General features: G+C 43.7%; 2 protein-coding genes across 3 annotated transcripts; both read right to left on the reverse strand.

The window, feature by feature from the left end:
* Positions 1-4,208: 4,208 nt before the first annotated feature.
* Positions 4,209-41,604, reverse strand: traf4a (tnf receptor-associated factor 4a). The gene is made up of 7 exons (XM_066695255.1): positions 41,130-41,604; positions 12,399-12,450; positions 9,324-9,428; positions 8,982-9,143; positions 8,065-8,226; positions 6,959-7,114; positions 4,209-6,824 (listed from the first exon to the last, which is right to left on the reverse strand). The coding sequence occupies exons 1-7, from the start codon at positions 41,270-41,272 to the stop codon at positions 6,192-6,194; spliced, it is 1,413 nt and encodes a 470-aa protein (XP_066551352.1). The 5' UTR covers positions 41,273-41,604; the 3' UTR covers positions 4,209-6,191.
* Positions 9,394-59,747, reverse strand: nek8 (NIMA-related kinase 8). Of its 2 annotated transcripts, XR_010805238.1 has the most exons (17): positions 59,670-59,747; positions 58,708-58,913; positions 58,357-58,589; positions 58,070-58,201; positions 56,885-57,093; positions 56,019-56,098; positions 55,392-55,579; positions 54,750-54,897; positions 54,094-54,170; positions 53,804-53,921; positions 53,199-53,349; positions 51,432-51,595; positions 50,392-50,544; positions 49,018-49,170; positions 46,163-46,921; positions 12,399-12,450; positions 9,394-9,428 (listed from the first exon to the last, which is right to left on the reverse strand). XR_010805238.1 is itself a non-coding variant. In XM_066695254.1 (15 exons), the coding sequence occupies exons 1-15, from the start codon at positions 59,714-59,716 to the stop codon at positions 46,893-46,895; spliced, it is 2,088 nt and encodes a 695-aa protein (XP_066551351.1). In that variant the 5' UTR covers positions 59,717-59,747; the 3' UTR covers positions 45,730-46,892. The 2 variants fall into 2 exon arrangements, 1 of the variants encoding a protein (XP_066551351.1); XM_066695254.1 differs by lacking the exons at positions 9,394-9,428; positions 12,399-12,450 and having other exon boundaries at positions 45,730-46,921.
* Between the last annotated feature and the right edge of the window lie 12,342 nt (positions 59,748-72,089).

Consider the following 72,089-nt stretch of genomic DNA (forward strand, 5'->3'; position numbering starts at 1 on the left):
ATTTCAGGCAGGCACGTGGGCGCCACTGAGGTCACACTTAAAACAAACTAAAATAATAAAGAAATAAACATTTCAGTGCTTCAAGAGGAGCTGAGCTTTTTCACTGAGAGTTCAGTTTCATTTTCAAGTTGACAAAAGGGGTGTGGAGTGTGCAGGCTGGTGGGCAGGAGGGGTTGGTGTGCCATTTTGTATGTTAAGTAGCTGTTCCTTGAGTTTTAAAGGGTTGGGAAACAATGCCCTAGAAGCTTTGAACCTTTAAGCGCAGTTCAGGAGAGCCCAGCGGACTGTATAGTGTATGAGTCACTGGATCCATTCACAGAACCAGGCCGCATTACAACAGCTGCGTCTCATGTGCGGTTGAGTTGGCCATTGTGCGGGAAAACGGATCTGAGCAGCAGCACAGGAGGTACCCGGCAGTTCACATTATCAAACTGCCTTCAGACACATTGCATTTAAGTAAGGACTGTAATTACACTTGTATAATTTCTTCCATTTTAAATTCCACACCAATGCGCTTCACGTCTATCCACCAAACAAGCCCCAGCACATCCTAGTAACCACAATAAAGACACGGTGTGTATGTACTACACACACTTACTGAAGGACATTATATAAAAACAATATTCAATAGCTCACTAATATGTGTTATTCTATGCAAGGTGTATACGTCCAAAGACACAAATTCCACGCAGGGAGATAGATGTGATCATAGCATTGTGAAAGTAGTTAAGCAGCAGAATGCATTAAATCACATGGGGATTAAAATGACTGGATGTGCTGGATATTACCAGAATATTGCTTAAGAACGTCAGAATACCTGGAATGGGTGAGGTCTCGGCCTATTACGGTTTACACGTATGTGTCAGCGAGCGTTTTGACTGCATTTCCTCAGGTGTAGCCAAATCTCATAAGCACGGCAGTCTAGGATCACTGTCAAAGGCTCTCAATTGTAATGGCAGAGACTAAAGCTAACAGACACTGCACTGTCATATGTCATTGACTATGACATTTGTTTGATGGTATCTGCTGCCTGAAATCATGACTCAAACAAGGACCATGATCCCTCAGTGATAGACCAATCATTTTCCATCTGTTACCTCTTAATTTAAATCAACCAACAACAAAAGGTTCAATATTGTCCTGAGATTTGGTTTTCTCAGTTTTTTGTGTACTGTATTCTGCTGTTGTAATGGGGGGAAATAAAGGGGGTGATTAAGTGAAATGACAACATTCGAGAAAAACTGATGTTCAACGATTGTTATTGTTATAACTGATACATGTAAAACAAGGAACAGATAGGAGTAATTCAAGAAACAAAATGTCATTGAAAAAGAAGGGAAAATGGCAGATCAGGCTGTATAATTACACATTACATTGTTAGATACCAGAAATCCTTGGATGGAAAAAAAAAATCAAAAAATAAGCTATGAGGTCAAGCAACATAAAAAAAAAAAAAAAAAAAAAAAAACAATGACTGTGGAAAGCCACTAACCAGGCAGAGGGGATGGGAAAGCCCCCGAGACTCCCCAACCTAGAATTACAAACCAAGGATGAGTCTCGGCAATGAAGACAGACTGACAGGGACAAAAAGGGAGAGACACGGATGCAACAATTGCTTTACAATAAATACATCTGAGCCAAAACACAAAATAAAAAGGAAACCGCACATCAAACAGACACATCAGATGGGCTGTCTTCCACTGCAAGGAATACATTGCTCTCAGAGGCTGAAATTGCTTTGTTTATGCACCAAAGCTAGCGGTTCGCTTTCAGCTTGCCTCTCCGTACCGCCTCGACTAGGACACGAGTGCGATAGAGGAGTATAAAATACATAGATAACATAAATACATAAAATCCCACACCAGATCGAGAATGAAATAACTTTGAGGACACTCCTGCATCACAGTTACTGTCATTTCAACCTGAGGGCTCTGCAAAAGCTCAGTTTCCCCACAGATAACCTAATCTGTTGCCATTCCTGCACTTGAGTATTCCAAATATTTGTGCAAATGGTGTAAGCATCATTCATGATCAAACACAGGGAGAAAAAAAACATCTAACCAGACAATGGCTTCATTGAGTCCAGACAAGAGACAATACTGCATCACAGAGAGCTGTATAACTATTTCCCAGTCTGTGCATCAGGAGAGGCTGTTACTGTCCTCTCAGCCTCTAATGTAGATTTCAACTGATCCAAGGGCTGTGTGTGACTCACGCACAGGGCCTTGAAATAATAAGGCAACGTGTAATTAAGGCTGCTATTTTAAACTGGGACCCACTGAAGACCGGGATCTTTTCACATCCCCTGCCAGGCCTCTTTGGTTTGGTGGTGGCGAGCATGCTGTCCTAGCAGCAGCCCGGCTTGGATGATTATTTTTACACTGTCGGAAACATGACTTCAGTCTTCTCCGAGCCCCTTTCTAAAGAGAATTAAAAAGATATGTTAAAATCAACCCCATACATTATCCATCATAGACAGTTTGAAAAGCATCTGCTCTTAGAAAGACATGGATGCTGATATGAAGAGGAAAAACTGATTTGTATTGTAGTGTTTGTTTGCTACACCACACATTGCATTACAACACCTCAGGGAAACGCATCATTTAAATATAGCCGACATTTGATTTATTTCACGTTTGAACTAATGTAAAGGAAATTTGAATTACGTTAATTGCATTATATTTATTACTAAGGTAACACCAACATTATTGGGTATAACTTAATAAAGGCTTAGGCAACCACCTAAATCGGACTGTTTGATGTTTATTCCATTTAGTTAGACGTTTGGACACACAGTCAGGGGGAGATGTATCCGGGTAAATCATTGGTGCACTGCGGCCCGAAGATACGAGTCTTTCGATCATCGTTTCAGTTTTTAATTTAGCGATATTTAAAATCCGTTAAGTGTTTAGTTCAGAAGAAGCCTTCATTAGCATGCTCTCCCCTACGACTCCTGCTGTGCCAATCCACAGTGTAACTGACGATCTGGTTGAGTCTCTTTCAATTAGGTTAGACCAGGGCTTTTCAAACTGGCACTACACCTGCCCTGCTGGTTTTTGTTTCAACCTAGGTCTTAATTACTTAATTGAATGGTATATTGCTTTGTTAGGTCAATTAAGGATTCAATTAAGCAATTAAGACCTAGGTTGGAACAAAAACCAGCAGGGCGAGGGGTACTCCAGGACTGGTTTGAAAACCCCTGGGTTAGACGTTTCATAAGACAAATGAAAAGTGGCAAAACATAACCCCCCGGCCAGTTTTCGCTACAACAAAGAGTAGCTGCCCTTGTTTAGTAATCAGGTGTGGCTGTCTTCAGCCCTTCTGCAGATGTATGATGGTGATTCAGGTTTGGCCGAAAGTGTATCGGCTTTCCATAAACAAACCCAGCAGAAGAAGTGAGTGTTTGACCCGGGCAAACACACGTACTCACACAGCGCTGTGCGGGGGAGTGAGGAAACATGTTTAACCCCATCAGACAATCGCAGGAGTCCTTGTGCAGGTAGTCTGTGAAAGCCTAAGAGATGGTAATCACCCCTGCTGAAGGCCGTCACGCATTGATTTTTAAAATAATGGTGGAAATGCACAGATCTAACCACACAAGCAACTCAAGTTCAGTGAGTTTTGGTCCATGGTTTTGAGTGTATACATATGGCAATATGCAAGACATAACTAATTGCTCATACATTGCATCTACAAAATAAATATATAATCATCAACATAAGGCACATTAAGTGGTTCCTTCCTGCTACCAAATCCTTATCTAATTGGCTCTCCTATACTCCAAATTTCAGATTCACCCTGTATTAGTAGGTTAAGCACATTTTACTGATCTCATTCACATTTAGTTGAAAAGCACAATTAATGGGAAAGGGATTTAATCAGATGTTAATGAAGAAAAAGGATTTCTGCAATGGCTGGCTTGCATGGTTCTTTTGAATTCCTGAGTGTGAGAGGACCGCTCCTAACTTGGGCCCTTTGTATTTCAAACAAGAAACACGGGGCATCATCAGCGCTGGCAGTAAATATTGGAAATGGAGAAGTATGCGAATACTGACAGAGTAACTGGAAAGATGAGAAGAAACATCTGTAATGACTGTTTAAGCAGAGAACCCTGAACAGCATGTGGTCAGTGATCCGTGAGGCGGGCTTGCTTGTGCTTCGTTACATTACACGCTCCTCAACAGGAATTCATTCAGCGGACAAGACAGTTAATGAGTAATATTTTATTTCCAAAAAGAATTTGACAAGCAGTCATCATTCAACCTATCAGAATGCAGACGCCACATTTTCACTCTACCAAGACAAGGTGGCCGCTAAAAATAAATACATTTACAAGGAGAAATAATACAGACAGGATATTAAAAATCTAAAAAAAAAACGAACGGACAAAAAAAAAATACAGATTTCCATGAAACAGAACTTAAAACCATTTATACAATTGCCATGCTCCCCGACTCAACCTCCCTCCCCCACACGAATCATCCTCCCATTTTTGTTTTAGTTTAAAAAAACATTTTGCAAAATATGGCTACAAAAATCTTCAGTTTTGTTTCGTAAAATCATTGCAAAACATTAGGTTGTGATTAGAAACAGATGAAATCAAGGTTGTTCTTTCGGAATAAAAAGTACAGAAAAATGTGCTTTCGTGTTTTCTTTGTACATTAGTATACATATATATAATATATTATCAACTTTCTTCTTTATTCTGACAGTTCAGATTCTGGCATTAACTGCTGTATTTCACAATGCCTAATCTCTCTCAATATTTCAAAGGCAGATCCTATTGTTTTCTCCTTACAATGTCCTATGGACCTTTAGATGCACGCCTATTGTAGTTTGCCTAGTTTAGAGCCAAAATTAGGCCAGAATCACACTTCTAAAACCTGGGCAGAAACATGGTCTAATACAAACATCTTACTAATATGAGAACTGATTGGGGTTTCCCGCAGGTAGAAGCAAGAAGCCTCTGATCTGACAAATCAAAAGCCACCATCAAGACCATGATTTGTGATTGGCGATTGGCTGGTGGGTCCAAGTTCTGATTTCTTTGGGGTCCTAGTCGGTTTCCAATACAGGTTACAGTACAGAATTTCAAAGTTTGCAGCTTTGCACGACGATTTTATTTCCTCGCTCGTCCCCTCTCCATGACACTAGAAACATCTGGATTTGTAAACAATCTCTCGCTGTTTGGATGGCTTTTCTTTCCTGCTATTAAGCGATAATGACGCTGCCTGGAGTTTTACACTGCGTTTCAAGTGTAGGGATTGTTCAAAATCTTCGCGACAACCTTACATTAGCACCGTGCTTATGGCAAAAACGTCATACGTGTTCTCCAGCGATCGTGCGTCAGAGGGACGCACAGACCTAACATCACAGGATGGCCCCGCCTTCCACATGCCAAAAACACAAAAACACACGTCTTTGGCCCCAGAAGTGTGAAACAAAACGTCTGGCTACCATCAGAGGTTTGGTATCAGGAAACACACAGACATGTCTTTTGCGTAAAGATGATTATTTTGACATATGCAGAGGATGAGAGAGAGAAAAAAAAATCTTTCACAGTAGTTTAAATGATTAATTAATGCGCATTTCCTTTGAAAAACAGGATGGAAGCAGAAATCCTAGTATCGCTAGTCTCTAGAAAGGAAAGGGATAGGCAAACTGCAAGGTTTGGAATGTGCGCATTTACGGTCAACGGATCATTTTTTAGATCTTTTGTTGCTGCAGGAATTTTCTCCTTAGAAACACTGAAATTAGGGTTCACTGTACAGCAGAGAGCATTCAAGACAATCACTTCCCATTGGCAATTGAATACTATCGAAAGAAGCAGGTCTCGAATCTAAATCTGAGAACCACTCGTTGGATGCTCTATTCAGGAACGTTCCTTTAGCAAGTTGGTATAAAAGGGAGAACGTAAAATGGAGGAAAAAAATAAATCTAGGCACTGTTGAATCTCCAAGACTTTCTATTATTGAACACTAAGTCAGAAAGTGAAGGTCGCAAATCAAAACACTTTCACCTCACTTTTGAGGAAGAAGCCAGCTTCTGTACTTGAGTAGCTAAACCATGCCAGTCTGCAGGCCTTTTCTCGGTTGGCAGACGAGACACTGACACCGGGAAGAGGCTGGGCGAGCTCTTTGAACGGACTCAGGTCGGGGTCTTTAGTCTTCTGACCTCGTGAAACAGCCCCCTCAAGCAATGATCTTCTGGGGGATCTCTATTGAGGCCTTGAGGAAGATGGAGTTGTCCCGCACATAGTTCCTCTTCTTGACCTCCTCGTGGGAGATGAATTTGGGGTAGCCGAAGCCCAGAGTGCTCTCATCCAGTGAGTTGCGGGAACTAGAGGGCTTTTGGAAGTTCTTCCAGTTGGGGTCGGGGTTGAAGGTCTCGGTGATGTGCTGGGGCTTGGACAGCGAGGGGTCGCTCTGGTCCAGGATGGAGAAGGTGACCTTGTAGGAGAAGGGCCACTCCAGGAGGTTGTCGTACTCGCCGGGCAGCACGCGGATGTAGATGGAGAGGTGGGTGCCCTCGCCGCTGCCGTTGCCGTTGAGGAAGGCCGACACCTGCAGCTTGTACCCGTACTTGTGGGTGTAGAAGGGCGGGCTGAAGAACTCAAAGTTGTTCCTCAGCTTGGCCTCCTGCAGCTTGCGCGAGTAGTCGGCCAGTTTCCAGATGAGCACGCCGTCGTGGCTCACCGACAGCTCCTCCACCTCTCGCCGCAGCTCCGCAATCTCCTGCCGTTGCCTGCTCACCAGACTGCACATCATGGTCAGGTGGGCCTTCGTGGTGTCATCTAGGTGCCTGCCAATGGCCACTTTGGGACACTGGAAGAGATAGACACAGAAATATGGGTGAGTTACATCTCTGCTGTGTGAGTAGCGAGATTGCAGCTGGAGATTCCCCATGCCATTATTGTTAAAGTATAAACAGAGGGGTTAGATGCTCGTGGTATACTGACCCTGTGTTTGCAGCCTGCATCCTTGAAGGGGCACAGAACCAGGGCGCTGCCACAGTTCTCCTTCACATGACTGGACAGGTCCTCACGGGCGACATTCAGGGCACCACACTGGTTGGGGCACTGTACTGGGAAGCGGGGGCAGTGATACTGGTGGTTCTGTGTGCGGAACAAAGAGGAATCAAATCCCAGATCCAACATTTCCCAACACGTGTATTTTCAATGTGCTTTGGAACACAGAGCTGAGGTGCAACAGATAAGTCCCTAATGCCCCTCTCTTATCCCACCCACTGTGAAGCACATCTGTCCGCGCTGCTGCCCACTATGGAAGATCAGGCCCTTTTTGGGTCACTGTTTAGTCCAGCTAGCTACTTGACCTAAATGCTGTACCTCACTGAACTGTACTCTACTGTGCCACACTGTATCACCCACTGTGTTTTGTGGGTTTCAGCCTTTGTGAAAGCCTTATGAAATAGATCCTTGTGAGTTTACAACAAGTGAGGTTTGGACACTGCGGGAAAAGGCATCCCGCCAAATATATAAATAAACAAATAAATAAATAGACCAATAACTCAATAAATGGCCAGTGTCAGGGACTGTGGCTGAACACACACAGGTGCCTGTTGTGAGAGAGCCACCCAAAACGCCAGTGGATTTGGCATACAACTGCAGACGATGAATGCTGCTATTTTTCCCCCTTGCATTAGCAGGCTCCGTGCCACCCTTCCCCACCGAGACAGAGAACAGCATCCCCAGTGTGCAGTGAAGGCCTGCCTTTATACAGCACTGAGCAGGAACACAACACCCCTTATCGCTCGCTGGCAACGCAGCCCGGGAAAAATAAACTGGGGGGCAAATAAGCAAACAAACAAACAAACACTGGCGGCAGTTACAGTAAACGGCTGATCAGTGCTGCCCAGTGGCTGCCCAAGGCGATTAAGCACTACTCTTCATCATGGCCCAGGTGGGAAGCCGTAATTAATCTGTGAATGTCTTTTCAGTTTAAGAGCGGCTTTATAACTCTGTCCAGTGTCAAAATGTCCCTGTGTCTACAAAGACATATGGTCAGCCTGCTGTATATCGGATGCTCAGTGTGTGTTGTTACTGACCTGGATGGTGTCGTAGACGAACTCTTTGCCACAGTATTTGCAGGGCTGGGTGCGTTTGGGACACTCGGCCAGGCTGTGCTGGGAGAGAAGTCTGCGCATCATCCGCGCCCCACACTTGTTCTCGCAGTATACGCTCTCCTGGGGACAGATGCCCTGGTGGTTCTAAAGAAGAGAGGGGAAAAAACACCAATAGAAAAAACTTTCAATAACTGTGAACGCGGCAGCCCATGTTCCCGAGGTACCCATGAAGGCAGAGGAAACCAACATCTTTTCCTTTTCAGATTGGACAGGGTTTCATTTAGAGATGAAGACGTACTCCATAGATTGGCTTTAGTTGCTTTTGCCTCGAACAGTTTAACTCCAACATTTATTCTAGGAAAGCCCAGGCTCTCTACTCTACTGTGCATGATCATTGGTAGTGTAAGTACAAGCCACCACAGAACTGAAAGACAATTTACTTGTCTCCCAAATTAGATCTGGCAGGAAATGGTGTGTTAAAATAAAAAAACAAAACATGAATCTATTACGGTCTTAATTAATATAAACACAGATTGTAGGCTCAAAATTCAATTAAAACAACATGAAACTGAATGAAAGAAACACTGCTTCTATTAATTGCTATGTGGACTGAAGTCTGTGGGTTACAATTGGGCCCTTTATTTCATAGGTATGTGTGAGCAGATGTGTTATTTTTAACACACTACCCTTTTCCCCCAAAAAAATAGGGGGAAAAAGAAAAGAAAAAACAACATATAGGCTATTTTTAAGTTAACGGCACAGATAAGGGCTTTCATTTGGGTGCAGGGCTTGAAACACAGTGAGGCAAAGGGACTCTGTTACTGTGAGACGTTCACAGGGGCCTTGACTGGACATGGACTGAGCCCTTGACCTCTGACCCTCCCCAGGCCCGGTCTCACCTCGTAGGCCTCGCCAGTGAACTCGTTGCCACAGAACTCGCACTTGACCTTGCGCTTTGGGCAGTCATGCTGCAGGTGGTCCGGGAGGTCTCTCCTGGTCAGCTTGATGGAGCAGCGGTTGGGGCAGGGGATCACGTTGAAAGCACACGTGGAGAAGTGACCCTGGATGGACAGAGGGGAACAGAAATTCAAACTTCTGCTCCAGAGGCCGAACAGGGGTTGACCTTGGCTCAATTTACCCACAGGATTCCCCCTTCCATCTCTCTTTAACAAGCATTCTGGACCATCAGGACCAAAAAAACATAAAAGAGCCACATGAGAAGTCAAACGCCACCCTCTCACCTGTAGCTGCTTCATCTGTCCGGTCCAGCGGCAGCCCTCCTCACTGTGAATGCAGCGAATGGTCAGCAGCAGGATCTGTTGCTCCAGTTCAGGGTCGGGGTAGATCTGAGGGAGAGAGCGCCATCATTACCATCTGGGTACATCAAGTGTCCCAACATCCATCCACATTCATCGAGCCAGAGCACAGGTTTGAGAAGCTTCCCCTGTCATCTCACTCCTCGGGTGTCCCTTGAGATGAATCCCATTTCATGACGCCAACGCAGTGCTTTGACAATAAGTGTTCTGGCTCAGGGAAAAGCAGCTGTATTAAATACGGAGTGATCGCACACAGAGAGGCCGGCTAGACAACCCAGCCACCATATCCCCATCTCCACGTCAATCAAGGACACGGGGATGAAACAGATTCTCAAAAGCTTTGAGCTTTTTTGTCAAATGTTTTAAAAAGATGAGTTTCTGAATACTTCTGTGAGCCCAGAGTGTGAGATAGAGACTAAGAGATGCAGGGAAGGGGGGGAAAGGGAGGGGGAGAGAGAGAGAGAGGAGATGGGATTGAGGGATTGAGATCTGTGACCTACAGCAAATCGCAAATTACACACTTGTTCCCTTTCATGGTTTTGTAATTTATAAGTAGTATAAAGTGGCCTCTGATTATATAATAAATCACGATAGGGTACGAGGTTTGATTTCTAGACCATGGCTCATTTTAGTGGTGGTGCATTCTGGGAGAGGTGTAGAATGACAGGGGACACCGATCCCCTTGGCGAGAGAGAAGAAGAATTAGTCACAGGTCTTACACCGGCACCGACGATAGTGCATTAAACGCCATGCAGCACACGTTCAAATCCTGCTCAATCTTGCTTTCTGTTGTTACATGGTAATTACATGGTTCTCCAAACACACTACAGTTTAAACTAACTGCTGTCAGGGTACTGTAGATTATCAAAAACAACATTATGTTTATAAAAAGGATAGCAGAAAGTTATTTAGGTGACGGCTGGGCCTACACCCTTTTAAATAAGTATTTTGCATGTTGCTTACTAATGTAATGGAATTGGTCAATTTGAAGAGAGATGTTTTTTCTTTCTTTAATTCTTTCTGTTGCCAAAAAAGACAATTGAGGAAACCACGCTGACCCTACTGTAAATACTGTACACACCACACACAAGCACACAGTATTGTTCCCTCCCGCTCGGTCGACTGTGTGGATTTGCTAACCTTTTACATGAGGGGGTAGGATAGAAAGGGTCCAGCAGGAATTAATTAAGCCTGGCCATTCCTGAGGTATAGTTTAAAAGAACTCCTTTCATTAACAGCTCAGAAAGGCAGCTGCCTCTCGTGTAATCAGATTACAAGCAGCTCAAAAAAAAAATCATAATTTTAAAAAGCCGTTTAATTAAAAAGATTTGGATTTGAGAGTCTCTCTTCTAGTGTAGGCTGAGCATTAACTGCATGTCACTTCAGAAAAATAATACATACTCTCACAGCCAAATTATTGTTGGCAGATTAGCCTAACGCACTTGTTATTTTGTCCCCCGCTCTCGTGAAACCCAGGAAAGTCCCAGCTTTTCATCTGTGCCGACGAGCCAAATAGCACTGCGACATACAGAGGGCTGATCCAGGCTGAGCAGGAGCATTTGTTCCAGTATCCAGGCACGAAGATGTTAACCGAGATTGCCCCCAAAGCACCGTCTCAAACGCAGCGTTCCAGCATCGGCAGAAAAGCCACGCGTCAGGTCCACAAGGGCAATGTGTCAAAACCACACGTCGGCATGACCTACAGTTATGATCAAATGGGCAGTCTGCTCGCCCCGCTCCATTGCCCTCCGCTTCCCGGGCTCCCTGTGTGCGTGTTCGATTCTGATTACACTGCCTCTTCAGCGGTTTCGTTCCCTGTTAGGAAGTCTGTTTCTCAAGCCAAATTTCATTTCCCTTAGCGAAGGTCTACCCTGAGGCCCTTCATACGAGACTGGTGGCCACACAAATGTCCCAGAACACAAATAAACAAACTGCTTTTCATAAAACTGGTATGTTGGAGGGTTTGTGTGTGCATGTATGTGTGCTATCACTATTATTAATTTGGCTGTCACTTTCAGTCAAGGATCACATTCAACAGTAGGGCTACACAGCTTTACAAGTACATAGTGAGATGCTACAATTCTCATGCTTAAGACCCATCTAACGAGCGCTAGGAGTTAACAGGCTAGGGTAAATAAATCTACCGACACCATCCTTACTACTCAACACCACACTGGGCACAGCTGCACCATAACAAGCCGAGACCATGCCTAGGTTCTCCAGTCCGCACAGCTCATCTCTTGGATTTTGCGTTTTTTATCTACACTTCACTCCTGATATGTCGCCTAACAATAAATCACCTCCCCCCTCCTGATCACACCTTCTAAGAAAGATACAGCAAGACAATACAGATTACACCACAGTGGGCTCGAAAATCCCCAGCAATTGACATCTCTGCGACAATTAATTACTTGCAATTACCACGGCTAGAGGGGTGGATGGCCCAGCGCCTGATTCGAACTAACCGCGTATTTAGCCCGGGGGTAGAGGGAAGGAGCGAGGGACAGGATCACATGGCTGGCAAGACAAGCCAGCGAATGGAGGCTAAAAACAGCTCTGATGATGCACAAGGCTTAATGTCGAGAGCACACAGAGCCCCATTGGCAAAGAAACAGGGATCTCGGCCTTGTACACAGCTGTGTATTCGAAAGACAGGTTTTATATCTCCTTCCCATCTCTTAGTCCAAAGCCACGGCCTTCTCCTCAGGCTGACCGATCGGAACGGTCTGCTAATGACCAGTGCCGACAGCGTTCATTATTTCTGTAACACCTGGTGGGTGCTCTTGGAAAAAACATAAATTTCCTTAACCTTATTACACTCTCCTTCGATTCCTCAAAAATAAAAAAACGCTTTATCTAAGCCACTTCACTAACTTTCCCCGCTGCATCCTAAAATAACCGCTCTCCGTTTGGGAAGGCACCGCGCTCCTATCGGCTGCGGAGGGAGACACTGGCACAAGAGACAAATACCAATAAGACAGCTGTGATTAATGACCTTACCTTTGCATAGTCCAGAGGCAGTTGGTCTTCTGGACACTTGAAAACTCCCTCACTGCAAATCAAAGAGAGATTGGGTGTTAGTTTACAACGATTATTATTTCTCCCCCAACTTAACTAATGCACGCTTCTAGTCTTCCCTTAACATGGCGTCTCCCTCATGGGAGATCATGGTCAACTAGCCCCATACCAGTGGTGGACAACTCTCCATTCAAATGACCGTGACCCGGCAGGAGTGGAGCGGCCCACCACTGACCTGTGCCAACTGTGATTTTTGAAAGTTGGCAAGACAACAGGTGCGTCTGTTTAAGACTGGGACACTCAACTGATTAGCGACAAGAGCAGACAGTGAGCTTTGTGTGGAGTCAAGGACAGGAATCAGCCAGTTGCTGTTTTATGAGCAATAAATAAATAATAAATAAAATAAATCGTGTTCCAGCATCATTAATGCCCGTTTCCCAAGACTGTCTCAGTCACACTACAGGGCTGCCGAGTCATTCTCACTGCCGTCTATGATCGGCCTGTTCTGGGCCGCTGCATTTTATGGTTTTGCCCTTTTTTTTTTTCCTACTCCCGATCCCCACCCATCCCACTCCCCTCCCTCTCAGAGAATCTATTTCCACAATTACTTAGTTTTATTATCGGAAAGAGTGCTGGAGCAAATCCGGCCAAGCCATCTATCATGCACGAAGGGCCGGCTCAAATCCTTCTCTGCTTCTTGAAGGTCAAAATCATAAGGAAAAAAACGTGTTGCCTTATTTTATTTTTATGTGATTATTTGTTTTACGGCACTTCACAGACACGCAATTCCTGCAATGTCTCCCTATTCTGCTCACATGGGTTCTGTACACTCCTGTGTCTCTGCTTTCTTTGCTGAAATCATCGATTTTGTTTTGTTTTTGCTTTTGGAAGTAGTTCCTTAAAGCCAGCTCTCAATCTCTCTCTCGCTCTGTGTGTGTGTGTGTGTGTGTGTGTCGCTCTCTTTCTCCCCAGATCTTTATACTCCATCAAACAGTTTAAATGCTGCTTTATGTTCAGGTTTAAGTTTAAACCCACATACAGCTAAACAGTCTGGGGACCATGTATTCATTCTAAGAGTGTGTGCTGGGAGCCAGGGGGTAGGGTATGACTCGTATATCATGAATGGTTCCTTTTACGGGTCATATATCATAAGGACCCACCAGCACCAGCATGAAAACAGAAACACCTAATTGCAAAGATGCTAATAAAGATCATAACACGGCATATGTGAAATGCAAGTTAAACTGGGTCTAGGCATCAGCATGCGAAGTTTGTTCCATTCGACAAGAAAGAATTTCATTTAATATAGTATTAATACTTAATGCTAACAAACCACACATAATGAAATGTGTGCATTTAAAAGATAGAAAGAAAACAACTTAGCCCTACCAATGAAGCCCTTTTTGGATTTCAACACTGAGTCAACAAGAGAAGTCGAACATCCCACAGTAGGAGGCGACATGAGAAGAGCAAAGGTTTGGTTGTTCCAGCCAAAAAACGCGCCAGTTGGAATTAGCGCAGGTCAAGCCCCTTTCAGAAGCCACCCTGCCATGTGAAAGCAATGCCAACCATCTTTAAGCCCCTGGGAGATGAGGAAGACTGCTTCAGAACCCACTTTGATACCTCCTTAATGAACTCCCTCCACAGCGCAGGCCCAACCCCCGGCCCCGGTGCCATCATTAAATATTCACACCAATAAATAATAAATTGTGTGTTGGGGGGACTGGTTAGAATAAGGATCTGATCGTGAGCCAGAGCAGTTAGAGAGAGATCTGTCATTATCAACCGTGAAAAGATCTTGATGGAGCCACAAACCTAAAAAACATCACGTTTAAAAACTAAGAGTAGCCCATCTTCCTTTCCTGAAGGAGCCCAGAGAATCGGTTCCAAGTAACTGGCTGGGTAGTTTACTCCAGACCGCTACAACTTTGTGTGTAAATGTGTGCCTCCTATCTGTATTAAATGCACCTATTCCTACTTTTAATTTTAATTTTCTTTTAATTTCTTTCATATATGACCCACTGACCATTATTTTCTTTCACTATAATCACTCTGTCAAAAATGTGCTCTTTTGGTATGCCCTTCGACCTTTCCAAAAGCAAAACAACCAGACAAAGGCTTTGGGTTTTTTGTTCTTGCCAAAATCCCCGAACTTTAAACACACCCGGTGACCCATGATGTCACCAGAAAAGAGACCAAGCACTTACATTGTTTTCCGGAATCATTGGTCTCGAAAGGGTCAAAGGTCAGGAGCACACCTTGACCTCTCCATGGCAAAAATAAATGTATAAATTACAAGAATATCAAGTATTCTACCTAAAATCAATGTAGGAACAGCCCGTGACAAAATCATAGGAGCTTACTGTTCTGACAAGTTCACAGTTTTAATTTTGAAAATAAAGAGAGTACAGTCTCTACAGTTTTTGGACTACACTATAAAGCAAAGAGCGATGGAGACAAGAAGACAAGAAACTGTGTTCAATCAACCCTTTGCCCTTCCGCTACTTAAAAAAATACATATATGCATATGAATAAAATCCAATGGAAGCACTGTGCTCGGGGAATTTGGCTTTACACTGAACCCTGTAAACTAAACTCACATTGTTGCCGGCTTGGAGAATTCCATAGGCTGTAATCTACAGGAACGCAGTCATATGAAACAAAGTGGCACACAGAGACTGGCCATGTGATAAGACACATGAATAGCTTCTTAGAATTTCAGTCCCTCCAGCTGTTAGCTAGCTGGCTGTGAAAAACTGACTCTTTAAGGTTTAACTGGACTTCAGAAGGAAGGTTTAAGGCCAAGATGCGGTCAGCAGAACCTCCCGTGAATCTAGGTCACTGTGTCTGCAAGGGTGCGGGGGGAAATGGAAATAATAAAAAGATGAAACCTATTCGATTGCTCATTCCTTGTATCCTTACATTGTCTGGAGCTAGATCTGCTTTAACAAGAACAGGGACGCAATTGTGATCGTGGTAAGGTTGCGAACAGAAGAGTTTTGCTGTCAGGATATCTGCACAGCCGTTTGGGTCTCCCTGGCAATAGTGCCGTGGGAGGGAGGGAGGGAGGGAGAGCTCGGTGTCCCTGTTACAGGTCTGATGCAGGAATGTCAGCGGCTCCGGACCTCTTGTGAGCAATTCGATCGAGGGCCTGAGGAGCACCTTCTGAAACCTGTTCTCGAGCTCCAGCTCCAAGGCATCGGGAAACAGTGCCTCCCTACTCTGCACCATGGGGAAGAGGGCGATCGAGAGAAAGGAGGGATGAGAGAGAGAGAGAGAGAGAGAGAGAGAGAAAGGGGGAAGAGGAAGTGAGGACTGCTAGTAACAAAAATATTGTCTTCTGTACTGCTTTTACATTGTTGTTTTTTACAAAAACACTGGTGATCACTCTCTCAATACAGGTAGGCATCAGTCTTCCTAACACAAGGCTTGTTTAAGTGTGCAGTGATGCAATGTGTCCCAGTTTCACAACATCAGACTAAAAACTAAGATGTACAGGACAAAACACTGAGCACAAAGTGGAGTATGCACAAACACATGCGCTGCTCCCCGTGAAGCGGTATTGCAGTATTGCCAAAGAAACGCATCATTACAGAGCACATACCTAAGAAAATAAAACTCCTACCTATCTCCTACCCTGATCTCTGAAGTTAAAGTACTGCTAAAGCTGCACATATCCTTACATACAGAAGACACAAACCCAATTAGACATCTACAACAGTTCTCTACAAACTCACACTTCTAATGAAACCTTGATGCCCCTCTCACCGTCTTCAAAAGCCTCTTCTCTCCCTCACCCTCTCTTCTGCCCCAGTCTCCTTTCTCTTTGTCTGAGCAGCCTCCACAGCTGATGCACAGACAGACTGAAAGTCCCGCTGCTAATTACCAGCAAATTTCCACCTAATTGGCCCAGGCTGAGAAAAGCAGCCACCGCTATTTTCCATATCAGCACTATCAAGGTCAGACAGCGGCAATCAGCTTACCGCTAATTAGAGAGAAAGAGAGAGAACTGCCTTGTAGATTAAGAAAAGAACAATACCCTGAGCCCCGACATACCCCCCTCCCCTCCCAGACCCGGTTACTTATTCACAGCGAAGCATGGATTACGGAGTCACTCCGACAATGACGAACGACAGCAGTCAAAACATCGCACCGTCACCTTCTCCAGCTGACCTGCAAACGAAACAACCTGTTTGACGCTTGCTTTTGTGGTTTAACCGAAGAAGCCGTCCTGGCGCCGGGAACAAAGGACTAATTCAACATCACAAAATGGCTTTACTGTACTGCTAGCCCATTCCTTTCTTTCTTTCTTTTTAAGCTAACAGGAGTTTTCTTGGTGGAGAATTTTAAAATGCAATGCTATTTATTTTATTTTGTATTTTATTTTCAGTAGAATAACTATAAACAAGGAAACATGCCCCCAAATACACGATTTCAGGGATTTACTGAAGCACAAAAACAAGAAGTGTTGGGCGAAAAAAACGATTATCATTTCATCTCAGCAGGATCTCTTAATCCCCAAATCACATGCTTAGTTTTTTTGTTGTCGCCTGCCCCCGCCCCCCCAGCCCCCTGCCGTCCCCCTGAGATAATGAGGTTGTCATTAAGATCCCCCCCAACACCAAATCTGAGCGCAGCACCACAAACACACACAGATCCTTCACACGCAACCCCATTTTCACGCATCCCAGAGAAGAACGTGTGATATTATTCTCAATAAACGGGCCAGACTCCCACTGCTGAAATGATTTGTACCACAGGTCTTGTGCTATAAAGAGGTTTTAACTTTTGAATAGACACCATTACTGCCAGTGTGTATTGAGACACTTTGTTCACTCGCAGAATATTGATGGAATTTGATGACCTTCCTCCCCTATACACAAGAACGCACCGTCATAACGCCAGGAGTGAAGCACAGCTGACTCAGGGACGAGAGCTCCAAATTGGTTTCATGGCCTCCATCAGATCATAATCCCTTAGAACACCTCTGGGACGAGGGAGGAAAGAAACGGGGAGATCAAAGCTCCTCGCTGCATCAGAAACTGGGCTAAAAGGGGTGGAATGGCGCAGTATTCCACTGGCCAACTATAAAGAGGACAGCAGCGTCCATTACGGCTACAACTGCACACCTTCTTTTGGATTTTTGCATTGAATTGCAATTTTGCGTTATTTGATTTCACCTCCTGCCTCCTGCGAATTCCACGTCACTTACATTTGGAAACAATGTGACCCCCTGTAGCTTGAATCTGCAGCTGCGGCGATTGTTACATGAACAGCATTTACGGGCTCAGAATCTGTGCGAGGCATTACTGGAGTGTCTGGGTTACTATCAGGTAGATAAAGAGTCCATTGTAGGGCACCACTCTCCTATAGACTCTTAGTTCACTGGCATGCCATTAACCCAGTGGATTAGGGGCAGAACTATGGCATCCCCATCTGAATGGAGCCAACTAAACTCCTGCACACACAATCAGCCCTTGTTGGAAGAGGAGTCCCCCAATTTAGCCAGTGGGGATATCCCGAACAGACATTACACTGTCGGGTTAACATTACACTGTCAATGCATCAATTGACCCGTTTTTCTTTTTCTTATGCACGAACAAAGCAGGATCACTTTCCCCTCGTCCACCGTCTCACAAGGCTCAGTACACCCGGGATGCCATTCTGCTCCAGCTCAATTTACTTTTATTTTTATAAGAATGGGTCTACATACATACATACATACATACATGTCGTGTGTATGACGGTCTGCTTTACAGTTGTAGCAACAGACCCAAACATACGTGTTTTTTGGATTGTAATGGAAATAAAGCAATTGGTTTTAATCTGAACTAAGGAGAGTGGACGGGTTTGTCCGAGGTCAGCGTCGAGCATTTCTGCCGCAGCTGCTTTTCATTTACATTGTGTGCCGAGCGAGGTTATTCTCTCTCTCTCTCTCTCCCCAAGGTTTTCTGACTCTGCTCCTCAGTGCACCGCTCCTGCCCTCCTCTCACTCTCCCTGTGCAGTGGGGATTAGTGCAGCTCCAAATGAAGACTCTGCGTCTCGGTGCACACACTGAGGTGATTCCACACAGGCCCAGGGAGAAGTGATGCAAGAGGGGAAAAAACACAGACATACACACGCAGGCACACATACAATATTCTGACAAGGACAAACATGTGGGTGTTTGCCTGCCAACTCTGTTTTTCCTGTCCCTCCCTCCCCCTCTCCTCTGTCTCAAGAGCTAACATCCCTTATGAAGATTAAAGAGTTTGTTTAAGTAGAGTCCCCCGGGGAAGGCCTTTGTGTTTACAGGACGCACGACAGTCTGCATAACGTGTGCATACTTGCTGGTGAGCGACGTTCAATCTGACCCAAAACTGGATCGTCAAATTCCTTGTGAATCTCTGGAAAGACATCTAAGCAGGTGTGTTCAAGTTGCTTTTTTGGCCTGCTGGACCTGGCGCAACAGGCAACTGGAAAGCAACAAGGACCGTCAAAAGGAGGAGTCACTAACACCTCGTGGTATTTAGCAGAGCCTGGCACAAACTGTCTCTTGTCCCAGGACCAGGTCATATTTTCAATATAACTGTGATATACAATACTGGCAAGTGCTCTAACAGTCTCAGTTCTTTCCTTTTTTATCTTTTTACCCCTTCAGTTCTTTGAGTACTCAGTGCTGTGACATTTGGGAAAGTAAGCCATGTGTAAGCTAATTCATGCAAGCATGCAGTGTTAAAAGGTTAGGAAAATACCATACCATTTCACCAAATGCCAGCTTTGTTTGGTTCTGCAGTGCCTTACGTTGTGTGCTAAAAGGTTATTTTTTTAATTCATTATAATTGTAAGGATAAGACTAGCAGTAGACTCGAGACCAACGCCTCTCTGAAATGGAGAAAGAGATTATATTATTATTAAGAGTATTATATTTCTCCAGTATACAAACTTTCTGTATTTTCAAAAATCCTTGATCATCATGCCACGTATGTCAGACTAATGTTTAAGTACCAGCTCAGGGATACACTTCCCTGTCAGCATCAGGAGCTCTGGACAGGTACAGGAGAGAGGAGAGGGGAGAGAGTGTATAGTATAGTATAGTATAGTATAGTATAGTATAGTATAATCTCAGAAATTCCTGGAACAGATTGCTGTGGGGACACAGTCCATGTGATTACTTTTCTCTGACAGGAATGACTACAAGGGAGTTAAAACACTGGAAAAGAAAATCACTTTGGGCTGCATTTGTGTGTACTTTGAAAACTAGAGGGAGGTTCACACACACACACACAGTCAGGAGATAGCCGGCCTATCTAATCAACTATATCATGAAGTGTGCGGACTGTGGAATAATTCTGAGAAAGGAATATGTATAATAAAATCTAGCCTTTTGCAAGACACTGTGCAATGTGAGTTCAGTTCTGACAGATGTGTAGATTGGCACTGGAGAAACCGGCACATAAAGGCCCAGAAACCTAAATAACCCTTCCCCTCGCCTCCCAAAAGGGATGACAGCAGTAGGTGTGTTTTTTCTGGGAGAGAGAGAGGGGAGCTTCCACAGATAATTTGGCGAAGCAGGCCTCCATTTTGCAGGTCCCAGACTGCGACTGCATGCATGTGAAGAAGCGGGGAGTCGTGTAACACGGAGGTGCTAAAAGCCCCGGCCAGGCCATTAGAGGTGAGAAAAATTGGCCTCCACTTCCTTGCTGGGCGGCACCGACACCAAAGCCAGCTGCCGTTCCTAGCCTAGCACCTCCTCGCCAAATGCTGTGCTGGAGTCCACGGGGAGCTGTGACTCGGGAGGGAGGGACGATGAGGGGTCGTCCCTTTTATAGGCAGTGAAGCGTGGCCACGGCATGAAGAACAACCAGCTGCCAACCCATGCAACACCGTGCCGGGACAAAACCGATCTTATGTTGATTAAGAGCTACTGTTGGGAGCAGCGCATGCAGCATCTGTGTCCAGCTGGGAGCTTTGAGAGTTATGCGTCGAGAAGAAGGGAAGCTGTGGGCATAGGGGCACCCCATGTTCTAACAAGCCATCGTTGATGCCAGCCCCTAATTCTCCTATAAACCCCAGGATCCATACCCTTCGTAAAAGGCTCTTGCAGATCCCACTGCCATCCTCGGTTTTCCCCATGTCCCCATCTCCCCCATCCACCTCCTACTGAACATCTGGAATCTTTTAATTCCCCCCCCATTGTAGATTGTTTTACTGTACAGTCTGTGTGGGTTTTCTTTTTTTCTGTTAGTTGATTATTTACAGGAGACAGACACACACAGACACCCAGTCATGTCCAAGTGGGGCACAGCGCTGACAGACGCAAGCAGAACCGAGAGGCGCCACTGACAAGGAAAAGTGCTGCAGCCCTCCCCTGCACCGATCCCTGCCTCTGGAGGGTGCGTATCGACATGATCTAGTGCGCGTTTGAGGATTGGACTCAAAGGGGGGCTTCGTTTAGGAGTCGTTATCTACACGCCGGGATCAAAGGCGTTTGTGTCGAGTTGCTCAGCCGTCTGTGGCGGAGCTGTAATCCACTGTGGCGCGAGCTCGGAGCAAGGGGACCCGAAAGCGCTTTGGCACTGATGATCCTGTTAAGGGGGAACTAATCGAACGCACGTGGCCGTGTAGGGGGCGACGCTCGGATCGCTTTCGAAATTTGGCGCTGCACATTGATTTTGCTTTATCTGCGAACTGTATTTACTTACATTTATTTCAATTTGAGAGAGAGCACAACGGGGCTAGGCTGTGATTTATATCAGTTGCCCTTGAGATATGTAATTTAAACGCAAAGGTGATATGGCAAGTAAACAGCACAGTATCGATTACAGTGAACCTTGTAAAAGATGACTTGGATAAAAGGCAGCTACCAGATGAATAATAAATAATAAATTATAATTTAAGGGCTTGTGATAGGTGCCAGAAAGGTGGTGGTGGTGGTGGTGGGGTTAGTGTTATCGGGACAGGACATCCTGTAATACATTTTATGGCTTTCCCAAATGGACACCTCTTCCACACCATATCCTAAACTGGTCAAACACCAGCACAACACACCCTGCTGGTTATGTGCATTAACAGGAGTACCGAGGGAGACAGGGACAGAGAAGAGATGAAGACCCGTCCCTTGAGAGCTGCAGTGAAGTACGAAGCAGTGCGAAGCTCAGCCATCTAACAGATCAGCTTGACATGCCAGGGGGGGAAGGGGGGAGGAAGTGCTTGTTGCCTTTTAAGTTATCGAGCTGCTACAACGGCCAATGAATAATTTAAACCTGAGCTGTTAAAGCTGTAAAAGAATACAAAAGAACCCAAATAAGCTAACAAAACCAAATAAAATAACAACCTTGTTACAGTCTCAGTGATAAAATGCTAAATATATAAATACATACATGGAAATCCACCCTGTTCATATGCTTTAAACTGCTTTAAATTGTACTCCTTTATTGTAGTTAGTATTGCATTTTCATGGATTGCAACTTTACAGTACAGTACAGGAAAGGACAACGTGAAAGTAAATAAATAAAAATCGAAAGGGATTTCCTGAGCGGATGCAAAGCTCAAGGATCAGATAAAGTGACAAGTGACGCAGACTCACAATGCAGCTACATTGCAAAGGATCTCTCGTGCCAGATACACTCAGGCTAGCAGTTACCTTGTTGGGGTTGGTTCTGGAGGGGCAGATAGTACAGCGGCAGAGACTGGTTGGCAGAGGGGAGTGTCATGAGTGGTATGAGGTGCTCAAGTGGCACATCCAGTGAAAGCAGTCCACTGGAGTGAAGGGTTAAACCTATAGACAATGTTTTTTCCAGCTTAGGCCAGGAGACCCCAGAGGAAGGCCTACAATTATACAAGAGGCACCAGGGGAAGGCGGGTGGAAGTTGGCTAAAGAAAACTGGGTTCTCCACCAACACGCTCTCCATTTCTGACACGTTGTCCAAGAAATGTGTGCAAAGGGGTTTGGGGTTCAGGATTCAGAGTTGTCCCCATCCCCCTCCTTTGTCACACAGTCAGTCCGCACCCCGCAAGCACTAAAAGCACAATAGTGCCGTTACAGAGGATAGACAGTCATTTTCTTTGACACACCAAGGCTGGTAAGTGAAAACAATGTTGCCTTTGATATCGGAGGAGCCTCATTGTTCGCCTGCATGCTGAGAAAGAGCTTTCTCGGGCTCCCGGAAGCCAGAGAGAGTGACGGTTTACAGAAAGCCTGAATCTTTGAAAAATGTAGCTCTGATCGTGCTCCTTTGTCCCAAATCCAGTTTTAAACGCAGGGAATCCTGGTACGCTCATGTACCCGATGACCCTCATTAGCAATGTTTAAAAATATTTCCTCTCAGGACTGGTATCAGGGGAAAACCTAGAACACCATAAATATTGCACATCTGGAATTGCTCAGGACTTCCGCCGATTTGGGGGAACGGAGCTTTTTCATGCATCTCCACGTGGGAGCTAAAAATGCAGAAATCTTTTTTCCCTTGTTTGTTTGTTTGTTTTTTAAGCTGAAGCAAAGCAACAGAGCATAAATCAGGCTGCAAGTCAACTTCTGGAATAGCGCAGATATTTTGTGAAATGCCAGGAGAGAGAAAAAATATGCAAATCATTATTAAAGTCAAAGAAAAATAGCAATTGCTTGTTCATTAGAAGACTGAAGACACTGTATTGCACAGGCTGATATAGATTAGGATTACACTGTGGGGCAAATTAGAGGCGCAGTCAGCATGGGGTCCGATTGAGTCATTAAAGCATTATGCCGTTCAATTTTGTGACTCTAGAGCCGAGTGTACTGGACTGAAGCACAGTACTGTATCCCACCTCGCTTCACAAGCAGGAATTAATTTCACATGCATGTAAAATGCAGGACAATTTCAACATGACTTCTGAAGAGATGCCAGCCTTAAACGTTTCTCTTCAGATGTCACATCCAGTACAACAGCAAGCCGAGAGAAATACAAAATAAATGTGAATAAATAAAGAACCCAATGCATCACTGAAAAACAAAATGAATGTGCTCATTAACTGGGAAGAACACAGTGGTGAAAGCCCGAGCTATAGACGGAGTCGTGTTATACTTCATCTCTGACCTTCGACCTCGCACTGCACAGTGAAAAAGCAGCAGTGCGCCTTTTGAACTCCCCCACCAGCTCGCTACGCATTAATTACCCCGAATCCCTGGATCGCCAGCTCTCTGCAAACACCCCCTGCAACCTTGGAGCTCCTGTTTACAGTGGGCTTGTGCGGTTTAATTACAAGACTCCAGACACCGTTCTCGCTAGGGCTGCAAACTCACGCCACACATAAAACTCGGGCCTGAAAAATCAACAAGGACAGAGGTTTGCATAGCCAAGAAGTTCAAGCACATTGTTACTCTGACATTAGTGTGTTGCTCTGCTTCCACAACTTTCAAAGCCCTTGTGAAAAGAGGGCAAAGATAATATAGGAAGGAAAAGTATGTGTATTAGGTGGAAGGGTGCAAAGATACTAAGCAGACATCAGGGAAATTCAAGAATAAATAAATAAATAGAAGTAGAATATAGTATTAGTAATGTTGCGTTTTTCAAGAAGTCTTGCAGAAATGCAATGCTTGAATAGGTTCTCTCCTCAAGTAACTCGATTCATCACGCAGAACTGAAAGGGTTAAGACCATGAAAATCTAACCCTCTGGCCACCATCGATTTATTTCACTTCTTTGAAGGATGATCTCGGAGTCCGGGGAGGTAATCGTACCCAGCACTGTGTCCATTGCTAACCTGATAAACACAATTGTGGCAGCAATCTTTCAGTCCAGCAAATTCTCCACTTCTCCACTGCCCCCTATTCCCCACTCCCCCCCAGGGGGCAATAGACAAGGTTATGATCCACACTGCCATGCAGATTTTCTTCCTGCCAAAAACCACATTGCACGTATTTTACACTCGTTTAGTCAGATCTGTCGCTGCAGCAAACTCGGTGCAGATTCCATTACTTCCTGTTCGCTGAGGGAAGTGAAGGAAGAGTTGGGTAGAAGTGTGTGGGGGGGGGGAGGATTGGAGGAGAATGGAGGGGTAATGCCTGGGAGCTGGAAGTCATAAAAGAGAGATATATACTGCTTCACACTGGGATTAAATATTTCACTTCAAAGTAAACAACAAAAAAGAAGACTAAGAAGAGAGAGAAGAGTTATTTTAGTTCAAGGCTAGAACCGAACTGAACCGAAAAGTGCCTGAACCCCTACAGCAGAGCTTCTCAGTGCTGATCCAGGGGCCCCACCGTCCTGCTGGGGTTTGATCCAGCTCAGCTTTGCACACTTATTTGAACCCTTCAATGAAGTAAAGATCTGGCTTATTGGAGCTTCTGCATTATTTCAGACCATTGGGGGGAAATTTTTAATTATAGGCCCTGGAGTTCTCTCATGTTTTCATGCTCAACCATTTCAAAAGTCAAATTAGGAGTTCAAACGAGGTTTCAGTTAAGTACCCGAGAGATGGGTTGGAACCAAAACCCAGCAGGCCCAGGGCTGAAGACCACTGCTCTTAACAGACACGTGTTGCAAAATGACGAAGTATAAACACCCAAACGCATTATTATCCTTTAATACCTTTCTTAAACCAGACACCATCCCCTAATCCACAGTACTGGGAACTATAGGTGCTAGTGGGCAGGGATTACTACACAGACTCAATGCGGTTTTGCCATTTTACACGCAAGTAGTGTCTTACCTAAGAGCAGAAAATGAGAGGAGGCCTTTCCTAACTTCTCTCACTGGGTTGCAAGTACTTTATTGATCAGAGAACATCACCCTGTCTCTTGAATTGTACAAGGAAATTACCATCAACAGTGTGACTGGGTAGCTTAAGAAATTGAGATTCAGAGAGGTGGTTTAGCCAAAACAAACCAGCATTCCCATCAAATGAAAAAAAAGGTTTTCTTCGAGGAGGCGGATTTTGCAAGCAAGTATGAGAGATAGGGGGTGATTTCGTCAGTCTGCTTTGAAGAGGCGGCCGAGGAGAGCAATCAGAAGCAATTTGGGTTAGGTTCCCTTCGCGCTGACAAACGGGCCGTCCTCTTCAGTTGCCCGCAGCCACGATCGTCAGCTATTGTTTTTCTCCTTCTCCCCGACAGATAACAGACACTTCTGTTTCAGAGTCGGCATCATGAAGTATTCATCACGCACATGTATAATACATCTGACTCAATTGGCTGCCGGCCCCAGAGCAGACAGACTGTCCCGTTCCTCAAACGTCTTTGCAGTCGGGCCAATTAAACAGTTCAGCACTTTCTCTGGATAAAATAGGCCCCTACAATTGAGTCTTTAGATGATGTATTATTTTTCATTATTTTCAAGTACCTGCTTCCCATTTGTATCTGTCAGCGGAACAATTTTGTGCTTCCAACAGTCTGTATACATGCAGTTATTTTCCCCTGCATGCCTAGTGAATCACTCTTGTTTATGGAAACTGTTGTCATTTTTTTCCAGTTCTATTTGTTTTTACCCAGCATTCATTGCTTTCCAGTTATCACTATTTCCTTACATAAGCACTTGTCTTATAGCATTGTAGTACATTGTATAACATTGTCAGAACTGAATTGCTTATTGATTAGATTGTCCTCTTGTAATGTTATTGGATCAAAGTATCTGCTGAATGAATAAATCAGAATACTACTACTACTAATACTTATTATAATAATAACAATAATAATAAAAACAACAATATTCTTGTGAGGTTAATTGCCCTGAATGTAAGCCAAAAATATGGAGGGAAAAAATTAAAAACTAGCCAAACCAGATCCATTTCCGGGTACTAACTCTCTGTAACCTTTGCAAATTCAAAGCCAGTCTTCCTTAACCATTTAATTTCTCGTTCCTCGTCCACTGCTATGAACACATTGTGTGTGCCATTTGTTGCCAGGTTCAGGTTAACAATGGAGACAACAACTCTCCCTTCAAATCACCTTGGGGGATTACTGCTATAACAATAGGTGCTCTCTGAAGGCAACAAACTGTGTGTGTGTGATGGAGGGGGGAGCTGTGTAACTTGAATCCCAGGCTTCAGTGTTGCTTTAGGCCTCGCTAACTTTGCCAGAAAAGACCAGTTATCAAAACCCATAAATTAAGCAGCATGTCGAGTGAAAAGAGAGAACACAGACGGAGAGAACTGGAGACAGATTTAGTCTTTTGTTTGGGGAGGGGGTTGGTCAGTTCAAAATGACAGAAGTGTGTTTTTAAAATTTCAATGATATCCACTTTCTGAGGAGGGGACGGGAGGTTGCACACCTGACACGACTTACCTGGGGAGAGAGTGGTTAAGTGCAACTTTTGTGAAATCCTGGAGAAGAAAGGGAGAGATTTTCTGTCAATTCCTAGGGCAGTGTTTACCCTTCTTAAATGCCCCAAACTTAAACTAACCAAAAAAGAAAAAGATAACATGACCAAACAGAATAGCGGGGAGCTTATCTCGGTGATGAAGGCCAGGCAGCTTTAAAGACACATCTAAAAGCAACAGCCTTGTTAACTCCTGCCTAATTATGTCTTCTACAAACCCTAAAGATCAGTAACTAATAAAAAAGGCAGTGTGTAGCAGTGAGAAGTATTTTGGCAACATTTAAGGAATAAAAACAGGTGGCCTTCAAAATAGAAAGCCTCTGTAAAGCTAAAATCCAATACGGACAGGATTGTTGCACGAAAATGTCGAGTTTATGCACATAGAAAGATGTGTCGAGATATTTATTTCCAGACACCGTGGCTGTCAGTGTATGTGGTACCAGGTGTGCAGTACACTCTCTGATCTGGGGGGGCTATATTTAGCTCTTCCCCCAGACGATCCAAAATTCCCTCCCTTACACGTGGACTTTCAAAAGCCTTCACTGTAGCAGCCCTTGAAATAGACAGAAAGTGCTTCACAGTTAGTTGCAAATCCAGAGTGCTCACTACAACATGCACGAGTTTCTACAAGGTCTACAAAAGGTTCTACAAGACTACGATGATAAGAGCAGCATCCTCTCTATACAATCGTCATGTGAGGATAGCCTCGGTATGTCTGGCTGTGGTCTTATTTACACAACACACAGATATGCAATCTGTGTGTTGTGTAAATAAGACCACAGCCAGACTGGAGAATCTGGTCCACGTAAAACTACCAGGAAGAGAATGAGAAGAATAATCAAGGTAGACACAACACAACCGTGGATATTTTAAGAAGTCTATCCTCTTGCCTTGCTTCATTCTTTCTTTCTGAAAAAACACTCAAGTTGTTGTTCCCGCAGATTCAAGACAACACCACCAGCAAGTATCACGATGATCACAATGAGAATTATAGTCGTAACACTCAAAACAAAGGCACTGCTTCCAAGAAAAAGGCTTACAGACAGGAAGAGGGGGTTTATTCCTGGAGTAGTTAGACCAGAGATAAAAGAAGACAAAGCAAAGACGGATGCAGATCTAAGTAAATACACACAATTATGATTTGTAATAATCTTTTCCTTGCATTGATACACATCCCTATACACGTCTCCTCCGATCCCCTATTATCTGATTACTCTCCATGAATTGGCAGAGCTGCCTGGCAGAAAGGACTCCCAATCAATCCAAGGCAGACACCTGTGTTGTCAGTGCTCCCAGGTGCCAGCCAGCCAGCAGGACGTGGCCTGACAGCACGACCGTCCTGACTATTAGTCATCTTGCTACACAGAGAGTCAAAGTACGTCAATTGCCTGCAAATCAGTGGGTGACTCACTTGTATCTTTATAAAGGAGTGAGGATAATAATAATAATCATAATCATAATAATAAAAGATTAATTTGATTTATGGCAAGTCCTCTGGGTCTTTTTTTGCACCAAGATATAAATCATTCTCTCTCTCTCTTTCTAATATTCATACAACCTTGATTTTTTTTCTCCCATCCTCTCCTTCTCCTCGCTCTCCCTCTCTCATCTCTCCCTCTCTGTTTGCAGTATCTTGAAACAGACACCTGGCTCAAACTTCTCCCTCTTCTCACTTTTCAAAAGCCAAGCTCTCAGTCACAGGGGGTTCAAACGAGGGACAGATTGCACACCAGCCGTGCTCACACTTCAGCATTATAACTTCTAGAGCATTCGCCCGGCAGGTGCGAGACGGGGCATCTTGCATTGAAAATGTTCCCTTATAATAACTCGCAGGCCTGAGTTTCATAGGTCCGAGGCCAAGATCCTTGCACGTGCTCTCCATCACCAAGGCCGGGAGAAAAGCTGGTGCATGGTTCCTAACCCTTTGTATGCATGCCTACTGCCTTTTTCCATGTAGTACGTCAAGGTGGAATCTTTCGGGACAGAGGAGGTTCTCAGGAGAGGAGGCAGCCGCTGTTATCTGACACTGTAAACACGACTGTATATCTGACAGCTAGTCATAATTTACACGCAACTCCAACAAATAACTCTGCAAAACAGGGTGCGTCAGGGGCGAGGCCGTGGGTGGGAGGCGAGTGAGTCAAGAGGTACGACGTCACGCGTACTCTGTACACCGAGGGCCAAGAAAACGGTAGGGAGCGTCTCCGAAGAGGGGGGAATCAGTGAGAGGTGTATCAGCCTTTGCCCAAGGGCCCCCCCCACCCTCCCAATACTCTCTCTATCAGTTCTTCACATCCTGTGGCCATGGAAACAGCACAGAAGCACTACCTGAACCTCCAGCCCCCGCGTCTGAAGAGTTACGAGACGGTGCCCTGGGGCAATCCGGCAATGCCAGCCAGGGAGTCTAGCTTGAAAAACACCGTGTTCATCTATAGCTGCAGATCGCTGTACCGATATCACCTTATCAGGGCTTGCATCGGAAATTGAGAACCACAGAGAATGGAGATAACGAACAGAGAAGTTAAGGTTATAGATTTTTCTTTCTTTGAAAAACAATTTCCAAAACCACAGTTTACCTCCCATAGTTTGGACTGCCACAGATAGGGAGCTCGTGGCTTAAATAATCAAAACGGCTTGCCGGTGATATCATAAGACAAAGGAATCTCTTTGTCCTGGCAAAACAAAAATAAAAGAAGGCCCCTTACAATCACTATTGACGTCTCAAAGCAGGCTCTGTTGCCTTGAGACTAGCCCTGTGGTTAAGGTCGGAGTTCAACAGCAGCCTTTGGTTTCCCCAAACAAAGCGAGCATGCAATACGGAAAAAAAGAGGGATTTTATTTGTATTTATATTAAATAGTGCGCTATTCTCATCCATTACAGAATCTACCATTAACCTCCCCCTCTTACACACACACACACACAAAACACCCCACCAACTCCTCTCCTGGCATCAGCATTTGCCTTTAGCACCTGAACATTGCCAAGATAGTGTCTAATCCCAATTATGCTTGGTGTTGTGCTTTGTTTGCATAAAAAGTAACCAACTTCTTGTGTACTCAGGCTGACGGTGTATAACTCGCTCTAATCCCCAGCGACTAAGCGTAGGGTGAGCAAGTACAGGAGCATCTATTTTGTACCCTGCAAAGAAAGCTGCCTGCTCTGTCAATCTGCTTCACCTGTCTGGATGACCCTTCCTTTCAACAGCAATTAAGTCTTCTAACCTGCTCCCCTGTCTTTGCGCAGCCCGGGCCCAGGACTGTAACTGATACAGGGATTTCCCATGCCACCTCATCCTACAAATGCAGACCTTGCTCAGATTTTTGCCTACTCACCCACTTCTGTTTGAATATCTAGCGTTTGTAATCTATAATAATGGTTTTCGGCGCATTGTCTTTCGATTTCTTTCTGATCAGGTCTGACCTTTTCTACTCTTCGTGGGGGTTTTGCTTCATTTTTCGAGTTTGAGCCCGAGGGTGAAGAGTTTTTCAGAGATAAAAGGAGTAAAAATCTGGAGTCAAGAAAATGAAAGCGGTAAGTGTTTTTTAACGAAGCGTCACTATAATCTCACTCTTGGAGAGGGTTTCGCAGCTGCAGGAGCTTTTAGCGGGTTTGGAGATCGTCAGCGAGAGTTATGCGGGGGGTTCACAGACAATAAGACAAGGTTAAAACAAACATCAACAAGCTTTTATCAGATGGGCTCGTCAGGTCATTTTGTAAAAGGACAAAATAAATCACGGATGCTAATCTTAAGGCATTATTCAACCCGCCTTGTTTTTTTTACAAGCAGCTCGGTGTTCAGATCGCTCCGATAAGCTTTTTCTCCTTCACAAAGTGCAGGACAAACAACACATCCACTTAGTAGTCCGCGCTGCAGCGAGATCCATAACAGGACTTTAATATCCTTGCCCCGAGTGGAGGGATTTGAAAAATGAGCTCCAGAGACAATCGCTGCTGCAGTCTTGCGAGGGAAATAGAGTCTGGCTCAGGCCCACGAGGTCCATTGAGAGAGAGTGCGGGCCGAGTTTCATAGAAAAAACACCGGAGGAACGTGGGAAGGAAGGAAGGAAGAAATCCGGAAGACTTTAAGAGGCCGTTTCTTGTGTCCTAATTATTGACAGATTTTCTCAAATAATCTTCAGATGCGCTCTCTTTTCTCAGGGGCTTAGATGTTCTTCAGAAACCTCCCCGACACCTGTTCCTCTTAAAGAGAGAGCCTTTCACTGGGACAGGTGCTTCGGACTGAACAGACGTCCCCTCCCTGCTCTCGCCTTCCCTCCTGTCCCCATCCTGCCAGCTGCTCCACATTTAGACCCCTAGACACGGATTCCTCGGATGCCTGGGTGTCAGCTTTGCCGTTGGGGGGGTTCGTTTCGGCACTCTACTCCCTCCAAACCCCCTCCCCTCCTCCAGCTGTCCCTCCAGCTACCTCCCCCTGCCTTCTTCTGCTTGTCCTCACAAAGCAACGCCCACCTCCTCCCATCAGGAATTATTTACGTGCACTCGCCTCCGGTGTGATTTATAACAATGCTACTCCAGCTACAGAAAGTGTGACTTTGGTACTCAGAGGGACCTTGCCACAATTCAATGCACTCATGCAGTCAAGACCAAATACGAAGCACAAAAAGGAGCAGAATGAAACCAAGCTGAACACGGGAGCACATCTACTCAATCTGGGTATTGAACATTTTCCAGTGTGTTGGGTAGTCAGATTAAATTGACAGCGCTCTTTATATTAACATGCAGTCAGTCACTCTCTTTCTGGGCGGGGGGGGATTCCATCTGGCTAATGTCCAGATTTCAGGATCTGCTGTCAGCTGCCGGGGCCCAGCTGCACTGTGGGAGCTGAAGGTGCTTCAACAGCATAGCTGAAATAACTCCTTTTGTCTCGGCACTCTGGGATGCAAGTTCAGTTTATATAAACCATTCTCCTCGCTTGCGTAAAGGCCTTTTCAAACCGACAGGCAAGTTAAAACATGCCCTGACCGCTAACTAACAGACAGCTTTGTGTAAGTGTTTTACCCCTGTCCCCTATGTTTACACACGCAATAATATGTAAAAGCATTACACACAAAATAACCGGAATGTATACACCAGTAAACACCCTAGTAACATTTGTTTCCCTGAATTGTTAAGGATTAAAATCTTACCCTTAACCCTAATCAACAGCATTTCCGCCATAAACCTCTACGTATGATGGTCTCCTGCTTGCAAAGACATTATAGTGTTGGTGACATTTTGTGAGTGAAAGATGTTCCGAATCCAGACGTTTCAGCTGACAGATTTAGTGACAGAGTGAACCTTTTAAACAAGTTATTATAACAAATTAAATCTTTCAAACAAAAGCAGTGTGGAAGTTACTCACGGTCCCCTACTCCCCTCCCACTGATATAACTGCAGCTGTGTGGAATGACAAGTCTCTCTCTCATGATGTCATCAGCACAGCTGGACCTCTACGGACCCCGTTCTCACTCGCCACACTCTTGCAGCTACTGCCAACAAGGGCAACTAGTTAACCCAACGATGATGTCATTCCGAGTGGAGCTATCAGACACCAGTTACAGTTCCCTTGGTGTGGGGAGGCAGATTCGGTTTAAAGAGAAACTTCACATCACGCTTCTCTGGAAGTAAATTAGAGAGGAAAAGTTAATTGCAGCCTTAAATAATCATTTCATTTGCATTTGGATTTATTTATTTTTGGCCACATTAATCACACTGGCAGGCTCATTTACATACAAGGCAAAAAGAAGATGCTGGGTCACGAATAACTGCATGTTTGTTTGGTGTGTGAATGTAGTATATCCATCATTTTGGAAAGCTCTTCTTGATTGGGATGATGATGGTGATTCTACACCTTTTTGATTAGCCATGGGAGGGCACCGTCATCTTAAGTGTACATCTGTCAATCCACATCTGCAGTGAATCGCACACAGCTAACAGGGTAATGTCTAACTAAGTAGGAGTTTCTATCACTTATTACAGTGCCCCAAAGGAACAAAGCCCCAGTCTATGCATTGCCTTGCAGATCCTTTTCAATAGAGTATACGGCCTGCTTGCCACCATTACGGCCCAACTCAATTTCAGGCAACAACAAATCCCAAAACTGCCCGTCACCTTCCAGCACGGACTATGCCGGAACCACAGGGGGACAGAGAAAGGTGCCTGGCTGATTCTCACAGCCTCCTAGGCCAAACTGCGCCTCAAGTCCTTGCATAATTCCTTGCGTTTCTTGTTTTGCTGCTGAAAGCCCAGAATGAAGCACTCCCATAGCCCCTAATTACCATTGGCTCAGAGCGCCACAAAGCAAAGACTTCAAAAACACAGATCCAGAGACAACAAAAGCAGCTCCCTTGGAAGAGGAGATGCACGTTTAATTTTGGGAGCAATTAAAAGCACTTCCTCGCATTACAAGAGTGCACAAGTCAAGGTGTTTGGGGAAGGAAGCACAACGCGTAATACAGGTATTTCCCAACCGCCAGCAGGGCTGCACATGAGGGAGGATTCAGATTGATTCATGGGCTGACATTAGCTCATCTGCTCACACAAAGGCTCACGCTCCTTGGCTGAGGGGAACTCCAGTGTTTAATGGCTACTCCAGGACGGCGCTACTTCAAACTGCCCACTGTGGAAGATCGCATCTCAAGCGCCCTTTTGTTCACTCCTTTAGTTCTACTCCAAGCTTATTATTCAAGCACATTATAGGGTATCCCTTTTACCTCATCTGTTGTCGCTGGCTGCATTCTGCTTCACGGCATGTGCGACTGCTTTACATTGCGTTAAACTTCTGCACTGGGACGATTTACAGCTGCCTTGGAAGCTAATAATACAATGGTTTTACAGTGACTGGTTTCTGATTCAGTACAAAGTGCACACGATTGCCTCCCCCTCCCCCACACCGCCAGCTGAAGGACAAAAGCGTTCAGAAGTGTAAACAAATCTCAAATAACTCAGTGACTAAGTGTCAGGTTCAGTTTCATTAGTGTGTGTTTTTGTTGTTGTTGTTGTGGCTCCACAGAAATCACTCAGTTACTAAGAAAGGGTAAGACGATGAATTGTTTCGAGGTGTTTAGTATTCATAGATCGAATGCAGATCAATCAGCATTTAAACACTACAAACAGAATGTTATGTCTGTTTGTAGGTAATGACATCATATAAGAAATATGACTTGAGTGTTTATCATTAAAATGGAACAACACACTACAAGAATATCTAATCGTACACTTGTAGTATTAAGATAAGCTTTGCAAGTGCCAAATACTGGGGGAATAATACAAATAAATAAAACATTATATCAGTTAGTATTTTATTTTGCTTTAGTTATTTGTTTATTCACAATGTGTTATATTTTTGTATGTCAGACAAAAGCTTCGGATACATTTTTACAGACGAGCTGGAACTTTTTCCCAGTGCTGTAGATCAGTCATCCTTTAGCTTTTCCGATATTTGGCTATGGATTGAGAGCTGGCGGGCACGTGCCGGTCCCGAGGGCAGGGAGGGAGAGAGCACTGGATTCCCATCAAGAGAGTTTCACACTTCGGGCAAAGCTCTGCTCTCAATCGATACAGAGCTCCCAGCGTCCTTTGCAGTAGCAGAGGGGGAAAGCCATCTAAGCCCCATCTTCCATTTCTACAGATCTGTAAACTTTCTCAGTTAGTATAAAAACATATTGTACACTTTCATTTGGCAGCAGTTTCTCAAGTCCTGGGAGTTTTATTTATTTAAGCAAATCAGTAAGTGAATGTAAAGATACTGAGGCTTCATAACTGAACCCTGAGGAGCACACAGGATCACAGTCTGTTCAGTGCCAAAGTCATCCTGGCTCGTAAACAGCGCTGGGCACCAGAGACTGGCCTTTTATCTCCTACAGAGGCCAAAGTGGCTCCACTCTGGGATAGCCAATAAATTAGGCACACAATGGACAGAAGTCAATTCATTTTGCTTTAATGGAGAGAAGTGCAATTTGCCCAGATCCCCTGGTGGTGAAAGATGTACAGCTCTTTATCTCCACTCCATCAGTGAGCCCATCAATCACTCCCTCTCTCTCTCTAAATTCTTCCTTCCTTTGCAAAAAAAAAAAAAAGCCCATTGTGTCCTTAGCAGGGAAATTTCATGTCAATGAGAAATGGAGGGGGTTGTATTTATGGCGACGCAAGAATGGCTATTGCTTTTTTGATGGGGTGCGCAAGAATGGGATCTACTCTCATGATGAGCAATCTCCTAATTCATCACAAAGAGACCCATGCAAAAAGACAAGCAGCGATTTAGAGAAACAATGCAAACAGAACTGGTAACAGAGACGCTCTTATAGGGATAGGGTCTGAAACACAAGAAAAGCTTTTTTTCCTTAGCTTTCTGGCAGACATCAGTGTGAAGGGCTACTACACATTGGCATATTAATTAAATATCCCTCGTTTGTGTTTCTCAACAAAGATCCCAAATGAATTGTAACCAGGAGCTATTTTTACAGCAACCGTACTGGCATTTCCATTGGCTATTTTTACACCACTTCCTGTCATGCGTGTAGCCAACGTCCCCCGACGTCTGCCAGAATCCCACATGCACATCCTCTCCCTACTAACCTAATGCTACCTTTTATTCTAGTGCCATCAATCAAATTACTGCAAAATGCCCATGAAAATAATCTCTTCCGATTTGCTTCTTAATATACAGAAATTTGCAAGTGCACAATCTCTCCATTGATGTTTTTGACATGGGGCTCCCGCTGCCAAACTTTAGCCTCTTCTGGGTACAGGATGTGTGCCAAGCAATCCTCGATTCCAAGTTAAGCTAGATCAATGCCCAAGAAAGATGGCCAATGCAAAATGCAAAAATAAAGACATAAAACAAACAAATCGATTACAAAACGGCCCGTCTTAGCCAGCTCAGCACTGCCAAAAGAGTGCCATTAGACACACATGGCTCTCTTGTCACTCCCAGCAGTTCTGCACACACCTACACAGCGATTAGTCCCAACTACTCCCTGAATGCAGGCACTGAAGTGCAGACACTTTCATTAGCAGACCATGCTTTTGCCTGGCAGATCAGTATCCTGATAAGTGTTGATAGACCAACACTGACTCATCCAACACTGAATAAAATACAGGGCCCGCTTTTTTTAACATGAAAGGCTGTATGGAAAAAACGTCACGGCAAGAAAGACTTTGCAAACGCATGCAAAAAGGACATTTGCTCTTTTACAGACTTGAGAATGAGAAATAGGTTCCAATTTTCACACATTTAAAGGTGCATGAACAGAAGGCGGGTGATTAGATGGATTTAGATTAGTCACACCTGGCTCATGCCTTCGATTTTGCATAGGTTAAGTGATTCAGATTCTTTCTATTTTTATTTGTTGTTTCTTCTCAGATATTATACAAAAGAAACCCAAGGGTGGATCCAGAACTTTTTTTCAAAAACCTGCGTCACAGAAACTCCAGACAGCAAGCCCGGGCTCATCTCTGGCACCTTGCTCTACATCTGGAATGAGTCTGGTAGTGTAGCCTCCCACCGCCCCTTTATTAATTCCTCTGAAACACACTCACTACCGTACTGAGAAATTGACAAATACCCAGTTAGTTGGTTCTCAACGACCGTGCACCAAGGTGAACGCTGCTTACCTGAGCACTGAGATTAAAATCGGCAGCTGGAGCAAAGTTCTCCGGCTGTCACGAGTTTCAGTTAGACTGCTGATCCGCGAGAGCAAGACTAAAATATGCTGCAATGTTCGTCATAAATTAAGGGCTAGACCAAATCAAAACTTTGACCTCTCCACGAATCGGAAACTGCAAACCTGTATCCTGTCACGTTTTTATTCATTGTCAGAAGACACTTTCTACTACATATGAATAAAAACGCAACAGACTACAATACAATATGTAAGTTACATTTCACAGGTACGCCAAAGATTGTTTTGGGGGGTTTTGACTTGTTTTTGGAGGGCAGCAGGTACATTTTATTTAGCTTCTTACCTTTTAATAGCAAAGGGAAAATGAGATGAAAGTTCAAACAAGTTCAAGCTTTAATTAAACGTTTGTGGCAGACTGCTGTACAGATCCAATGACTAAACATGTTGTGGTTGGCAATTATTTTACTACCACTCCTTTGACAAGGGAAAAAAAAACAAGAAAAACGACAACCTTCTACTCCAGAGAGACCAGTGCATCGGGATACATGCGAGCTTCACTTTCGTTTTGATCTGGCGTGGTGGATTGGCGCTTTCATCAGACACTGGTATTGTGGGCCCATCATTAGCACAAGAGGGAGTCCCTGTGGCCTTTTAACGCTGATCAGAAGGCATAAGCAGACAATGCAATGATCACGCTTAAACACAGAGCCTGCAGGCAGAAGTACATTGATCAAAAACCAATTACACACAGACACAGTCTCCCTCCGTCTTCAAAATGCAATGCTTTCCTCTGTGCATGCACATGTGTTTGAAAGTTTGTTTATAAAATGCAAATCAATGGCACTTTTTGTGTCCTTTGATAAGCACTTGTGCATTATATATATCCTCTATAGAACCAGAACCTCTGGATTCCAAATCGAACATTCTCATTACATTCCGTCTGCGCTGTAGTAGAAAATGCTTCTGATGGGTTTGCAGCACTGCCGGTACGATGAACAACATCTCCATTTCCCTCAACGTCCCTTCACACCAGAGGTTCGAAGATGTAAATTCTTTCCCTGTGAGCCCTTATCTCACCGAGACCTTCAACATCCAGTGCATCGGCTACAGTGAGCAGCTGGTGAAAAATAACTCCCAGAATCCAGAAATGCAGAGGACAGATAAGAGGAAGAGAATACAAATAAACTACAGTGTCAGGTGGCCCTATCTGGGCCTGCACTGGCTCTGGCGTTCGTACAAAAGGGGAAGCTTACAGAAATTCTATGACGGACGAACGGAGCTCACAAAAAGCACTTCTTTAGAATCAGCCGACGACTCGGAAGGCAAAACTGGAAAAGCTACAGGAGCGTGGCAGATTGATTCACTTCAGGTTTTAGTAGCTGTTGGCTCTTGTTCCAATTCATACCAATGTCTTGGTCTTAATGCTAACATCTTTGAAAAATGTCCCCAAAAGCAGACAACAATCACTGCACATCCAATAAGAAGGGAATGTATCCCAGAGCCATATGGATTTAAACTGATGTGCATCTGAGATCTGCACAATTTCATGCCATTTGAGAATATTTGAGTTTGACAGTCCACAATTTGTTTTTCTTCCCTGGGCATATTGTTACCTAAACTGTGCTAATTTTCTTTTATTAGCAGTATTAAGAGCACAGCCCTTCAGCCAAGTAAATATCAAGGAGCGCATAAAACGGACTCCAGCACTACAATAACAATAACACTGTGTGGTGCGCATCTTCATTAGCCCATTAGGCTGTCGAGCGCTGTTGGAGTGGAACATAAAGAGACATGTCTGCTCCAATTCCTTGGAGTCTTTGGGTGACTGGGATGTGGATTATTTGCGAACGAAAGCGCTCGTCATTCATGGCTCGTGCTCGCCGATCACAATAAAAGTCTCTTTAAATCCCTAGTCAGTCTGCAGCAAATTCGCATAGCCCCCAACAGGAGAAGCCCCAAAGGCAAACCTGGGACAAAGACTGCAAGGGTCTCTTCTGCCTCAGCTGACACACAACCCCATCTGTGAGAAGCTGTTAAGCAGACGCCTAAGTCAATCATTAATCATGACCCCCCAGTCACGAGCAATGAGCTAATTAATTTCACATGTCGGATTCCATTAGTCAAACACAAGACAAAACAGGAGCCCTCAGAATTGAAACACTGGTTTCGCATTTCTCCCTCAAAACCGAATGAATAACAACCACGACCAAAAGAATTAGCTTCATTGTCTCAATCCTAATTGCACAGGCCTACATGGGTTAACTCAAGGGCCAGAGTCTGTCTCCGTGCAATAAACGAGCTGAATTTAATTAATTAACGTTGTTGCTGATTTAAAAATTAATTTCAGTTGCTTGATTGGGTCTCTTGACCTCAAATTCAAAAGGCACTGGAACGCGGACATTGGTGTTATTGCCGACTTCTATTCCGCTTAATAATTGACCAGTTTATGGTTTCAAAAGGGAAAGGAGAGAAAAGATTGCATTCCCCACGACGCCCAATCCTTGACTATAAAACTGCATGCATGGAGTTTCTATTGAGGACATTGATCTCACTATAATTCCTCACAGGCAGGAATGGCAATTAAACACCCAATATATCACAAGATTGATCGCTTTCAGAATTTACAAGCTGTTGACTGTTGTGCACTCTCAACACTCAAAATCAGATCTCAAGCATCCATTTGTTTTGTGTTCTGTTTGTCTGTATAGAGCCCACAGCCACTATAACTTCAATTGGAGCAAACGGTTACACAATGGGAGTCTGCTTTCCATTCATATAATTGCGAAGGCTACCAAATTAATGCAGGAGATGGTTTGTGGAGGAGGTTTTGGATAGAAAAAGCAGTCCCTTCAGACTTAGCTGGAGACTCCAATAACAAATTAAAACAATTACTGGGCAAAAATAAGTCAAGATGATCATGTTCTTCAGCTATAGCCAACAATATAAAATCCAGAAGCAGGGCTGGAAACCCACAGTCTCCAGAAAAAGACTGGAGATCTTTTCAGTGCATTTCAGATACCACCCTCTGAAGCAGCTCTGGTCTCCACAGCGAACTATTTTAGGAAAGCCAAACACATTGCACCAGGCAGAGAACTACCAGTTGGGATCATTTGAATACTTGAAACTGAGGAACAGCCAGAGGAGATAGTTTGCATTTTATTCAAAGATACCTGAAACCAGTCACATTGAGAAACGGAAAGGAAAAAAAGACTTCAGAGTAAACAGCTCATCATGTTGCTAGGCATAACAGGGCTGAGGGTAACCCTAACACAACCCATCCTAGCACAGGAGATTTTACAGATGGTATTCCTTGCAAAGTTTAGGTAGGGTACTTATAGTTGTGTCTGCTCCTGAAGACCTAGGAGATATATTTCTTTGCATATCATTCAAGCTTTTGGTTATTTGCATGGACGAATTAAGAGTGTAACTGCTACCGATTAACATAAACCTTTATACACTGATGACAAACACATACAATCACAGTATATAATACTCTCCAGGACTAGGGTTGAGGGCACACGCAACTTGCCCCAAAAGCAGACCATGTATTGAAGCAGAGAGAGAGAGCGAGTTGAAATTTGAGTAAGAGAATGAGGGAGACCCGAAATCAATATAAGTGGGAAGGCTGTAATGGGAATGACTGAGAAGACTGGCAGTGTGTTATTCCATAAAGAAATATTTTACAAGACCTGCAAAATCCATTAAACTACACCACACTATACACTACAATACAATACAATAACACCCAGGCATAAGCATGTGAAAAAAGTTAGCTTCTCAAAATACCTTTTTTTTTAATCATTTCTACATTTCAATTCAAAAGATGCATACAGTCAGTCAGCTAGGCTCCACCTGACGCAGGTTGTCACCAGACACGCCTTCCCTGGGAGAGAGAGACCTCTCTTTACCTGCCAAGGACTGCTGTGAGTTTTATTTACAGCCCTGTATGCGGAAACTACTAGCAATGCCCTGTGCCATTAGACCAGCACCTACCCAGTGTACACTAAATGCTATTACAACGTTGTAGGAAGGTTGTATGTTGGTTGGGGCACCAATGCACCGTTGAGACACCGTGGTGAAAACGTCAGAAAGGTCCGAAATAAACGCTGTGACAATGTTGTTAAAACCACAATTTAAATCGTAAGACACGTTGAGTATCAACTAATCCACTACGTTGTGGTAAGGTTGTGATTTTGCTGTGCACTTGAAAGTGCGCTGCTGTAGCGATTATGCGTTTAGAGCTTTTCACTTCATAGTGCGGACGTTTCACATTGAGAGACAGAGCTGGCAACAATGAAGCCCCTGTGTGTCAGTGTGTGTGTGTGTGTGTGTCTGTGTGTGTCTGTGTGTGTGTCTGTGTGTGTGTATGTGTGTGTCTGTGTGTGTGTGTGTGTGTGTGTGTCTGTGTGTGTGTCTGTGTGTGTGTGTCTGTCTGTGTGTGTGTGTCTGTGTGTGTGTGTGTGTGTGTGTGTCTGTGTGTGTGTGTATGTGTGTGTGTCTGTATGTGTGTCTGTCTGTGTGTGTGTGTGTCTGTCTGTGTGTGTGTGTCTGTCTGTGTGTGTGTGTGTCTGTGTGTGTGTCTGTATGTGTGTCTGTCTGTGTGTGTGTGTCTGTCTGTGTGTGTGTGTCTGTCTGTGTGTGTGTGTGTGTGTGTTGTTCTGCACTGTCCCTTGTTAACGGCTGTATCTGTCACTTAGCGGAAGAACTGACAGGTTTCATCTCTCGCCCAAATACTTTAAAACAAAGTGGCACAAGTAGAATATAAATCAATTAACCAATCAGGCACTAACCAGCGCAAGGCGGGTGCGAGGCGTACCTTAGAAACTCCTGCAGGCAGGTGTCGCAGAAGCGGTGCCCGCAGGTGGACACCTGGACGGGTTCGCGCATGGCTTTGCTGCACAGCGGGCACTGGAAGCGCCTCTTGGGCTTCTCCAGGAACTTGTAATCAAAGCCCGGCATGGCTGCGGGACAGGCGCACAGCTACCCCCGGCCGAATACGGGTGGAAAGTTGCTCTTTTGGAAGCAGTTCCCTGTGAGACACAACAGGCTGATGACAACCACAAAAGCGGGGCTGACGCGGCGTTGGTATCCCCTCGCCAGGCACCGGCCGGCCGGGTCTTCTCGCTGTGCCAGGGGAGTGCGCTGGCAGTCGGCGCAGCGCGATGCGTCCGCGTTAGAGTTGCGTAAAAGGGTAGTAAGTGACGGCTTCTTGAGAATTGGGATGAATTGTTTGGCAGAGGGCAGCGCACACGTCCTGCCTCCTCCCTCCAGAGGGTACTCTGTTCCTGAACACTGAGCGGCTCCACAGCCCGCCGGGTTTGGGTGCAGGAGTCCCGCCTCCGAGCTCCAGTGCGGGCGGAGCTCAGCTGCATCTCCCTGGGTCGGTGGCTGGGTCCTAAAGCCGCCACAACCATACCATACATGCATACATACATTAATCTATACACACACACGCATACATATATACATACAAACATATATTGGTTTGACAAAGGGTTATTATAACAATTAAAACCCAAATCTAAATATTCATGAGACTTCTTTTCCCAGAAACATATCTGGGTGTTTCTTTATTTATTTATTCCGCATCTGACATTGATACTGTATTAGCCTTAACCACTCTCTCCCTGTTTTTGGTCAAATGGTTTAAACATGTTATTTATCTATATCATTTTTATTTCCACACATAATAAACTTCTCCCAAATATTCTGGATCGGAAATAGTTTATATATATATATGTTATATAAAAATAAAAAGTTAAGTCTAAATCTATCATCCCTGCCATGCATGAAATGCATTTGTTATTACTGGTCATTTGTATGGGGAAAGGTCCCCCCCTGGCGGACAAGGGTCCCACATTTTGGGGAACATCTAATTGAAACGCTAATTAACGCACCCTTCTGTTCTCATGTTCTTGTAAACAGATCATCTTGAAGAGATTGAAAAAAAACTTGAAAAAAAACTTCATTTCAAAATCATAAAATAAAAAGTCCCTCCTCAGCTCTTTCCCCCATTCCCTGACACACTAGAAACAGTTCAGTGGCAGGCGTCAGTGTCATAGGCACTGCCAATGGTAATAGGCTTTCTTACACGCACATGTGATGCCAGGCTACGCTTTGGGGGATGTGAAGTGGGATACAGACACAGGACTTTCATGCAGCGCAGATGTGCGCAGTTCTGCAGAATCCCACCGATCCCATTGGCGGAGCAGCTGAGCACCGAGCAGACCTGCGGAAATGTGCGCTACAGTATGCGCTCTGAAGTGGCGCAGCCCGAAGCCCAATTGCTACAGAATTGCATCATTGTCTTCAACAGCGCTGCGCGGAGGAAGGGTAACGCAACCCGCTATTTATCAGTGGCATCTGTCGGGCTGGCGTGTGTTCAGTGAAAGACACGGTCACCTGCAGATATCAATACGGAATGCGGTTCCACTTGTACTGGTATTAAGTCATTTGTCTACCGTTGAAGCAATAGCCTGTGATAATAGTGTTAAATATGGGGAATTTAATCAGCTCGCTTCACAATTACATTACGCCACAAATATGCCGCAGGCTTATAAATATTGTCATAAACTATGATTTTAAATAAGAATTTACTCAGTGCAAGTTAATGTTTATTAAACATGGATAACCCTATTTAAATCTAAATGCCGTGAATGATTACACATTTTGTTTGATTTATTGTTACAATTTTGCAAGTCAGATTAAGAACAGCGTGATAAAATGGATAAAGATGTTTTTTGCCCCTCTCAACCTGTCTTGATGTCCGCCTAAAATTAAAAGTACTGAAGTATTAACGCATGTTGCAGTACTGGGCAGCACGGAGTGTTTAATACAAACTCAAGATTGTCTGGCTTCTCTCCAGCCGCAGTCACAGTCATTTCAAGTGCTTTCCAAATCATTTAATGTGATCTCCTGACTCCCAGACAAGTAAGTGCATTTTAAGAAGTGGGACAATTTATGCATTGAGATTCACACTACATAACACAAGATTTGCAGCAATTATTAGCTACTCTACCGAAGAGGGAGAAAGTATACCCCCAAGTAACGTATAGACACATTGTGAATAAACACATCTCGACAGCTCCATTTTGGCAATCCTGGTTTCAATGCAAAAATAATTACCTCTGATTGAGATCTAGATTAGTCATTACAGAAGCGCCTTGAATTTACTCCAGGACATGTAAAATCATATGGGCAAACAAACAAAGGGAACTCAATTACCGCCGGCACTGACAAGCAGTCATTTTTTGATTAAAGAAACAATCGCAGTATTTAAAAAGGCATGTAATTAGGCTTTTATGTAATTAACTAATTAAGTCTATTGAGACCTTCCCTGGTCTCTTCTCAATGGAGTTGAATCACTTCATAAAGTGTTCCAGTGCAAAAAATAATAATAAATAAAACAAAACCACTTTCTCTCTCTCTCTCACTTCCCTGAGACACCTTGCTGTTTGTTAAGGTATGGCTTTTATTATCTCCACCCCCCAGATCATGGAGCTGGTAATTTAATTCCATGAGAGCACTGCGCACAGCCAGGGGAAGTGTGTTGTTCTAAGGAGGTAATAAAAGAAGGTGTTTCAGGACTTTTGCTAGGGCTTTGCGGAGATTTGATGGAATCGGAAAATTATTTCTCCTCCTCCTCCTCACCATTCTCAGCCTCTGTGTGTGTGTGCCTCTTATCTCTTGAATTCTTGCATTTCACAGAGCCTACAGGGAGGAGGCACATGCACACATCCCCTCGCCCCACAAGCCCTACCACAAACACACAAGGCCCTGCTAGTGAACTGCCTCCAGTGTGAGAGACGCATGCCATTGCTTTTGTGGCCCACAGTAAACAAACTATAATCCCAGGTTGATGAAACCAGGATTAGAATCTCTAACCACAAGAAACCGTGTAACTGCCACGAGATGAGCAGAAGTACAACATTACATCCTGGATGGCATTCAAAAATATATAACATGCTTTAATTATTTGCGTAAGGTAATCAAAATCCTTTAACGGCCAATGAAACCCAGAAAACATCTGTTTGCCCTCATGCTGTAAACACACAGCAGGTGGCAAGGATGGCAGGATGGACTTGTAGTGAGGAACTACCTTATTGACCAACTTCTCATGACAGCTGGGGCGTAATAAAAGCTAGGAATTGCCCCTTTGGATGTACGATCTGGTGTGGGCACACTTACTACACTAACAATCTGGCTAAATCGTTGTGGTCGAGAAATAAAGAGGAACAATATCACACAGTTCTCTTATTCCACCTTTCATATGAACTTTATCTGGATCGGGGTAGAAGGTGATGCTAGCAGATGTCGGTAAATAAGCCACTGAATGGTGTCAGGCAAGTTGAGACTGCTGTACCTGCCTTTTGTTGTCTGTTTTTACCCATGATTGTGTATCATAGCATTTCCTGTATAAAATAAATACTCCATGACTTCTACTACAGAACCCAATCATTTGCTCTTTTGAAAGTCACTATGAACTCCGGCCGTGTCCCTTACACCTGCCCTGTGCTTGCTTTGTTACAGTGACACGTTTTATTTACACCTCACAGCACAATGAATTCAAAGGAGAACCACACTGTAGCTCTACACACTTAAGCCGAAGGTTGTGCTAGCATTGCGCTTAACTTTGCAATCTCTGTACAGAAGTGCCAATAAAGGAAAGTGATTTGAAGCTCTCGAGATCTCTGCGCATCACACAAAACCTTTGAAATCAACTTGAAATGTGAGGGTAAAAATTGATATATTTTGATGAAGAGGAATGCGATCGTGTATTTTGTTTATTTTGCCACACAATTCAAAAGCCGTACAAAGTCTAGAGAAAAGCTTGAATGATCTTATCTGCACAGACATCAGACTGGGTGACAGCTGGTTTGCGACACATTGTGCTACACAGGGACATGTTTGCTTATTTGCTTGTAAAACAAAGCAGGATGATTACACAGCTTACACAAAGTGCCAAACAATTGTAGTATTCGCTGGAGTTTTTATGGCTTTTTATTTTGTGTTTGTTCCGTTTTTCCTTATGTAGTATTAAAACCTGATTATACGTTTTTTTGGTATTTTTCCAAAAGATATTGGTCAGTATCTCAGGTGCACACCTGCGATCTCGCTCCCTTTGCAAATGTTGACTTTTATCATTCGTTATTCAGAGTGGAAGTTGGTGTTGACCGTTGGGGGGCTGGTAGGTTGTTTGAAGACATTCAACATGAAGAAACAGCCCGTAGATTTAAGACTGGATTATAAAGCACTTCTCACATCGTTCTGCTACAGAGACACATTGGATAATGTGGATTTCGGATTCCTGGCACTTTGGCCTTTTTAAGATCTGTATCACAAGCCAGTTTAAAATTTGTGAAAATGGAGCAATGTTGTATAGCAGGATAGCAAAGGAATGGAAAGCCGAATGACACTTTGCTCCAAATACTTTTTATTTTGTGTGACTGATCCTTTTGTAGTCAACAAACAACAAGACAAGCCAAGAAATACCCCCAGCAAAACCAGTCTACGCAAAAGTCATGATTCACATGTCACTGCACATTTCACAAAAGACAAAAGACTCTCCCTCCCTCAGAGACAGAGTTCGCTCAATGGGGGGCAAAGCTTTGTATAATTGCTTAAATGGGCAGTTCTGTTCAGGAGTGTTTTTTTGGAGTGGGGGCAGTGCTGTAATGGAACAAGACATAAGTCAAGAAAGACAAACAATCACAACCTGACAGACTGGAATATTGAGCACTGCCATTCAACACATCATCAACTGTATTGGAGGTGATATTGTTTTACTTCAGATGCCCTACAAATGAAAATCCACAGAGCTTCGGTTCCAGAAAGTCTCATTGCGCTTACTGTAACAATCCTACCACGATCGCTGGGCTCCACGTCCCTCAGAACATGTTGTGATCACTCCTGACGGCACCATCTGAAAATGTGACTCACGTGGATCTCTGGACCTCAGTGTGCCCCCTCTCCTCTCAATCTCATTGGGCAACCTCGGAGAGAGTGAGGGTGTCAGTTTCATTTCCTCATTTCACAGAGGAATGCCCTTGGCAACAGTTTATCGCTAGGCCTCCGTTTAATTTCCTTACACAAACAACAACAATAGTGGTATCAAGTTGCAAAGGAAAAATGCCTACAGATCTGCAAGCGATAAAGTTTCAAGGTAACGAACAACAATGGGTAAGAACTAAACTGACTTTTTGAGAACATGCTTAGCGTGATACTGACATGATTCATACCAGTCACGTTTGTGTGATCTACAGAGTATTGTGGCCAGTTACTGTGTGAATATCGCACTGGTTTTCTAGAAGAGGCTTCTTGTAGTTGCCTCTGTGCCTGCATTCAGTAATTCCTTGTCAGTGGCTCCAAATAACTGTGAAAAGCCTTCTCCGAATCATTAACTGAACACTATGTCCCAGCTGGATGAGTCTTAAATACGCTCATTAAGAGACATTTGCAAACTGGCCAGCAACATAAAAGGTCCCTAATGGTGCGAAGGAGGCATCGCATCTGATGATGACCCATCTCTCTTGTTGAATTGGGATTTCTCCTTCCAGGGGAGGAGACTCATTGTGAAGCATCATCTGGGCATACTCTCCTCCAGAAACGCTGAAAAAGACAAAAATATTTGAATGAAAGCAAGCTGCTCTGAGAAATGAAACAACACTTAGTACAGCAGCTGGATAGGGTCTTTATCCCTGGCTGGTCCAAGCGATAGTACAGAGTTCACTTATTCGGTTACCGCAGTCACCATAAATCTTCCAGCTTCCCCAGGGCCTGACAGTGCAAGGCTTCCAACCAGCTCCTTATCAGGCATGTCAAGATGTATCTCTGTACTTTATGTTCCAGAGGAAAAATCACACTTTAAAAGAAACACTACGAAGTGAAACATGAGCGTGGAATCAAATTGCGAGTTTTTGCAGAATCCCACAACACCCTCATTGAAGATTTATTTTTGGGAGTCACTATTAGAGCTTCTTCTAACATTTGATGGGACACTGAAAGGCAAACGTAGTATTTTTTTTTCCCCAGGATAGTCACACAACGCCCTCCAGTCATAACACAGCAACAAGGCAGATGCTTCCATGGTTCCTCGTCTTTAATATAAACATGGACGGTGAAAATCTTACATACTTTGGAAAGCTGTGTAGAATCTCAAGATCTTTGCTGCTTGGAGCAAAACCCTAGATCACTGGAGGGACCACTTGGACTGGACCCACGAACACCTAGGAAGAGCTAGATAAGACCTCCGAACAGTGAAGAGGTAATATACTGGCACTGTGACAATGCAGTCCTGTACCCCAACCCAACCCAACGGGCCAGCCAAGCTACATCTTTCCTCTGGCGAGTTATCTGTAACGATGCAAAGCCCAGGCACCACAGAGCTCGGTCCTGTCCTGCCTGCTGGATTATAGATCTCTCTCTTACTGATTAGATTTTTTTGTTGTTTAATCTTTACTAAAGCTGTGGCTATTTTAAATGGGGCTGGGGGTGGGGAGGGGTTTGGGGCTTTAATCTAACCTTCATTTCAAAATATATATCGCGAAAGATAAAGCAGATCAGGAAGTATGGACCAGTGGAAAAAACACGCTGCGGGAGACCTGGTTGTTTTTCAGGATACGGGGCCTCCCCACGCCTCAGTCGATCAAACAACACAACTCCATGCGTGTGCTTGTGTTTGTCATGGTGAGGGTAGAGGTAGAACGCAAAGAACAGCAGAAACTACCCTGCAAGACTTTCTCAAGCTGCGAAGTTACGGAAAAAACCTGAACCACTGCAGAGAAAAAAAAAAAAAGATAATTATGTTTAACAAATTAAAAGCAACGATGCCAAAGAGTCTCTGTTCTCTCCGCAACATCAAACACTTCTTTGTGCTTCAAGCTGACAATTATCTGTTTGTTGGAGAGAAGCAACCAGCACAGATGAAAAGGGACCTCCTACCTTAAGGCAGTTATTCCCTATTCAGTTTTTTCCAGAGAAACGCTGCGTGAGGATTGGAGGAGAGGGCAGCGATGGCGAGTGGTTTGTTGTTTCGTGTTTGCATTTACCCCTCAACCAACCCCCCACCCCCCTACTGGTTCCTCATGAGCTAAATAGTTTAGTGGGGGCCCCGCTGCTCAGTTTATTAGATCTTCAGAGGGAAAAGGACAACAGATTGCCGCACCCTGAGTTAATTAGCTGGGCCCCAGGCTGCTGGACACAAAGCCATGGCATGGTCACTGCACACCCACATGGGCTGGATCCCTCCACGTGTTTAGGGACTCCTTTATTTTTTCTTCTTGGTTCAAACTCACGATTTCCATTCCTACTTCCCTCCTTTAAGAATGTGAAGACACACCACCAGAAGGCATTAATATGGGCAGTGAAGAACTCCGCTTCAGAAACACTTTGAAAGCGTGTGTGACACTGGGGCATGAGTAAGTGTTTGAATCGATTTGTGTGAGCCATGTGTTCTATTTTTATTGAAAACGTACGTCACAGAAATCCACACACACACACACACAAAATACAAAAAATAAAACCTGCACATGTGAAAGCCAGAGGGACTGAGTTGGATTTTACTCTGTTGGTCGATCAGCCCATAACAGACAAGATTAACTGGGAATGTAATGTTTCACAGCCCCCTCAAAAAACTGCTGATGTCACAAAGAGATCAAATAAAAACACTCTAATCACTGTAAACGAAAAAAAAACCAGATTCTTACGTTTGACTGCCAACAGCGTGTTCCCGTGGCAACAGGCCACCGATGCCACGGTGTAGGGATGAGTCTCCTCGAGATGCACCGCCTTGGGGATCCCAGAATCCTTCCTCCCCAGCCTGCCCCGGGCCCCTTTGCCCCAGGTGTACACTTCCGCCTCTACAGTCAGAAAGGGGCAATGAGAGCTGGGCCAGAACAAAGCTTTAATCCCATCACTGAGCCTGAGCGACCCCATGGCAGTCAGAGACTCGGGCCTCCGTAAAACATTCCCAAGACAACGAGGGGGCTCCAGGAGTGGCAGAGGTCACAGCATCCCTGCTAAGCTTTCACATCTCGGACATTTATTGCTAGATTTTGTCACGCCTTAAACCAAATTAAGCTTGGGCATTTCAAACTGGATATACAGAACGTTACTTTAAAGAGTAAAACATATTTTAAACAAGTACACACTTCCCCACAGGTCAACAGAATATACCTCTACTCTTATACATGGTTTCCATACATACAATTGCTCGATACGGTGTGTTTTTGACGAAGACCTCACTGAAAAATGAATCGTCATGTTTTTGTAGTGTTTGCAATTTTTACATTTCTATCCTTATCTACACTTTGTTAAATTTATTATATCTTACCTCTACGCAGATAGAATTTCTAAGCCCTAAACTGATTCAATCACACTCCTTGTTTCCTGCCTAGATGGTATACAGTGAAAACTGATAAAACTGGAAAGACTTTCTCTAGCTGAGGAATGGCATTCACTGTTTTAAATCTACCACCCTGCTCAAGAAAGAACGCTGGTTACACGTGATTCAGCGCTGAGTAATTTTAGAATGTATCTGGAATGCTTTAACTTTTCCGGCAACCACAGCAGAAGACTATATGACTGTGCTTCAGTATATAAGGGCTGTTACATATTCCAATAACTACATAAAACTGCCTGTTAAAGCACTGAATTATTAACCCACTTCAACAGGAGACCGTCAGGATTTGAGTACGAGATCTGAAACAGTCACCGTTGCAATTTAACAGCAAAGGAACGGTGTCAGAATGGATAGTAAAACCAGTCCAGTCCAACAGCTTCAGTGGGAGACGACACAAGCGGCCAATGTAGATTAACTGAATGCCTGGGGTAAGGCACTTAGACTATCCATATTTAAATGTTTTATTTAAGTCTCAGTGCATAGATCAGCCAGCTAAAGAGCACTGAAATCATGATGGATTAGTTGACACAGATTTGAAACGGAACCGAATGAGATGGCTGAGTGTGCTGTGCGTATTCTTCAGACTACAGAGGCCGTACCCGGCCCTGACCCTGGAAAATGCCAATGCGGTTTATTCGTCACCGCAGCGGTTCCTATGCCACCACCGCCACTGCCTCACCTGCTCCAATGGCCACAGTGAAGGCGTCCCCGCACGCTACCATGGTAATAGCCTGCAGCCCGGGCACGGGGTAGGGCACACGGCTACTCCTGCGGGTACTGCAGCCCAGCTGGCCGTGTTGGTTACTGCCGAAGGTGAAGCACTGGCCCTTTTCTGACAGACAAACAGGGAGATGGGGGAGGAGGACACAGAAACAAACATCATGTCACTTCCAAACACTCGGAATGGGTGTAAATGGGCATATCCAGTAAAGCGAAGCATTACTTTAGGCTGCTCACCATAGAAGATCTGGGGCCACTTGCATACTTATTGAAGCACGTATGCATTAAGTTTTGGATGTGGATGAGACACTCAAGGGGAAACCTAAGGGCAACCTTCACTTAAGATGCCCCAGAATGCTCGTATCTCTGATTTCATTCTTCATGCGACTGCTCACCCGCACTACATTCTACCTCATTCAGTGCATGTTGTACGTTTGTTGTGACCTTTTGCACCAAGTCATTTTCTACTTTTCTTGCATGTAAGCCACTTGCGTCAAAGGCATCAACCAAATAAATAAATAGTATAAATATTCCCTAGGCAATCAACTCTCCACATTCACTGCATTCCACTGCACATTCCTGCGCCCATACCAGACTTTAATTCATTTAGTATAACTGATCTTCAGCAGCACAGTAAAAAATAAGTCAATGGAGGTCAATGACGTGAATAAAGTAGTGGCTGGATCAAAGCTCTGCAATGGAAGGGAGACGCCAGGGTCATTCAGTCCTTTGCTTGAACAAAGGTGAGTCTGTTGGACATATCTACGCATTAGTGCAGTTGGTGTCAGTTTACTGTTTGAATTTCCTAGCTTTTTCTGCGATGGGATGCATCTGGTTAAAGAATAAATAAGACAACAAAAAGTTTACCTCTCCTGAAAATGCCAGGGCTACCTGACAACTGATGAAGGAAGAAATCATGGTATATAAGGACCATCCATACTGCCCAACAAGTGTGGCCAAATCAGACTTGCCCTGGAAGTGGCAGAAGAACGGTCTTACCTGTGACTGCAGCCGTATGGGCCGTTCCAATGTCAATGTGAATGATCTTCTCTACATTCAGAGGAGCTGATTGGACGGGGCAGAAGGTGTGTACTTCTTCAACTTGATCAGAGGGGGGGGGCTCTTCTGAACCACTAATCTTATCCAACCCCAGCTTGTTAAACCTAAACATGCAACACAGACAGATTAAATGTTTGTGATTATGCCAAAATAATTAATAAATACAAATCTCACCCTTATTCAGGCATTTAAAAACGCAAACTCAGCAGAGTTTATATGCATAAATACTGCCAGAAAGGCATGTTTTTTTTAATCACGAGGAAAAAAAAAAATGTTTTCATACCCAGTCATAAAACATAACACACTGAATTATTATTTTGTCTCCAGATATTTTATGCCAAAACTGCATACAAGCTGTTTCAGAAACAAATAAATCTGAATGAGTTTCTCCAAACATAGTGAAATCACCTCAGCTTTGTAAACTAACGTGTCAAAACCTCTTAACCACTTCATTAAGGTTATTTTAGAGCAGCTGGGCGTTTTTCCCCTCTTCCTCAGCAGAAACATTGCCCTGGACACCGTGGAGCTAACGTGTCAGTGACTATTGCCCAAAAGCATTTTGCTAGGAGGAAGCAGGAAGCCTAGAAACCACAGACATTTCGAGGGCAACACCCCCCTCTGCCCATGTCAGTGAGGTTCTTGTGTGTTCGCCAGCCAAAACCTTTCATAAGAGGGCCAACGCTTAATGTGGGACAGATGGCACGTGGAAGGTCCCGGTTTGGAGAGAGTGTGTCAGAGTCTCAGAATGTAGCCCTGTAGGGTCGAGCCCTGCCGTAAGATGCCTGAACTGATCTTCAATACAACACACCACAATGCATTGCAAAACCAAAATGTCATGCAGTGCATTTTTTTTAAGAAAACAATAGAATACCATTTCAAGTGGAAACCAACAACGTGCTCCACAACTGAAAAGACGTTCGTAGATCTGTTCAGTATTAGTTCAAACAGCATGCCTGAGACATCAGTGTATTTTATTTAACAAAACTGCGGGGAAAGAGAATTTTTATTGCAATTAAGCTGGGGAAGGATTCATATCATTCAAGGCCTTTTTCGTAAACAGTGAAAAATCTGAGAAAGAAACCATCTAAATCTCATCATTACCTGCGAGAGGGGCCTGGATATGGAAAAAGATCATATTCAATCAGTGCTAAAAATACACCGTTGTCTGGTGGATATGGCGCCCTTCACAAAAAATAAACTTATAGCACATGACCTGGGTGAAAATCCATTACTCTTGCTGTTTCTCAAATTACTTTCGGAAATGTGGGGCTCAATGCTCAAACATTCACATTTTTAGTAGTAGGTTCGCCACTGGAATACAGAATTAAAATATTTTTTTGAATATATTCTCGACTTGCTAAGCAGCGTGCGAATCTCCTTTCACTGGAATTCATTGAAATTGCGCATTTGCTGGTCTTGATTTAAATAAATTACCCCAGGGGTATCTCCCTGATCTAAATCTTAAATCTTTTTAAATTTATAAAAGTGAGTAAGAAGCACTAACATTAGTTTTTATTTAGTATTTCTGGCCGCTAACAGTTGTCTATCAAACCAATCAAAGAATGTAAAGGAGATGGAATTTCAGACAGGAAACTTTGTTAGAAAACCGAAATTGTCCTGCTTGAACTTTGCCAATCTGTCCTTTAATCTCCCTCTTAAGCATCTGAAAATAGAGCCCAGAGTCTATACAGCATACACTTATATTACCTGTTGCTGCCACAGGCCAGTATGTGATGCTGTGTACTGATAATCATGGAGCAGTCAACCCCACACAGAACCCGCTGTGCCTCGAAGTCCACTGGCACACACACCTGCTGAGGGGAATTATGGGAGTCCTGGGTGCCCAGCCCAAGACGACCTATCAGAGATACAGAACGATTGAGACGTAGTGGGCTTCACTCATATAGTAAACCATGTAGTACCACCCTAAGCATAGAACAATAAAATAACACATCTACAAAACATTTTTGAACCTGCCTACCATTGTTTTTATATAATTAGTCATCCGGAAAGATGTACACGACAGTTTTTCATGTGTTGTTTTCTATGGAACAGCAGCATGTAAACTATGCACTGTGGTAAATGATTTATGAACATGGCCTAGAGAAAGACAGAGAGGAACAAGCTTACTATGCCACACCAGAGAATAACATCTGCGGTATTCAGATGCAGACCTCAACAGACATGAATACATTTACAGTCAGTTGTTTACTTACAAGCAAAGTAAAAGACAACGAGTGAGCTAAAAAATCACAAACACAATTCAATAAAACATGAAACAAGGGAAAAATTAGTTAAAAATGTCCCACTACCATTGTCTCCTCGTCCCCATGCAAACACTTCCCTCTCATTGGTTACTGCCAGGACATGTGACGCCCCACATGACACCTGTATCAGCTCGTACCCCAGAAGGGCCTCCACTATCTTGGGCTGGAAGGATGGACGGACAGACAGACAGAGGGAACAGAGAGATACAGGGTCAGGTGGCTGTCTGTTGAGTCTGTTCACATCCCCTCAGTAAGAGAGTCTTCAATTATATTATTGTATATAGATATTACATTAATTAAGGGGCTCAACACAAAAACAATCGTCTTTTACTCACTTGAGTGACATCATTAAAATTGCCATGGCCCAGACAGCCATTGCTTCCACTCCCAAATGTCATGACTATTCCTCTGTCTGTATAATGAATAAAAAACAAAATACAAACAAATTAAACATGACCAGCAACCCACCCCTGGCATACAGTGTGAGCTTTGGCACATTGAGACCATGCGATGATGCTATCTAGATAGACCTGCGATAGTTCTCACTTCAAACTTCAACCTAATATCCTGCACAACAATAAGCGATAATGTCACTAACACTACCATGAGCCAAGAATAGGGCTTTTTACATCCTCAGTTATCTGCAAATAAACTATTAACAGCTCCCTCAAGGCAGCCACGAGCGACGAGAGGATCATTGTTGCAGTGAAAGGATTGTTAAGTAACAAAGGCAACAGAGAGAACAGTCTTCAATTCGATCAGATGGCAAAAGCAGCACCTGTTAAAGGATGTTGTGTAGGAGTGCACTGAAGGAGGCTAAGAGCACATTTTAGCTATTCGTCATCCCAGTGAACGATGCCCAAGGTGCTGTCTCAAGAGTAACTTCCGTTTCCCTCATCGGGTATTTCTGTCTATTTCTGTTTTTTATTGATTTGACCGGGGTGTGATGTAGACATACTGACCAAGGAAAGCTTTCTTCCTGGGCTCTTACCTGTCATACAGGTGGTGAAGAGATCCCCACAGGACACAGACTTGATGGTCACCCCAGACTGGCCCTCCAGGAAGCGGGAGATGAACTGGGGCTGCAGCTGCTCCACAGAGCCAGGCAGGGTGGGCTCCCCGCAGCCCACTGAGGGAGCCTGCAAACCAGGAAGAGCAGGTCACAGCTCGGGAACTCTTTAGAAATGCTAACATCGTCACTGTTGAACATTTATTCACACATTCCAGTGAATAACATCAGTATAAGATAAGATCATAATATCTATGGTCATCTGTCTTAATGTATTATTGGCTCGTCAAAATTAACATGGTCTTTAGCCACTGGTTGATGGCACCTGTAAGCCGGGGGTCATCCTAGATTTCAGCGCAGCTAGAATAACCAAGTAAATAAACAAACCTCAACTTACAGAAAACTGTAGATGATTCAAGACCAGACATGTCTAACCGTCAGTCTAAGAGGCTTAAGGTTCATTTGCAATAGCAATGAAAACCCGTTTCCGTGCAGCCCAGCGTTTCGTTCCTGAAGAAGCATTCCTCTGTCAGCACAAGCATTTTCACCACCTCTACTTTTCAAACCCAAAACAGCTGAGACAACCAACGGAGGCAAGATCTGACAGGACACATGCTTTCCTACCTCCCAGGTGATGAGCCGCCCGGACTTGGTGATGCCCATCTTCTGCGTGCGTCCCAGGGACACCTGCTGCACCTCGGTGTTGAGCATGGGCAGGCGGAGGGGAGCCACGATGCCGCTGCCCCAGGTGTAGACAGAGGACAGGGGAGGGGGGTGCACGGCCTTCCCATAGCCGGAGCTCAAAAGCCCCCCTGGAACACAGGAAAGAATGGTACAACACAGATGAGTGGGTGTCTACGCTGTGTACCTCATCTAAGTTCCTCGTACACTTTCATCTGTGGGGCTTCTACATTGCCACCCTGCGTTACATAAAGTCACGTACTGCACAACCGCAAGGGATGCGATTTCTCTTGCATTCCAGAACTTGCTGCATTCTGTGGTTGTACAGATTCCCTTTCGGAATTCTGCATCTGCATTCTAGTTTTTTTTTTTTTTATCCAACATTGTAATTTGTTTAACACTAATTGGGTGACCAGGAGAAGTGGTGATATTTTAATACTTATGTTCTTTTCATGTTTTTTGGAGCAAGGTAGACTTTAAAATACCATATTTCAGCGGGCTTCCTGATATGCTTCTGTGAAAACACAACATCTTACGAGTCACAGTCCTGAAAGTGCAGGCTGTACTGACCTCTGGAGCGGGAGGTGGGCACTCGTCCCCCTGGTCGCCCGTGGGCACCACTCTGGACCGTTGACAAAGGCTTCTCGATCCTGGAGATGAGAAACTGTCTGTTCAGTATGGAGGTGGCAGGGAAACACAAGGACACCACTGATCCAGGAAATAATGTTGCATGTTTTGCAATCCAACTGAGCTCCCTACCACTTCAATAAGCCCTTATTTGAAATAATGATTGGGTAATTATATTATATAAGTTACTGACGATGTTACCCATACTTTAAAATCTGCAGCAGAACATAATTATAATAATAATTATAAGAGGCCTAATCAAGGACTCTTCATCAAGCCAAATCACTTCTTTTAATAAAGCTGAGCTCAGCTGGAATGAACATCCATAAAACTGCTGTTTTATTTCAGGAAAGACATAGGCATGAAATAAACTCAGCGCTTCCTGTATAAGACCCAGAGTCTGCTGCTGTATAAGCTAGCGCATCCCCTCCCTCCCCCCTCTCAACTCAACTGACGTCAGCTGCAGCAATAATTTTATCGGTTTCTTATTCTTCGCCATCTTGGCACACACACGCACGCAACCACACAATATAATAAATAATTCCAGCATGTCCATACATCTCCTAAATCCTTTTTATGTATTGCTTTTGTCGCATGAAAATCCCTCAATCCCAGCACAGCAATATGCCGTCATCAGACAATGTAAACCTTGAAAAAAAATAACTTATGATATAAGCTCAAAATATTCCACCGCTGACTTTTATATAATCCACATTTGTCTTTTTAATCCTCTGCATTTCAGGAGCTTTAGGGCAAGAGGAGGAACCTGCAGGAAGGCAATCTCGTTGCCATTTCATTCTGCCCCTCACCTCCTCATCTTCACGCTGCCGATGTCCGTGTAGAGGTTGAGCAGCGGCCGGATGCAGATGGGATGTGCCATGATCTCGTTGAGCTGGGGCCTCTTGGACGGGTCCAGGTTCAGCATGTTGAGGATGAGCTGTCGCAGTTCCGGGCTGTAGCGGTCCGAGATCGGGGCGAAGGTACCGCTCATGATCTTCAGAACCAGGGCGGGCAGATTCTGAGGAGAAAGGCAGATAAGATTTGGGTCCCAAATGACAAAACATTCTGGGGGGTTTCAAACAGTTTCCCAGTGACTAGACCGAACCAACGGGTCGCCGTGTTGAAAGCTTTTCATCTGTCTATGTGCACACAGAGTTAAAATTAACTTCTTCAATTGGTATTTTTTCAAATAAACATCACACCAGGATCTATGTGTAAAGACATGCGGAGGAGTATTAATTCAGCATAATGACTAACCCTGCGTGATACAGCGCTCTTATCATGTGTAATAGACAGGGCTATCCCAGATACTGTTCTCTGAGTCCAGTCTGCAGCACCAGTAAGATATGATGTTGTAGCTCAAGCCAGTAAATAAATATATCGAGCTAAAACCAACTTTTCATCACATGTAGGGAGTGATGAAGGATATAAGAGTTCCAAGCATTCAAAATGTCCCAGGTTGACATCCTGTCACATTTTAATTTTATTCTTTTAAATCAAAAGGTTGCTGTTATGCATGTTGGCTACATGAACCTGAGCATCTCTTTATTTTCATTTGTCAGCTATCTGGCACTTTTTTATGACAACACGGTTGTGCGCATGTTAATAATTTTACTCTTTTTATTTGTAATATATATATATTATGTACTACATATGTGTTCAGAGTTCGTCTTGTTAGAGGGCAGTGCATCAAATATGTGAAATAAGGTTTTATTGTAATAATAAAAATCAACCTGGAAAGTTTGGGAAACATTTGTATCCCACAATGCAACAGGACACATTTACATAATACTGACCATGTAAGGTACAGATGGGATGCCTTGACCCAGACAGTAAAAACACCAAGCCTTAAAGAGAGCAGATGTAACCACATCACTACTGAATGTGGTTTCTGAGTCTTGCGGTTCAAGCAGAGTCTTGTGTACAGCACAGTTCCACCACAAATTTATGAAAATGGAGGTTGATTTGGGGGGTGAAAGTCAGTGTGTCCTTACCGCAGCCTCGAAAGCCCTCTTCAGACTGGCCAGCTCGTACAGCACACACCCCAGTGCCCAGATGTCACTCTTCTGGTTGTACGGTTTGCCCTCACAAAGCTCTGGGGAGATGTAGCAAGGAGTCCCCACAACCTGCAGAAGCCCATCGAACCAAAACAAAAAGGAAAAATAAAATAACGGAAGCTGATTTTAAGTACAGACCCCAAACAAAGGCATATATGAGTTATTTTACCATATAGAAACGGGCCAAAAAAACACTCCTTATTAAACAGTGCACTGGCACTCACGGTGTAGGCCTTGCTCTTGCTGACGAGGATCTTGGAGATGCCGAAGTCCCCGATCTTGACGATCATCTGGTGCTTGTCCAGGAGGATGTTCTGGGTCTTGAGGTCGCGGTGCAGGATGAGCTTGTTGTGCACGTGGTAGAGCGCCAGCAGGATCTGCGTGAAAAAGTGGAGAATGATGTCTTCGTCCAGCAGGGAGTTGCAGCGTTTCTGGATGTACTCAGCCAAGGTGCCTCCTGCCACGACACCAGCAACAGAGAAGACAGTAAGCGTCACACAGCACAGCCTCACCAATTTCACTTCAAGGGAAACTGTCACCGTCCTTAAAATGATTGGTTGGCACTGGGCAATCACCTGGCGCGTACTCCATGGCGATCATGAGAGCCTTGTCCTCCAGGAAGTTCTCATAGTACTCAATGATATTGGGGTGGTTGAGCAGCTTGAGCACCTGGCACTCATTCTGGGCAGCGAGGCGCTCGTCCCTGGTCATCTGCTCCACAGGGATCTCCTTCAGGATCACCAGGTTCTGGTCACTCTTCCTCCGGCACAGGTGCACGATCCTGACCCCGGGGACGGAGGAGAGGGCAGAGGGGAGAGGAGAGGCCAGCTTAGATGGGCGCTCAGTCTGTCAGAGAGGCGTCCTTCTCTGGTGTACAGAGCACATTACAGAGAGTGGCAATACTGAGAAAAAATGTCTTTATTATGTCGCCACCCTTATTTTATAGAAAGCAGAAAGAGATGGTCTGCCAACATGCAGTGGAGTAGTATACAGCTTCAGAAATACATACATAAATACACACACATGCATAAACAAGCAGCATGATTATTTTCATTGTCTGCAAAACCGTGATGTTTTCCGGGGGGCAGGGAACTGTAAATCCGCCATAGTCACCCACCGACAGGACAGATCAAACCAACGAAAACGCCAATAAAGTCTTCAAAGTTTACCCCCGGCTGCTACATTATATTAATAATTATTACACACACATACACACGCGTTTCTGCATGCTTATCTCAGGCAACTGTATTCAAAGCGCTCCCCACCGGGATGTAACATCACAGAACCGCAAACATGCCTTTGAACAAAAAAAGGATTTACTATATATGAAGTAAGATGCTTTTAATCACACAAGGGGCCGACATGCCTGTGTGTCGCGATATGGAAACGCTACAGCATCACACCCTGCACGACACAACGTAACGTTTCAAAGTTTTGCAAAAGACCACGACTTCGCCTTTTGCTCAAATGTGATCTTCGGCAAATGCAAAGGCTCCTACTATACACTTTGTGTGTTTTTATGTATTTTATATTTTACCCAAAAGCTCCTCTTCCAACTATTTTGATTTTGTCGTACTTCTCCATCACGCACTCCCGTCTCTAGGCAACTCTCCCTGCCCCGCTGCAGGAAAACTACGGTGGCCCTGAAGTGCAAAACACACCCAAAAAACACAAACGCAAATACAAAAAGAAAAACAAATGCAAAAAGAAAGACACAGATGCACATTGCGAATTACCTTTCAATTTCTTTATATGACCAATAACAACATTGTAAAAAGCATACATCCCTGTGGTTCTCAACCCTGGTGCTGGAGGACCCCCTGCAATGCTGTTCTTTGTTCCAGACCATTACTGAATTGAACCCTCAATTTCACTGATAAGTCCCTAAATCAGAGCATTTTAATTATTTTAAACAGTAGGTATTACAAAGTATTACATTGTATAAAGAACTTATTATCATATTAAGAAACCAACTTTTTTATGAGTTACACAATTTAAATGGTCAAATGTAAGCAAATGCTTAGTTAAATTAAGGGTTAAATTATGCAATTGACAGCTCGGTTGAAACAAGAACCAGCAGAGTAGGGGGTCCTCCAGGACCAGGGTTGAGGACCACTGTGTTCGAGTGTATTGCACAATGCCAACCTTGGTCCTGCTAAATCTTGTATTGGACTCGGTTTCTGTTTGTTAACCTGCTCTCCTACATTACTACAGCTGTATGCACTATAATGCCATTATGTTAAGAACGAGCGTCACCTTGGATAAAAGCATCAGCCCTATGAATAAATAATAAACTAATACCAGAGATGAAAGCACAGGGAGTAGGCGGCACTCGAGTCTCTGTTCTACACAAGGCTCTATTTATGCAGGTGCCTGTGAGAAAAAACTTGTAACCATAGACATATAAAATCTATGTTTGTAAAAGCCTTTTTTACAGCATTCAAACAGAAAGAACACCCCATTACAACCCATTACAGCTCCTGATTGCAACCCTGCAAAGGATGCCTACAACAATGCCACATAATCCCTACAGAAGTCATGGTGTTATGTTTTTTTCATTCAATTAATTCAATGTCATTTATGATCAATCATTTCTTGGCCCAGGGTTTTGGAAAGGTTTTAGTAGTATAATAATAATAATAATAATAATAATAATAATAATAATAATAATAATAATAATAATAATAATATGGGGCACATTGAGATCATAATGATTACACAAATTGAAATTTTTAACTAATAGCACCCAACTGGACAAATCCTGAAAGAAATGAGAGAAAAAACAACACACAAAAAACAAAATTTGATATCAGGTACTACCCCTATCTGACTGAGACAGGCTACCTACTGAGAACACGCAGTTTCCTCTTCAGCACTGAGGTTTGAGAAAAGCCTTGTAATCAAAGAGGTCACGCTGGGTGTGAGCGTCTTTACCTCGTAAAGCAGGTTACAATTTAACTCTATAATCCCCTCCAAACAGCCAGGCAACCTACAAGATTATATAACTATACAACAGTATATTACTGTATTGCACTGTATTATAGCACTTTGTATTGCTCTGATATTTTGTAAGTCGCCTTGGACAAGGGCGTCTGCTAATAAATAAATAAATAAATAAATAAATAAAATAATAATAATAATAATAATAATAATAATAATAATATATTTATATAGCACTGCGCCATATAAGGCTTTGGACCTGCTATGCTTGGCTGGCTTCTCTTAAAAGCATGCTGAACAAAAAAGCACTTAACACATTCACATTCTTGTGCTAAAACAACTAAACCAATACTATAATCGTAAAGAAACTAATAATAATTAGAATACATATATATGAATACATTAATATACATTAACACATCGGATACATTAATACCACACTTAGATTTAACATACATCACACTATACACACAAATCGGCAGACAGACAGACTGATTGAGAAAGTGAGAAAGAGAGACAGAAAGCAGAAGCAAGAAAAGGAAGAATGAGAGAAGAAAAGGCAAAGTCAGCACTAAAAAGAAATTAAAAAACAGAACAAAAAACAATCTAAACCAATGCCCTCACATTTCCCAAAGTAATCATTCCTAATGGTTATATAGTGCAGGGCAGAGGCCAGAGTGAATAGGGAGAGATTACAGACAGCCATGCACCTTTCCTAAAGCACAGGCGGGTATTACAACTCAGCTATCAACGCCATTAATCAGACTAAAACCACTGGACTGGTAAGCTTATGCCAACACAGGAATTATTTTAGCCGTATTCCCCAGGCACCTCTATATAATTGTATTGCTGTAAGGTAAGGACAGCTTTGTAAGAACAAAAAAAGCATTAACTAATAACAGAGCGAAAGGAGGTGCAGACATAGAAATAAAATATCTTCCATTATTTCAAGGCTGGGAACAGCTTGGGTTTCCTAGGAGCCAAAAGCGTCCAGGAAATTTCTGCAGTTGATACTGATTGTCCAGTGAAGTATTAAACTTCACAAAGCAAAGCCACCCCATACCATCGAGGAATTATAGCAGGACCCCTTCGGAGAATGGATTCATATTACTGTCCCGGTCAGATAACGAAAGGTAAATGATTACTTTGCTGAAAGCCTTACAAGATTACTGTTATTCAACTCCTTTTTTTTTACCAATTCTAATACACCCATGTGTGTAGCTTAAGTCATTACTATTTAATAAAGCAAACAAGCAAAATTAAATACATCAATAAACTGATATAAAGCAGGCCTGGCTTCGTTAGGCTTAGCCCCTTGGTTTTTTGTGGAGGAAACAAAAGTGGGATGCTGTAGCCCATTGCTTTTACAGTGCGGTTGTGTCATTTTTATGGGCCCACTGAGATGCTGGCTTCATGAGAGCCTCAGCGAAACAATCTGCTCAAATAATGGTGCTTTTGTTATTCAGTTCCTGAGTCTTGGTGTGATTAGGCATTACTTCTCCTGTCTCTTGTTCAATATGTGTGGACAGCATTTTAGTTCAATACATAAGGGAATTTATTAATTTTTTCTTCAATATGAGGTAGAGCGTTTTAGAGTCTGCCCAGCACGATCCACAGCGTTATATTTTTAGTACCCTACAATTAACGCAATTGTATGTAAGCTGCCTATATGTGTGTTACACCACACAGAGCTTCGACGTGATCAAAAGGCCAAAACTGCTACTCAACGTCTGAATACGTACTCCCTTGAAGAAGATAAAGGGAAAGATGGACAGCACGTGGCAAAAACAGGGAAACTGCCTCTTCAGAGTAACATTACAGTATGTGTGTATATACATAAATATATTTGGAGGATGTCATTATAGATAAAGGAGGCCTGGTGACATGATAGACTTAACTAGGACTGTAAAATGTTGGTAATGCTATTAACAGCATGATTCAAAGTTCAATGTTCTGTTTGAAAACTAATCTATCCATCTATATATCTGCTCAGCTCTCTATCTATCTATAAAGTTTTTTTAAATGACAAAAATGAGAATAATGAAGTTTAATTAAACTCCTTTATCTATCTGTAACATGGCGAGGGCACTGTCCAACTACGCCGCCCTGTTGATTTGCTTAAGGGGTCAGGGTCCCCTAAATCCACTTCTGCAATACCACCCCCCGGATCTTTGAATCAGTTAAGTGGGCGCAGAAATTTTAGATTTATGTCTTTATTTTCACAAAACAATATATTTAAAAGAGGCATTCAGGTAAATACAATCAATACAATACATAACAGAGATCACCTAGTGAAATAAAGCACATAAACTATGGAATGAACTAAAGTGAATAAATATTAAACAAAAAAAAACTATGCTAACAAAGAAAAACTTAATTATAACCCTGTTACATATCTATCAGTGTGTGTGTGAGAGAGACATCAAAATCACATCTGCCATACATGCATTTGTCAAAGGCTCCAGAAATTCTCCTCAGACATATTGTATCTTAAAGGATCGGGGGCCAGACTCCTCTTGATTGCACCGAATGAAGTGGGAGTGATAATCCGTGGCCAAGAGGAGAGCCTGCTCCCGGTGTTTCGTCCGTCCGCAGCATCAGGGAGAGAGAGGGACAGTCATGTGTGTCTAGACCGCTGTAATTATTGAATCTCTCCTCTTGCGGTACGATAAGCAGCCAGCTAGGGGCTACACAGATCATCACGGGCTGTTTCCGTCTCCTGCTAAAGATGTCAGGCCTCAGATCTTGATGGGTATTGTGTTCCCAGCAGCGAGCGAGGCAGGAGCCCGTGCGATAAGCCCGGGGAGAGTGGGGACACAGCGGCGCGGTGTCTGGGAGTCGGAGATAGGCCTGCGATTCTGCGCCAATGTGTGGCCTACATGATTGCAGTTTCCTGCCTGGTTTCAGATTGCATTTTTTGTGAATCAACTGCAAAAATGAAACCTGGGAAACATACAGAGACTACCACCTAAAACCTTTTTTAACCCCAAAAAGTTCATTGTCCAGTTTTATATCTGCAACACCCATATCTCCTTCATTATTGTTTTTTTACCATCTATATTTTGTTGCATGTGAAGAATACAAACACAGAAAAGCTAAGAGAAGACAGAAAAAGTGACTAACTCCCCCCACTTCAGACCACAGAGTTAATGAATCTAGCCATGATCACCACACACACTGCCATGGATTAGCCCATGCCAGCCATACAAGCAGGTGTGGGAGACAGGAGCATAGACACAGATCAAACTCAGAGATTGCTTTCTTCATTAAAGTGGTTGCAGTAGGAGAGAGGAACGTCTTCCTCTGATCAAACACAACACAATACAGGGTCCATTAAGTCAAGTGTTTATTTGTGTTTGGGACTTGAGTTTCTGCAGGACTGTGATCCAGAGAGAGGGGGGTGGTCTGCAGGGGCTACTGAGGAGAAATAGGTGTTACGCATCATTAACAAAGGGGCTTTGTGACCCAGAAAGAAATAAACAGAGTCAGATGGATAGATAGCTAGGCTGTGTTCTGTCTTCAAAGTTTTTAAACATTACTTTCTGGCAAAACTCCCACAGACTATATGAATAATTGAAGTTAGAAGATGAAAAATGGAGAAAAAGAAACTAAATAAATGGGAAAAATAGATAAATTATGCCTTTTTCTTTGTGTGAAGAACATTCACTATTTGTGTATCGGAGGGGGAAACTCATCTTTGTGAACAAAAGTTCCAAAATAAGCAAGTGGTTTCGGCTCTCCGCGGGGGCTTTTACAAGAGCAAACACAGAGGTTTGATAAGCAGCCTGCAGAGATGGCGGCAGGAGCTGTGGAAACAATGAAACCGAAAAACATGACAGTGGAGCTCGTTAGGGGAGGCCAAGCGGCAGGCAAACAAAACACAGCCAGTGACATTCTGCATAAATCAATGAATAAATAAAGCATCTCATTAGTCAGGAGAAAGGAAGCAAACTTCTGTTGCTTGTCGGGTTCTTCAGGATTTGGACGTCAATTAAAAAACAAACAAACTAAAAAAAAAAAAAAACAGTTAACATGATAGAATTTGTTTTGGAGACACATCGCCCAAGTTGGAGCGTGATGTCAGGGCCATAGGTATGTTCAATGCTGGGTTTGTAGCCAAAAAGAGCTTATAGCTGCTGTAACCCCACATTCGGTGCCACAATGTGCGTAGGCAAAACCTAAAGTATGTCAATAAACTCTTGGATTAACCCAAAGTAATTAAACATGGAATGACGTTTCATGTCAGAATGCAGAATTCTGTGAAGACCCTTCTCCTGCTCGGACAATGTGGTTCACCAAGGCGCTACCGTAGACGTGTCACAGAAAGTAGCTTAAAACCATAAAGCAGCACGTCCCTCCATCAGTCATGCCAAACTGGGACTCATGGACCAGAGGAAACAGAAATATCTCTTTGATATTATGATTTTCTTTGTTTCTTTTTGTTTTCAGCCTTGCGAGGAGAACACGCCTTTGCGTTTACCGCTGTCGGTCATAGATTTATGAGCCATGAGGAAGTTTCGGTGGTGGTTTATGCATTTTTGCTCGGCTTATCACACGCAGACCGAGGTTTCGGTGAACTCAAATTCCCCGTCCATACAGCCGGCTGTGCATTCTCTCGTCGCAGTGGCGAAGATTCTGCAGATGCCTTTGAGAGTGCAGTCATGCTCGTCTACAGCTGGGGACAATGGGGGCCGGGAGGAAGAATGTCACTCAGCTGGCTGGGGCAGTGGCTGAGCAGGGTCTGGGTGACGTGCACATAAGCAAATGGAAACGCAAGCAGTGCCACACAATGCAAGACGCATACAAAAGAGATGATATCACTGCAAACAAACTCTGCACCAGATTCCTGCATAATTGTTCTACTTTAGATGGTAATTCAAGACCATATGCACTATGCTCCTATGGGGACCACTTTATATTTCTCATCCATGAAATGAAGAGCTCCAGGACACTATATAATACTGAAACAACATATCATCTTAATATGAATAAGTAGTTAGTATTGATATAGATTTTTAAAAATATATATACTACTCAGTAGACCATAAAGGTGCATCCTACTACAGACCACATACAGTGAGGGAAAAAAGTATTTGATCCCCTGCTGATTTTGTACGTTTGCCCACTGACAAAGAAATGATCAGTCTATAATTTTAATGGTAGGTGTATTTTAACAGTGAGAGACAGAATAACAACACAAAAATCCAGAAAAACGCATTTCAAAAAAGTTATAAATTGATTTGCATGTTAATGAGGGAAATAAGTATTTGACCCCTTCGACTTAGTACTTGGTGGCAAAACCCTTGTTGGCAAAACCCTTGTTGGCAATCACAGAGGTCAGACGTTTCTTGTAGTTGGCCACCAGGTTTGCACACATCTCAGGAGGGATTTTGTCCCACTCCTCTTTGCAGATCCTCTCCAAGTCATTAAGGTTTCGAGGCTGACGTTTGGCAACTCGAACCTTCAGCTCCCTCCACAGATTTTCTATGGGATTAAGGTCTGGAGACTGGCTAGGCCACTCCAGGACCTTAATGTGCTTCTTCTTGAGCCACTCCTTTGTTGCCTTGGCTGTGTGTTTTGGGTCATTGTCATGCTGGAATACCCATCCACGACCCATTTTCAATGCCCTGGCTGAGGGAAGGAGGTTCTCACCCAAGATTTGACGGTACATGGCCCCGTCCATCGTCGCTTTGATGCGGTGCAGTTGTCCTGTCCCCTTAGCAGAAAAACACCCCCAAAGCATAATGTTTCCACCTCCATGTTTGACGGTGGGGATGGTGTTCTTGGGGTCATTCCTCCACCTCCAAACACGGCGAGTTGAGTTGATGCCAAAGAGCTCGATTTTGGTCTCATCTGACCACAACACTTTCACCCAGTTCTCCTCTGAATCATTCAGATGTTTATTGGCAAACTTCAGACAGGCCTGTACATGTGCTTTCTTGAGCAGGGGGACCTTGCGGGCGCTGCAGGATTTCAGTCCTTCATGGCGTAGTGTGTTACCAATTGTTTTCTTGGTGACTATGGTCCCAGCTGCCTTGAGATCATTAACAAGATCCTCCCGTGTAGTTCTGGGCTGATTCCTCACCGTTCTCATGATCATTGAAACTCCACGAGGTGAGATCTTGCATGGAGCCCCAGACCGAGGGAGACTGACAGTTATTTTGTGTTTCTTCCATTTGCGAATAATCGCACCAACTGTTGTCACCTTCTCACCAAGCTGCTTGGCGATGGTCTTGTAGCCCATTCCAGCCTTGTGTAGGTCTACAGTCTTGTCCCTGACATCCTTGGACAGCTCTTTGGTCTTGGCCATGGTGGAGAGTTTGGAATCTGATTGATTGATTGCTTCTGTGGACAGGTGTCTTTTATACAGGTAACGAGTTGAGATTAGGAGCACATCCTTTAAGAGAGAGTCTCTAATCTCAGCTCGTTACCTGTATAAAAGACACCTGGGAGCCAGAAATCTTGCTGATTGATAGGGGATCAAATACTTATTTCCCTCATTAACATGCAAATCAATGCATAACTTTTTTGAAATGCGTTTTTCTGGATTTTGTTGTCTCTCACTGTTAAAATACACCTACCATTAAAATTATAGTCTGATCAATGATCGTGGGCAAACGTACAAAATCAGCAGGGGATCAAATACTTTTTTCCCCTCACTGTATCTGATCTAATTTTGAACACACTCCTCACTCAAGTGAGCAACTCAATAACTGTGGTTGTAGACTGAACTGGATGGCATCTCTTCACCAAAGTGCCGGTGACCAGGCAGGTGGCAAATATAGTCCTTGCCGAGTTCGTGCTGCTTTTTAGGTTGATCAGTGTGGACTCCACAAGGTAAGCTGGACAACAACAAGACGATTATGCCCAAGAATGAAGACTGACGCATTGTAAAACACTGCAAGTTACATGACAAAAACAAAATCAATGATCAAGAGATAAGAACCACAAACCACAAATCTGTCCAGCGTACTTCCCTCTAGACGGAGTGCAGCCCTGCAGGGAAGGTATGGCTCTCAGACAGACAGGCAGTGAGGTCAGTTTCGGTTGCAAGGTTGAAATGCACAGCAAGCACAATAAAAACAACCAACAACAATACGCTATTGAATGACAGGAATGGAATTCACATCGCTGTAGGGTTTGATTTAATAGGTAAGCTGGAAAACAAAGACGCTGGGGTGAAACGTGCAGCAGGCATAGCTCAAGCGGTTTCACTGTATCCAGATTATTACACTGGCAAGTGTTGCATTACCATGGCTGAAAACAAACCGGGCTATTGTTTTAAACCTGGAGGTTACACCAGCCTGTCTCTTAGCAGGAGACCTTCGCAAAAATGTCTCCTGTGACTGTTTCACCTGCTACAGCAAAGAGCCAACAATCAGGTCACTCAGGAATACATAAATACACTCAACTGGTTTGTGCAATTAAGGTTAATTTGTAGGCCTCTATCAGTGTATATAATTAGCATTTCACAATAGGGAAAGCTCAAAATGCTTCTATTCAACTCTTTCTCTACCTACAAAATTACAGTTGATACACTAACAATAAAACATATTTTGAAAAGAATTGTATGTTCTACAATAAAATGGATTGGGAATATATACTACTACATTAATGTACAAAATAGGATAAGTCTGTTTAAGCCACATGTTTTAGTCTGCATTGCCTTAACACTGTAATCATTAAACATCATTAAAGGGGTAATTAAAGCTCGTTAGCGATTGTGTGGATCAATTATCCACACACCTCCTATTGGTGGTAACAGATCCCTGACACATCGATCCACACTCCAGGTACTCCCTCTGCGCTGGACTGCTGTATGTGGGCAAGCAAAGCAAAGGGAAAAAAACATCTTGCTTTTTAGGAACAGCGTTGTAATCGTGGTGTTTTGTGAGTACCATGAATCATGTCAGACCTTCTCTCTACATGCTTTACAAGCTGTTTCTTTGAAAAACGTACTTTGCCTAAAGGCAGAAAGCTGCTATAAATAGCAGAGTGTGAAAAAAAAACTGAGATAGTGTGGTAGGAGGGGGACACGCACATGAAATCCATTAGCATCATCGGTGGAAATAGACTAATACCATCTAGTGAACATTTAGACATCCATTTGGGTTGTATGCAGTTGACGTCAGATGCAGTATTCATGTCCTTCATTTTAGAAAAAGCGAACTGATTGCATTGAAATTAATGGGGCCGACAAAAGTTTATATCCTGTTTATACCCCGCTGTGTTAACTTTCCAATCTGAAAACTGTGCCTCTATCTGAGGGGTGTCTGTATGTATATACTGTTTATAAGAGAGAGAGTTTCATAGTCTGAGTGCTTTTTAGCTGTCTGTGTGCCTAGTTCTGGACGAACATAGTACAAAACAATTCAGAGGCTGATAGAAGGATTTAAAAGGTGTTTGAGAGGAGGTGTGTCCCTCTCTGATGTCACAAGTTAATCTTCTGCCGTTACACGCCCAACACATGCAGGCACTCAGGTAACAGGAGCAGACTGTCTTAGAAGAACTGGGCTTCCTCCTACTCTCACAGAGCCACTGACTCAACTGCAGGTCAGTATTCTCCCACTGCTATGAAAGATCCCCGCACATTCTTCAGACTTAATCATAACTACCCCCCCACCAACACTCACATCCCCTCAGCGCCCGCCCCCACTCCCCCGTCACTCTCCCCACGGACACGACTCTTAACGAGCTCTGGACGCTTTGTTTGGACTCCCCGCAAAGCCCGCTGTTGACACATGGGATTGAAGTGCCATAACAAACTGGGCTAACCGTTTCGAATCACTCCTCGGTCGAGGCCGGACTGCCATTCTTGTGGGAAAGCGCTCACTCTCTCTGGCACCGCAAACTCACTCGCGCTCCCGGGGGTGTCCTACAGTGCAGACCACTGTGGGTCCAGTTCTGCTATACAACAGGAGCGGGCCAGATCTCACACTACAGAATTAACTGTGCAGCAAACCTGACAGCTGAGCTGGTTCCACAGTGCTGGTGCTTTACAATATTGCTTTTGTGATTATTCTCCCAATGTGGTTAAAGATTAAGTGACCCCAGGACCACATTCTTAGCACAGACTAACTTAACACATAATTGTGGTCATTCAGCGCATTTTTCTTATTTTTCTTTGGTTCATTTATCTCCAGCAGTAAATGAATCCCCAAATTTAATTCGTTTTTTTGTTTTTAAGCACATCAGAGTCACCTTCAAATATATGGCTGGGGTTGGCTTGTTCCAGGCCAGCACTCTTTGTGTAAAGTTATGTACCTCCTATTTTCACTCCTAAACCCACCTAATTGGAATTTCCACTGTTATTGTGTGGTGCCGCTTTTACTGGTGAGTTTGTAGTAGTCCATGGAGTTGATCAAACTGAAAAAAAAAGGTTTTCAGAGTTGATATTCCTGCCCAACGTAGTTCAAAGGCTGTTGGAAGAACAACTGAGCACTGTAGATGTCGATGCTGTTCAGAAATCTAAAGCAACTTCAATCTTTCCAAACTCCGCATTAAGGGAATCCCAGACAATGCTACCCGATTCAAACCCGTGTGAGAATAATAAACATTTCCACTGATTAAGCGAGGGACAAAACGGAGAGCGAGGGGGTGATATCTCCCTTCCCTTCAGTGATCTCTGTCCCCCCCCCCACAACCATCTGCTGTGTTCTCAACAAAACCGTAATAATCATAAAAAGAAAAGATTTAACAGCGGGGGGAGGGTGGGGGGTGAAATTACAATAATACATTTCACCTCACAATTCTTCAATAATGAACTCTCCAAGGACACACCACGGCTCTCATTCTATCAACACTCTCAGCTGACGATATTTAAAAGGTGCAGATATGTCCAGATAAGAAAAAAACAAACCTCGGTTTCTTTTTATTTGAAGATTGATTAGACATATCAACTAACATGGAAAGAAAACAGAAGAAACACAGAAAGAACATGTTAAAACAGGGACCTAACCAAAACCAAAAAGCAGAATTAATGTATAAATAAAAATTAAAAAAGGTTAGCAGATATTAACGTTATCCATGCTGGCCTGCTGCAATAAAGTTGACCGCATTAGTGTGCACAGTAAAACTTTAGATCAGAGCAAGAAGTGGCTTTTAATATTACAATGGAACCTTAATACTGTTATTGTGTTTAAATATAATGGGTTGCAAACATTTTATTCTGACTGCAAGACAATCCCTTGAATTCCCACAGACATCAACCCTTTCCACTCTATTGCCGGTACTCATACTCTCAGCACTATTATTATTGCTGTTCTGATTTATATGACCAATTATCACTCATCCTATACACAGCTTCTGTTTCGGGGTTTTGGAACCTTATTTTAATTGGCAATACAGAAGCCCAGATTACTGGTGAATCTATCCAACGCCGGGAGCAGCTGAGCCCGCCATATTGCACACAGCCTCCCCGATCGATAGGATCACAAGCCTAATTCAAGCTAAACCTTCTTTCAGGACCAGGAGATGAGGCCACGACCCCTGACCCCGGCCAGCTCTGCAGTCTCTGGCGACTGAGGGAAACTGTAGTTTAGGTTCTACTGCCACCAGCTGGCGAGAACAAGGCTGTGCATTTAGTCCAGTGTGAAATCTAATATTGCTCTTGAAACAGTTCAAACTGCGCTGTAGGGACAGGTAGATTTCAGACCTGCGGATTTCAGGATACATTAGATAACGTTTCTTCAGATACCCCTGAGGAAAGCACAGGCCATAGTTGGGTGATTATATTTATCTCAGTCATCATGCTTCCAGTTCTGTCCGTACAAGACTATTATATGGAATAGTTCTATGCCCAGCAAAGAATCTAAATATCTCGATCTTACTTATTTCCCATTAAATCCAGTTAGACCCTTTGCTTGAATTGAATCCCAGGTCTTAAGGCAGGGTGTACAACATCTACCGTACTGTTCTCCTCCTGCAATGGTCATTAAAACAATCCTCTAAAAGCCGCATGAGAGTTTAATCTGGGCACAGAACCAGTATGGAACATCACTTCTGTAGCGTGGTGTGT

Source organism: Amia ocellicauda, chromosome 22 (genome assembly GCF_036373705.1).
Source record: "Amia ocellicauda isolate fAmiCal2 chromosome 22, fAmiCal2.hap1, whole genome shotgun sequence".
In the NCBI taxonomy this organism is placed as follows: Eukaryota; Metazoa; Chordata; class Actinopteri; order Amiiformes; family Amiidae; genus Amia; species Amia ocellicauda.

Excerpts from the sequence above, each read along its gene's own strand:
- traf4a (XM_066695255.1), bottom strand. The coding sequence starts at position 41,272 with ATGCCGGGCTTTGATTACAAGTTCCTGGAGAAGCCCAAGAGGCGCTTC. Across the intron at positions 9,144-9,323 it reads GACAGATGAAGCAGCTACAG|GGTCACTTCTCCACGTGTGC; the intron begins GTGAGAGGGTGG and ends CTGTCCATCCAG. Across the intron at positions 7,115-8,064 it reads TCGTCTACGACACCATCCAG|AACCACCAGTATCACTGCCC; the intron begins GTCAGTAACAAC and ends TTCCGCACACAG.
- nek8 (XM_066695254.1), bottom strand. The coding sequence starts at position 59,716 with ATGGAGAAGTACGACAAAATCAAAATAGTTGGAAGAGGAGCTTTTGG. Across the intron at positions 58,914-59,669 it reads GTTGGAAGAGGAGCTTTTGG|GATCGTGCACCTGTGCCGGA; the intron begins GTAAAATATAAA and ends CCCCGGGGTCAG. Across the intron at positions 55,580-56,018 it reads GCCCACCTCCCGCTCCAGAG|GGGGGCTTTTGAGCTCCGGC; the intron begins GTCAGTACAGCC and ends CCTGTGTTCCAG.